This window comes from Schistocerca americana, chromosome 10 (assembly GCF_021461395.2).
Source record: "Schistocerca americana isolate TAMUIC-IGC-003095 chromosome 10, iqSchAmer2.1, whole genome shotgun sequence".
In the NCBI taxonomy this organism is placed as follows: Eukaryota; Metazoa; Arthropoda; class Insecta; order Orthoptera; family Acrididae; genus Schistocerca; species Schistocerca americana.
This window is the reverse complement of record NC_060128.1, coordinates 191769388-191841476: the sequence shown is the minus strand read 5'-3', so window position 1 is coordinate 191841476 and position 72089 is coordinate 191769388.

The following is a 72089-nucleotide window of genomic DNA, read 5'->3' as shown; positions in this document are numbered from 1 at the left end:
AGTGGGTACAATTAGCAAACTCAGACGGAACTCTTACCCCACCCTCCCCCATTCGCTTACAAGGTCCGTTAGGATCGTACTGAAAAGCACGTGCCTTCGTTTATCATCATAGGGGGACACAGAGGTGTCGTCCAGTACAGCGGACAACCACAGACGTGCTCCATTTGCAGTTCCACGGAACACATGCGGAGCAGCTGCCCCAGAAATAAGAATGGTTCAGCTGCCGCGTGAAAACGCGGACAACGCAACTGAACGGGCGACAAGCTACGCGGGAATTTTGACGGGCCAGAGCCCGCGCGCCAACGACAAGCCTGCAGTAGCGGAAGCAGCCGCGCCAGCCGAGGCCGCCCAGCCGGCAACACCGGCTGCAGCAGGGTGCAGGGCGCGGGAGAAGCGGCACCTGAGCTACGACTCAGGCAACGAGAACTCAATGGAGGCCGAGCCGACGTCAGAGCGGACAGTGGAATCTCCACGGAGCGTCGTATACTTGCGGGTGTACCTCAAGGCTCGGTCGTTGGGCCGACCCACCGCGAACAGCCCACGTCAACCTGGCGCTGTATGCGGACGACACAGCCGTGTACAGCCGCAGCAGATGCGTCGAGGCGTTGCAGCGGAAACTACAGACGGCCACCGACGCCCTCACTGACTGGGCGAAAAAATGGCGCCTGGCCTACAATGGGGAAAAGTCGCAGGCTATCATCATTGCGACGAGGCACGTAAAGGCCGACGCGCCTACAGTCTCGGTCCGAGGCGTCCCGGTCCCGTGGAGCGGAACTGCAAAGTACCTGGGCGTCACATTGGAACGACACCTCACCTGGCGGCCACACGTGGAGAGCATCAGGGGCAAAGCACTGGGTAGACTAAGACTCATCTACCCGCTGCTAAACCCCATTACGACGCTGCCTACCCGCGTCGGCCTCACACTATATAAGTCCGTAATTCGACCTCTCCTCGAATACGCGGCGGTAGTGTGGGGCAACACGGCGCAAACAAACCTGGAGCGGCTGCAAAAACTGCAGAACAGGGCGATCAGGTTAGCTCTTCACCTCCCACGGGACTTCCCCACGGAGGAGACACACGTGGTCGCGGACATCGTACCGCTACGCAGGCGGTTCGAAGAAGCGGCCACAAACTTCTACATCAAAGCGGGTACATCAAACAACCCGCTTATAAGAAACCTGGGACAACGTCCACACTGGCGACGCACACTCCGCTGGCCGGACCTGCTGAGACGGCCAGCAGACGATGTCGCCATGCCAGACTAGCAGACATTGCTACGTGACAAGTAGCACTTAGCCACACCTGCCGCGGAAAAAAAAAAAAAACGCAGCAAGCATAACTAACCAAAATTGCCCACGAAGCAGGGCAACATAGACACTCAAAAGCTTCACACTAAGAAGAAACTGAAAGGACACTGTTGTCCCACATGTTGAAGGAAGGGTAGAGAGATTCTACCAGAACTTCATCCACATAACAGTAGTGTCAACCTTAGAAGACACTACACCATGATGCGGGAGGCGCCCGCCCAGCATTCGTCGCTCCGGCAGTGAGCAGTGATGTTCCGATGTTCGCTCAGCGGAGCAATGGGTGTGGCGGGTCGCCGTTCGGCCGAGCCTGCTCGGTCGACGGCCCCATCCCGCCCCCCCCCCCCCCCCAACTATAAAGACTGGTGATGGTGTGGCAGACCGCCGTCCGGAGGAGCGTGCTGCCCCGTCTGACCCGCCGCCACCGTCCACGGATTACGATATGGATGATTTCTCTGGAGGACTATAGTGCATCACGCACTTCCGGCCGACGAGAGGGCGCGAAGAATGAAGACCAGCGCGCTGCAACGCCCAGCGGGCGAGCGGCGCAAAAGGTCTCTCGCAACAGCACCAACCGGCGCCAAAAAGACTCCCAAGAAGAAGAGGCAGCTCGCTGTCTCAACAAATGGGGGCAGACGACGCGCCCTACCAGATGACAGCGGTGCTGGAGCGACCGTCACGTCGAGACGTGCGGCCAGACCAAGGACGACGCCTTCACCGCCGCCCACATCGACCGCAAACCGTTTTGGGGCACTTGCGGTCGAAGAGAAGACAGAGCAGCCTACATCCGAATAGTCGGCGCCCACGGCCGCTGCCCAAGCAGGCCGTTCGAATGAAGATGATGTTGAAGATGCCGTCCCCACCACCGGACGGTCACACCGGAGGCCGCCGCCCATAGTCCTCGAGGTGGCACAGGACTACAAGGGTTTCCTGCAGCTCGTGAGGCAGTGGACGACTGCCGACTTCACCTTGCGAGCTGCAGCAGGGAACCACGTGCGGCTACAGGTCGCAAACACGGAGGACTACATCCGGGTGACGAGCGAGGCGCCAAACCAGGGCCTCCACTGGTATACTGAAGTGCGGTCTTGATGTAGTCGTGCTGCTGCTGCGAGGTGCCTTCCTTGGGTTGTAGTTACAGGGAGAGTGATGCGCAATACATGGGCCTAGCCCTCTTAGCCTCTCCTCTCCTGCGGTCTTCTCCCCTTCTCGTGGGCCCGCTGATTTTCGCTGAGTGGAAGACCGCACCAGGGGCTTGGGGGGGTTACCAGCCCCCCCTCGCATTATCCCTTTTAAGTTGGGGGCAGCAAATAAGTAAATAAAAGTGGTGGCCCTTCCGCTGAAGGTGCCACCCCAGCTTCCCCAGCACCTAGCCGGCCAACCGGCCGTGCCGAAAATTTTGTAACTTTTGCAGCTGTCTACGCCTGTAGGGAGTGTCACCGTAGCTTCACCACCAAGAACGGTCTCTGGGTCCATCGCCGCCGCCAACACCTTGCGGCCGCCAACGCGGAGATCGTCACGGAGAGGCATCGCGCGAGGTGGACGGAGGAAGAAGTCCTGTCGCTCGCCAAGGCAGAGGCCGAACTGTTCCTTGAGAGGGACGCCCGGTTCTTCTTTGTCAATCAAGAACTTATCAGGATGTTCCCCGACCGAACGCTCGAGGCAATCAAGTGCCAAAGGCGGAAAGCTGCCCACAAGCAGCTTGTCCGCCAATTCATGGAGGCGCTTGAGATCGGTCGGGGGGAAGAGCCGGCGTCCCGCCGGGGAGCGGCGAGCTCGCTGCCTGACGCGGGCGAGGCCGCTGCGCCGCCCGTCGACGCAGCCGAGGACTTCGCGGCCGACACCACCGGGCCGCCGCCGGAGGGGCCGACTGACGCCGCCATCTGGGAGCATCTGGCGGGGCTACCTGCTTCCGCCCAGCGTTTCTCTGCTCTAGATCGAGTCATTGGTCTGGGGCGGGGCACGCCGCCCGATGTCATCCTGGGCATGCTCCCGGATGCCCTTGCGTCGGTCGGGTCCAGAGGGGAGAGATCGATCACCAGGACACAGCGGCCGCGCCAACCATCTAAGCGGCCGCCTGCCGCGCCGCCGACGCAGAAGCGCAAGCGGCGCCGCTGGGAATATGCGAGAACGCAGGATGCCTTCCGAAGGTCGCGTGCACGTTGCGTGCGCGGCCTCTTGGATGGCACCCTGCTCCAGCCGCCACCTGCCATCCCTGGTCTGCTGGACTTCTGGGCGGACCTCTTCACTAAGAAGCCCATCTCCACCGCGGGCTTCATTCGTGACCGCCTCCTCCCGCACTCGGAGCCTGTCGCTCTCGAGTGCCTATGGGGGCCGGTCACACATGAGGAGGTCGCCGCCGCGTTGCCGCCCAGGGGATCAGCGGCCGGGCCGGACGGCCTTACCCCAGCGGAGTTGCGGCGCCTGCCGCACGAAGTCCTGGTGAAAGTGATGAATCTCTTCCTTCTGGCCCGCGCCCTTCCGGAACGCCTGCTTCGCGCGCGGACGTCCCTTCTCCCGAAAACGGCTGCACCAACATCCCCCGCTGACTTTCGCCCCATTACGGTCTGCTCGGTGCTGGCGCGGACCTTTCACAAGGTTCTCGCGTCACGCCTGATGCGCGCTTGTGCTGTGGACGAACGTCAGCGGGCATTCATCCCTCGGGATGGGATGTTGGAAAACACTTTCATCTTGGACACTGCTCTCACCGACGCAGTTCGCTCCTGCCGCTCTGTCTTTGTGGCATCGATCGACGTATCTAAGGCATTCGATTCGGTAGATCATGCTGCCCTTCGCCCCGTGCTGAAGGCGCATGGCCTGCCGGATTGCTTTGTCGAGTATGTCGAGCGGTGCTACGAGGGCAGCACGACAGTGATAGCGGACGGCGCCGGCGTGGGCGTGTCTGTGCAGCCAGCACGGGGCGTTCGCCAGGGCGATCCCCTCTCCCCCCTCCTGTTCAACTTTGCGGTGGACTACGTTTTAGGCCAACTGCCCTCCCACATCGGAGCTCGGATCCTCGGTCGCAGAGTCAACGCCGCGGCCTTTGCAGATGACGTCTTGCTGTTTGCAGCGACCCCGAGGGGCTTGCAGTCCCTCATCGATGCAGCTACCGCAGCCCTCGCCCACCTGGGGCTGCAGATCAACGCCCGGAAGTGTTTCACCCTCGCCTTAGTCGCGTCAGGGCGCGAGAAGAAGGTGAAGGTGGACAGCAATGTCACCTTCACAGCAGGCAATACCACCATGCCTGCCCTGCGTGTGGGTGAAACCTTCCGGTACCTGGGGCTGCAATTTTCCACGGCGGGTCGCTGTGTCTTCAATCCACGTCGCCACCTGGTGGAGCAGCTTGACGTCATCTCCCGAGCTCCGCTGAAGCCGCAACAGCGCCTCCACGCTCTCACCAATGTACTTCTCCCTGGCCTGTACCATGGGCTGGCCCTCAGCCGCACCCGGGTGGGTGTCTTGAAGTCGGCCGACGTCACCATCCGGGCCGCCGTCAGGAGATGGTTCCGCCTTCCGGCGGACACCCCCCTGGGATACTTCCACGCTCCTGTTGCCCAGGGGGGCCTCGGCATTCCATCTTGCCGTTGGATGGGTCCAACGCTCCGTCGGTCCCGTCTCCTGGCGCTAAAGAAGATAGGGCCAGTCTGCGACGGTGCAGGCCTGGATGAGGTGCAGCGTGAGATCGAGGTGCTGGAGCGCCACTTAACGTGGGAGGGCCACCTCCTCAAATCGTCAACGCAGGTTGGGGAAATGTGGGCGGCGCGCCTACACATCGCCATTGACGGTGCGGCGCTGTCATCCTCTGCCGCCGTCAGTGGCCAACATCAGTGGGTCGCCGACACCAGTCGCCTGCTATCTGGGCGTGAATACATCGACGCCCTCCGCGCCCGCATCAACGCCTTCCCCACGAAGGCACGGCGCAGTCGCGGGCGGGAGGCGGACACCAGATGCCGCGCGGGGTGCCAGGCCGTGGAGACCGCCAACCACGTACTTCAGGCTTGCTTTAGGACGCACGGGTCCCGGGTCAAGCGCCATGACGCTGTTGTGCGTTATGTCGCCCGTGGACTCGCGCAGAGGGGCTTCAATGTCTCCGTGGAGCCCCACCTCCGAACACCTGAGGGCATCCGCAAGCCTGACGTGGTGGCGGTCAAAGACGGCATCGCCCGCGTGGTCGACGCCCAGATAGTCGGAGACCATCTCCGGCTCGACTGGTGTCATTCCCAGAAGGTGGCCTACTACGACACGCCGTCCATCCGGCGTGCCATCTCCAACCTGCACCGTGACGTTGAGGAGGTGACTGTGTCCACCGCGACGTTGAACTGGAGGGGTGTATGGTCTCCAGCGTCGGCGAGGGATCTCGCCGCCTTAGGCTTCCGACCCCGAGAACTGGCGGTGCTGAGCACCCGTACACTACAGAGCTGCTGCAAAAGTTACAAAATTTTCGAGCGTATGACGGCTCCTAGTCCGAAGCAACGTGTCGGCGTCGGCTAGGCTGCTGGTTATTTTTCTTCGCCTTGACTCCTGGGGCCTATCCACAGGAGGAATATCCGTCTTTGTTCTTCCTTGTCTTTTCTTCGTTAACTTGTTTTTTGTTTCCTTCTCTTTTCTGCATATATATGTTAGTATTATTATTACCTTCTGGTGTTCGCCTTGTAAGTCCCACCTCGGTGCAGGACAATGGCGTGTATAACAACACCTATATACATGACAATTTTCTGTAACATATATGTGTTATTCATGAATAATGAATAAAGACGGCTGAAATAGCTGAAATGGCTACATTGAGCCACTGCGCCAGAGATTGCGCCAAAGAGTATTATTAAGCCGCCTCCACAGTGCTTGGGGAGAGCTCGTGGTAGTCAGTGCGTGGGCAGAGCTCGTAGAAGACAGTGCTTGGAGAGAGCTCGTAGTAGTGAGTGCCTGTTAAGAACTCGTGGTAGTCAGTGCTTATCGAGATGTGCTAGTGGGCAAGGCTTGTCGAGATGTTGTAGTAAGGAGTGCTTGTTCCATGTTTTATGCAGTTGTTTGATGGGATAGACAGCAGATGGTTTGAATGGAAATACTGTAACGATCAGAGTGCTTTTCGTCAATATATATATGAAGGTAAAATATTGCGTGTTTTTTCATTATTTCCATGTTTTAAATAATGCGTCATTACAGGTTCAGTCAACAAAGCATCTGGCATGTGTTCTTGTATTAGAGTGTAATTCTGGGTTTCTTGCGTAATTATAGTTTTTCTAATTTTCTTTTATCACGTCAGTATAATTGGTATTTAAAAATCTTGTCTTGTTGAAGTAGAACCGTGCCAGATGTACGTTGAGTCACACTCCCACATACAGAACAGTTATACTTGTGGTTTGGTTTAGTAGGTTTTATAGTTGCTGGGGACTTAATTAATTAACTGTGTTAACGAAAATTTTCATTTCATTCTTTGTTGTTGTTCTAAGCAGTCAGATTGCGTAATAATAATAAGTCAGGGCCAACCGATTACGAAACAGCGTAATCGGACATACAGCTACTAAAAAATACTTTCATCATATTTAATTAAGCCCCCATGCACGTGGCGACCGCTGCTTCGGATCGTCCCTTGGAATTTTTCTGATTGTAAAAATAGTAGACAGTAGTATTGTTGTAGTAATTTGTAGTCTAGTAATTGTAGTCTATATTGCATGTGTAGATTTGGTAATTGTCATTCTTCTAATGGTATTTTTTTCTCAGAATTTGATTTGTTGTCTTGTTTACGCATTTGACAATCTAGTGCAATTATGTCAATTGTTTGTTAATCGTGTTTGAGGGAAACATTTCATGTGAATGGTATTGTTGGAGATAAGGAGTCCTTGTGTGTAATTTTCGTAGTGACGAATTTTTTGTATGTTTTGTAAATGATTACGCGATCAATGAAAAAGGCAAAAATGATGAATAGTGAGAATGACGAAATTGTCAACATGGCGCACTCGCCAACAGAGGAAAACAGTGCGATGAATAATGAAGTGGAAAACAATGTAATAAGTCGGGAAAATAGTCCGGAACCATTTCAAAATTTTTCTCAATCAGAAAATTCACAGAATACGAGATTAACGATAGAAGATTCTGAAATAGTATCGAACACAGATAGCTTTACAGCTATGACGAAGGAAACTGGTTTTGCGGGAAATGTTAGGGGCGAAAGGAGTTTCCAATCAGTTACTATGGGGCAGTTGATGAGTGCTATATTAAAAATGGAAACACGGTTTGGATCTGAATTAAAAACACAGATGGTAACAATGGAAACACGGATGGGAACAATGGAATCACGGTTAGACTCAGTGGGATCACAGTTATGATCTGAATTAAAAACAGATAGGGGAACAATGGAAACACGGTTAGACTCACTGGGATCACAGTTGGGATCACAAATAGGAACAATTAAAACAGAGATGGAAACAATGGAAACACGGATAGATTCACGAATAGCGACATGTTTCAAAAATATGAAAGATGAATTAAAGAAAGAAATCAGAAGAAGTACAACCAATTTTGAATGCTCACAATAATAGATTAATTGCAGTAGAAATCAGACAAAGGGAACAGGATAGAGAACAGGAAGAAAGAGATCGCGTGATAGTACAGAAATTTTCAGAGTTAAATTTACAACGTGCACACGATAAGAAATATTTGAGAGAATCGAGGAATCCGTACCAAATGACAGAATAAATAATCTAACACAACAATATGAACAGTTAACTACCAAATGTGTCAATACTGAAACTCGAGTCGCGACACTTACGGAAGACGTAAATAAACAGAAAGAACAAATAGGTGATTTATCGGAAAGAGTTGAGGAGATTTCAGACAAATTGACAAATCTTAGTTTACATGGGGACAGATTCAGATGATACAGCACCATTGCCATTTGCAGAAACCGAAGAGTATCAGAACATAAATAAGCATGTTGAAAATCAGGGAAAGTTTAATGAACGCGTTAAAAGGGAAGTTGAGGCATTACGAAAGCAAGTCAAACAGATCGAAGGCGAAATTGTAGGAAAAGACAGCAAAAGAAATTTGGAATCACAGATAGCAGAGGGGTTTGAAGAAAATAATTTGTTTCATTTACGGGATGCAACAAGAGAGCGCCAGGCGCGCGAACTTTACAATAATCGACGTTCGGACTGGGACAGACGCGGCAGGTCTTAGTCGCCACGAGGCGAAAACTTTGATTATAAACACTTTTTGACTGTTCGGAAATTTAAGATCTTCCGCAACTCTAAGAATGACATACATCCATGTGCATGGTTAGATCAATTTATGTACGCACTTCCGCCAAATTTGCCACTAAGACACAAACTAGAAATTATGTGCAGCTATTAATGTCCTCAGGGGATTCACTACTGTAAGTGAATATGTGCCGTAGCGAGCATAGGGCCCCGAGCTGTAGTGGTGCTATTTCTCTTTTAGTTTTCTGTACCGCTGCCTACTCTTTTACTATTCTTTGCATCTGTCAAAACAACTCTTCGACTGTCAATCTATCTAGTGAGTAAGTAAACAATAACCGGATATGACTATTTACCCAAAAGGAGATTTCGAAAATTACTGTTTGAACTTATTAATGTCCTCGGGGGATTCACTACTCTAAGTGAATATGTGCCCAGCTGTAGTGGTGCTATTTCTCTTTTAGTTTTCTGCACCGCTGCCTACTCTTTTACTATTCTTTGCATCTGTCAAACCAACTCTTCGACTATCAATCTATCTAGTGCGCAATGTGATGCGTGTGAAGTCGCACGTCACTGACAAAGAGTCGCCGTCACTTCTGGTGATCGCCACCGACACACCAGAAAACAGGCGGTTCTACCAGCTGAAGAGGGTGGCCAACACACCAGTCACCGTCGAAAACCTCAAGCAGAAGAGGGGCCTGGTGCAATGATTCCGCTGCCAGGGGGTGGAGCACGCGGCTCACCACTGCCCCTTCCCCGAGAAGTGCGTGAAGTATACAGGGGCCCACGCCAGCAGACTGTGTCCGCTACCGCGGTCGCACGCTCCAAAGTGTGCGAACTGCAGCGGCCCACACGTGGCGAGCAACCGCGGCTGCGAAGTTTTCAAAGTCGCAATAGCTCGCCAAAACGGGCAGCAGGCTACGAAGACTGCCGACCGCTCCCTCCGCCGTCCGTGCCCAGGCGCAAAACCGGCGAGGCGGTCGGCACACTCAAGACCTTCCAGTCCTACCTGCGAGGGCGCACGTTCCATGTGCGTGCCGACGGCGGCGTGTCAACGGTGCGCCACATACGTGCCGGAGTGCCGCAGGGGTCCGTCCTTGGCCCCCTGCTGTACTCCCTCTTGACTGCCGACGTCCCGAAGACGACGCCGAGGGTTCATCTGGCACTCTACGCCGATGACACCGCGCTGTACACGCGCAGCATGAGCGCGCAGCTGATGCGTCGCCGCCTGCAGCTCGCCTGCAATGAGATTGGAGCCTGGGCCACCAAATGGCGGCTCAAGTTCAAAGCCGGGAAGAGCCAGGCGGTGGTGTTTACTCGCCGCCGCATACCCGACGTGCTGCCGCAAGTGCGGATCATGGGAGGCCTCATCCCGTGGTCGCGTACTGGAAAGTACCTCGGCGTCACTTTGGATCGACGCCTGACCTGAAGTCCACACATGAGGGAGCTGAGGGGCCGGGCGCTTGGACGGATGCGCTCGCTCTACCCCCTCCTCAACCCCACGACGACACTGCCCCCCCCCCCCCCCCCCACTGCGGCCTCACGCTCTACCTAGCACTAATCAGGCCAGTGCTGGAGTAAGAGGCCTTGGTGTGGGGAAACGCTGCAGATACACACCTCCAGACGTTGCAACGAGCGCAGAACAAAGCCCTTCGGCTGGCGCTCCACCTACCAAGGGATTACGACACCCGTATGCTTCACGACATCGCGGGAGTTCCGATACGGAAGCGCCGCTTCCGCGCGCTCGCACGGAACTTCTACGAGTCGGCGAGGACATCCAGGAACCCGCTGGTCAGTGGACTGGGAAACCAGCTCCACTGGCGTTCAGCGGCCAGATGGCCGGACCGGTTGCTGGAATAATTCCATTCAGCCAGAGAGGACGACCAACATTTGTGAATACGAGAAGACCTACAACAAAGTGAGGACCACATCTATCTAGAGAATCCAAGATGCAGGAACAGCAGTTGATCTGCTTAACCTGCTATAAGCCGTGCAGTGAATTGCACGTGAGTCACGCAGCAAGTAAACACACTCAAGAACGACCCCGGCAGCCAATGCTGCCACCTCCGCCCCCCACTGAAGGGGCCAACAGAAGCCGGCGCATCCGCGCTGGAAAACGTGCGCGCGAGCGCACACCAGATCAGCGCGCCGACCTCGTCCAGGGGAAAGCGCGCAAAGAAGATGACATCGACGGGAGGCGAAAGGCGTGGCAACACGCCAGCCGCCACACGTCACCCAGCTGCAACCAGCCAAGGCGCCACGACAGCAGCGCATGAAGGAGGGCTGGCTGCAGCAATCTCCGTACACACTGCGGCAATCGACAAGGTAACACACCTTGCCAACATGCTGCAGAGAGTTGCTGAAGCAGTGATGTCCGCCTCACCGGCGGCTGTTCAACAGTCGTCGAAATAAGGTGCTCCCTACGCCGTCTGCGCCGGGAGCAGTGAAGTCGGCCTGCCGTGTGCCCACCCAGTTGCCTGCATAGCAGACAACAAGAAGCTTTATCTACCTGACAAGGGAAACGAGAAGACAACAATGAAAAGAGAAGAATAAAACGGACCACAAGAAAGAAGACTTGGAGGCAACCACAAGAAAGAAGACTTGGAGGCAACCACAAGAAAGAAGACTTGGAGGCAAAGTACGTGAAGACTTGGAGGCAAAGTACGTGAAGCCTACTAGGACCCCGCCAACCAGGGGTCGAGAGGGGGGGCTGTTAAAGCCCGGTTAGTTTGCCAGCCCAGCAGTCAGCTGTCCCACCTCGGAGCAGTAACTGCTGCGCACAAGCAAACCCATTTCTGACGTTAAACGCATTGACGTCACGGAGGAACAGCTCTTGGCGCGCGCGAAGTGTACGTTTGAGCTTTGTCTTGTCGTGGTTCGCGCGTGTTGTGTTTCGTGCGTGTTGCCGCTTCCGTTTGGCTATCTTCGTACAGTGAGTGTTTTTCCGAAGTATTTGAGTGTGTGGAAGCAATGCCAGGTTCTGCTGTCGTTGGCTGTAATTCTCACAATCGCAATACAAAAGAGACTGAATATTTGAGTGTGTGGAAGCAATGCCAGGTTCTGCTGTCGTTGGCTGTAATTCTCACAATCGCAATACAAAAGAGACTGAAATAGTGTTGCATTGTTTCCCACGTGATGAAAATTCTGCAAAAGGTTTGGCTTTCAAAACGCTTTAGGAAAGATCCTGTGAATGTAGGAAACGCAAGAATATGCTCTCGCCATTTCAACGAAACGGACTATATCCGAAACTTACGTTCAGAACTGTTAAATTTACCGCGGAAACTAATCCTTAAAGAGCGATGGGTATCCGTCTTGCAATTTGCCTCTTGGTAGTAGCGCCAGTGATAACACACCGATTGCAATAGAATAAAGGAGAGAACGTTATAACAAACGTGAAATTCGTAGAAGCAGCCTACTGACTTTAAAGAAGCTCTCACCACTGAAGAGGAATGTTGACAAGTGTACATTTACAGAGGAAGTTCTTTGTAGTGATCCACATAAAGTCACTTTACAGAATTCTGTAGCGTAACTACAGAGGAGAAATGCCCATCTAAGGAACATGTGCATGAAATTGCGAGCACGTAATAAAGATCATAGAGGTCAGCTGTCCTCAATGAAACGACGTCTGCACGAAGAAGACTTTAGTAAGAAGGAACTTGTGTCCCGTGAAACTAATCGAATACTGGGCAAATATTTTCACCCAATCAACTTAGAAGTTTGTTGCATGGGTCAAAACGGGTTCGATGGCGCAAAGAGGACATTTGGAAGTCTGTTTCTTTACGTGCTGTTTCACATAAGAGTTACAATTTCCTCAGAGAAAAACTCGGATATCCTCTACCTGCAGTGTCAACCTTGCGTTCTTGGATAAACAGCAGTTTCAGTTGCCAACCAGGAATTTTGAAGGATGTTCTAGTGATGATGAAAATGCAGGCTGCAACACTGACAGGGAACGTATTTGTGTTTTGTCATTTGATGAAATGAACATTGACAGTAGAATTTGTTACGATCAGCAAGATGACAGGATTCTTGGATCTCACAGCAATGTCCTTGTTGTCATGGTCCGAGGCTTGTTTGCAACGTGGAAGCAGCCTATCTATTTCAATTTTGATGTTCAGATGACAGCAGCACTCTTTAACGGAGTAATTGTTTCTCTGGCCAGCATTTGCTACAATGTTGTGGCTGCAGTAGCAGACATCGGTGCAAAGAATAGTTCTGATTGGAAGGAGCTTCACGTTACTCATGAAAACACTTTTTCCACACCCGTGTGAGTCTCTGAGACGTGTTTGGGTGTTTGCTGATGTTCCCCAGTTGCTCAAACTCTTAAGGAAGCACTTGCTGGATCAAGGAATAATGTTGGAAAACAAGGCTGTGACAAAAACTGTGTTTGAGAAACTGTTAGTTTTGGACAGTGGCGAGATGAAAATATGTCATAAGTTTTCTCAGCAACACATTACAGTGAAGGGCAGAGAGCGACAGCGAGTACGCTCAGCTGCTGTCAAATACAACTGCACAGGCAATTCGATATTTGATGCCTGAAGGACACGCCAGTCATTTCAAACAGATGGTGAATGAGACTTTCGATGTATTTAATTCAAGGACAAAAGAAAGTATTAAATCACTAGCCTGTGGATTTGGTGTCTATTTTCAAGCCCAAGAACAATGTGTACATAAATTTTATAAGTGTTGTGAGAAGATGCGTGTTGGCACCTCAAAGCATCTCCTACCATTTCAGAAAGGATTTTTGAAATCTGTTCTGTCACTTTAGTTTAATTTTTGTGTTTTTTGTATTGTTTTCCGTTTTATCCGACCCTGCTGCGGCCGGTTTAGGTCGGATAATCGACTCTACTGTACCATGACAATGAAGAATCTGTCAAGTCAAAATTACAAAATAATTGCTTTGTTAATATGCAGAATCCAAAAGGTCACTGAAATTTGGCGCCACCTAATCCATAACAGGAACTTCACTCGTATAGTTCCATAAATATCACAGTACTGCTGTAGCACAAGCAATTCACAGGTATATTCATCATATACTGATGCATGTTGAGGCACGCTCCTAGTGCTTATAGTACTAATTAATAAAAGATGCAATATGCATGTTAATGTAGATCATGCTATGTTATTGTTAGCCCTATATGATTTATGTACTATCCACTAGGTGTGACCTGTCAAGTAGATATCGGTGGCAAATGAATGAGTGTCCAGTGTTTTTTACTTTCACATACATACATCTCTAGATCATGCTGTATATTGTACTGACTCACACTACTTTGTTGTAGGTTTGCGAACTTCACTTCACCAAATCTGACATCTGCCGGCATATGGAATGTTATGATGAAGTGGAAGGCACAAAGCTTACTGTCAAGCTTTTCAGACCACAACTTAGAGAGGGTGCTGTCCCATCAGTGTTAGAAGGCTGTCCAACTATTTGTCTACTTCAACCACCAGCTCTTGTGAAATTGCAGGCGAAAGGTGAGCTAGATTAGACAATGAATGTCTTTCACAAGCAATTAATTGTAGTATAGTAACCAAAACAGAGTATGATTTCAGGAAGTTATTTTCCACTTTTGAGGCATTCCTGCAGTGCTTGGAAGGAGAAACTGTGGTGTCACCGCCAGACACCACACTTGCTAGGTGGTAGCCTTTAAATCGGCCACGGTCCGTTAGTATACGTCGGACCCGCGTGTCGCCACTATCAGTGATTGCAGACCGAGCGCCGCCACACGGCAGGTCTAGAGAGACGTCCTAGCACTCGCCCCAGTTGTACAGCCGACTTTGCTAGGAAAAGTTCACTGACAAATACGCTCTCATTTGCCGACAAGATAGTTAGCATAGCCTTCAGCTACGACCTAGCAAGGCGCCATTACCAGTTTATATTGAGATTATTATTGATGTATCAACAAGAGCGATGCACACCAATTATGGATTAAAGTTAAGTATTACATCAACTACGTACTTTATTTGCTACTATTAATTCCCTTAACTGTTCCAGACCTCGCGCCAGCCTGCGTGAGCTTAAGCGCATGCCTTTCGGCTTCACCTCATAGTGACTTGGCTGTCTTGCCAAGTCACAACAGAAACCATTCCCAGAGAGTGAACCATTGTTAGGAGAAGTGACTGTGTCCTATTTCTATTGCTTACTGTATTACCCCGCTCCATCTGTGTCTGTATCCACTGTAGTGACAAATGAGTTGCAGTTGTCTGCTTATCGAAGTAACACTGAGACAAGAAAGATAGGCAGTAGCAAAATATCAGACAAACTTTCAAATATCAATGATTTGTTTACAGTATGAGACAAAATGAAAGAATTAGTCAGTGCAAAAGAAAATTCATTAAAAAGCCAGTGCCTTCCTATACAGGACATTTTAAATGATATGTGCAGTTCTGTAGATGAAGAAAAACAGAAACAAATCCAATTCTTAAGCAAGAAAGTTAAGTTGCTATGTAGCAGTGAGGAAAACTATAGGTTCAATCCTCACTTTTCTGTATTTTGTTGGATCCTGCATTCTATCTCCCCTCATTCCTACAAATTTTTAAGGTCTTCTGGCAATCTTATTCTCCCTCATCCAAGAACTATACAGGGAACATGTTCCTCATACAGCAATGGTCCTCATAATGAACAAAATGGAGGTGCTAGCTCCTGTATATTAAGGAAAGATTTAAAGCTTTGCAGGAAAGTGAGTGTACCATTTCTTTGATGATGGATGAAACTCATATTAAACCTTATTTTGGTTACAAGGAAGGAAAAAATTGAGGGAGCAGCATTTGATAGCAACAAGGCTGCTACTACAGCATATGTCTTTATGATACAATCATTGCTATCTTCTTTTAAAGAAGTAGTGCATATCCTTCCAGTGAGAAACCTTGTAGCTGAACAGTTATTTTTGTACGTGAAGAAAATGTGGCCTTCATGACATAGGTTTCAAAGTTATGTGTGTAGTTACTGATAACAATGCTATCAATAGGCAATCTATGACACTTTTTAGCTCACCTCCACAACTCATTATAGTTTATCCACATTCAGCTAATCCAACTCGGCCACTATTTTTTATAATTGATTCTGTCCACATCCTTAAGTGTATATGTATACGTAATAACTGGGTTAATCAAAAGAACTGAAGGTTTGCTCAAATATCCACAATTAGATGGAAGCAGTGATGATTGTCAAGTTTTAATGGCATCTTTTGAAGCATTGTGGCAGATTCATAAGAATGAATGTAATGGTCTAATTAAGCACTCTTATGGCCTTACTTTGAAGTCTCTTTATCTATCTTCACTTGAGAAACAGAATGTGAGCCTTGTTTTGCAGGTATTCAATGAATATACAGCTGAAGCAGTTTCAACAGTACAGGAACAGAAAAACTTCTTACATTACCAGACAGAATTAATTAAAATTATACTTACATGGTGGAAAATTGTAAATGTTAAGACAGTTCACAAAAGTGTCCCACTAAATGATCCCTTCCAGTAATAAAGATGAAAAACTAGTTTTTCTGGAAAAGTTTGTGTGGCTCGATAGGCGGAAGGAAAAAATACTACCCTTTCGAAGGAAACCCATATAGCTCTGACACACACTGTTGAGATTCAAATTTTACTGCCACATAACATCTGTCGACACTAAAGATATTATGTGGCAGTAAAATTTGCATCTCAACATGCCTCCTCAATTTTTACACACAGGTATAAATCGACGAACTTGAGTTCTTAAGTTTGTGGTTCTAGGTTCGCAGTCAGAGTCCAACAACACACATCTCATGCTTCAGCGCAGGAAGGGCCTTTGTCAGCATGTCTGCTACATCAGAGAAGTTTTACACCGATTCCAAATGGATGACTGCAAGCCCGTAAGATTCCCGTTGGTGACCGGGATCAAACTGGACGTTGCAGCTGCAAGTACAGCAGATGGGACTCAGTATCCGTTCAGGGAACTGCTCAGACCATTTATGTACATCGCCATTGGCACTCGCCCTGTTATATGCCGTGCAGTCAACAAGCTAAGCCAATACAACAACAGCCATAATCTTGTTCAATGGCAGGCAGCTAAATGAATCCTTAGATACCTTGAGGGAACAATTGACAAGAAACTAACCTACGTCAAGGATGAAGAGGAAATATCCGGTTTTACAGATGCTGACTGGGGAAATTCTGATGCTGACAGGAAATCATATACTGGTTACAACTTCATCTTGTGCAAGTCAGCAATCTCATGGTGAACCACAAACTTAAGGACTCAAGTTCGTCGATTTATACCTGTGTGTAAAAATTGAGGGGGCGTGTGAAGATTCAAATTTTACTGCCACATAATATCCTTGGTGTCCACAGATGTTGTTATGTACACAGTTGTCCTAGCTGTGGTGTCACCGCCAGACACCACACTTGCTAGGTGGTAGCTTTTAAATCGGCCGTGGTCCGGTAGTATATGACGGACCCGCATGTCGCCACTGTCAGTAATTGCAGACCGAGCGCCGCCACACGGTAGGTCTAGAGAGACGTACTAGCACTCGCCCCAGTTGTACGGACGACTTAGCTAGCGATGCAACACTGACGAAACCTCTCTCATTTGCCGTAGTTCGCATAGCCTTCAGCCAAGTCAATGGCTACGACCTAGCAAGGCGCCATCACCAAGTTATATGGAGATGATAATACTATATCAACAAGACCAATGTTCACCAATTGTGGATTAAAGTTAAGTATTCCAGCAGCTACGTACTTTTCTTTATAGCATTCATTACGTATCCTGTTTCACACCTCACACCAGCCTGCGTGAGCTTATAGCATGCATTTCGGCTTCCTCAAACAACACGGTGTTGGCACTTCTGCCGACACTTCACTAGCAGTGTGTGTTCTCTGTGTGTGTTCCTTGTTCAGTGTGCGGTCTTTTATGAATAGAGTTGTTCGTTAAACACGTCTTGTTGCCATAATTTCAAGTCCTAATCCTAACACACACAAACTGTGGTTTGACTGAGATGGCAAGGTACTGTACAAAACTCGGTTTCACTTATTTTTTGCCTGGAAAAATTCAAACTGATTCTTTGGAAGCAAGGTTTAGCAGTTACCGGTCGATGGCTGGCTCTCAGTATCTGACATCTGTGAAGATTTTTGAGGTGGAAGTCAAGATGAGGATGCAGAAAATGTTACTACTCATGTTAAATTCAAGTACTTTTGATAAACTGCCTGTTGCTGAACGGTTCACCTTTAATTGTAATGATGACACAAAAGAGACTACACAAACAGACTGAGTTTATTGTTGACGTTATGTATTTGGAGGAAGATTTCAGGCAGGCAGAAACATACCTTCCAATATTAACATATTTAGCAGGATATTGTGTTCACAGTGTACTGAAGAAACAGCAGTGTAATGTGTGCAGCACGTATCTTCTCTTAGACAAGAAATGTGCCTGCATGGTGAACAACATCTCAGTTTAATCAAAAATTTGGACAGGGGTAGTCTGTTTTTCCTCCAGCCTGATGTTGTGAATGTTGTTATTTACAATTACATTACTGTACAGAAATTCATATCTGGCCCTAACAAAAAGAAATTTTTGTCATCCAACAGTCAAAAGGTGCTTGTTCAAAATGTAACCATAAATGGTGTTCAGGAGAAAAATTTCTTCTTAACAGACTGTTTGCAGTAATGGTCATTCAAGAGACAAAATACTGAAATTGTTAGTCAAAGTATCCACCAATGCATTATTAAGCAATTACATTAAGAAAAAGAATGACACCTTTACTGCTTCTTTTAAGAAACAGAAGCTTAGCACATTTTAATTTACGTACCATTTACATGCTAGGACTTATCAGATGTCACAGGAAATTTCTATTAAGTGCCACACATTCAGTTAAACTTTATTTGGGCCAGTGAAAGAAGAGGAAGGTTCTATAATCCATATTGGTTTAGTCCCTTCAACTGAATGCACACAAATTGTCATTTGGTCCATATAACCTGTAGTTTTTGGATAATTTGCTTCCAACTGCTTCAAATGTCAAAAAGTCATAACTGTTTCTGCGCAGGCTATTCAGCCGAAATAAATACTTTGTGCAGCACTAATGACTAGTTTCAACCTTATCATTGTCAAATGTTATCATATTGTGTACACATCCATCTGTGCACTTGTTATTGGCCTAAGGTTTAAACTGGGCCAGTTTTTCCTAGTAAAGTCATTATGTTTTCCAGCTGTTCTGTGCAAAAATATTTATATCTTCCTTCCAATTTGTTAAGCCTGTGCTGTCCAAAAAGAAGAACTCTGTTAAAGTAATTCTGTATTAAACCTCATGTAGTTCATTATAACTATGTATGTAATTAGAGGCTATTATTTTGGCATGCAAACATATAAAACTTAGCATATTACAATACTACATAGGGAAAGCCAAAAAAGGATTGCTCCCATTTTCCTGAATCATAATGACACCAGGGTGTTTCCTAATGTAGTTAATTCTCATAACAATTATATATAAAAACAAAGATGAGGTGACTTACCGAACAAAAGCGCTGGCAGGTCGATAGACACACAAACAAACAAACACAAACATACACACAAAATTCAAGCTTTCGCAACAAACTGTTGCCTCATCAGGAAAGAGGGAAGGAGAGGGGAAGACGAAAGGAAGTGGGTTTTAAGGGAGAGGGTAAGGAGTCATTCCAATCCCGGGAGCGGAAAGACTTACCTTAGGGGGAAAAAAGGACAGGTATACACTCGCACACACGCACATATCCATCCACACATACAGACACAAGCAGACATATTTAAAGACGTGTCTGTATGTGTGGATGGATATGTGCGTGTGTGCGAGTGTATACCTGTCCTTTTTTCCCCCTAAGGTAAGTCTTTCCGCTCCCGGGATTGGAATGACTCCTTACCCTCTCCCTTAAAACCCACTTCCTTTCGTCTTCCCCTCTCCTTCCCTCTTTCCTGATGAGGCAACAGTTTGTTGTGAAAGCTTGAATTTTGTGTGTATGTTTGTGTTTGTTTGTGTGTCTATCGACCTGCCAGCGCTTTTGTTCGGTAAGTCACCTCATCTTTGTTTTTATATATAATTTTTCCCACGTGGAATGTTTCCTTCCATTATATTAATTCTCATAACAGCTGTTTATCTAAATTTTGATGCAGGCTATCAGTATTGTTGCATATGGGTAGTTATTACTTTGTCTATATTATTTTACTGTTTACCTTTCCCCTGTTGCTTCATAACCTGGGTTGTGAGTAACTGAATCCACCTTTCCCTTCTTCCTCTCTACCCTCCCTGACGAAGGAACAAAGTTCCGAAAGCTAGGATTTGTAAATTTTCTGTTCTGTTTTGTGTATCTATCGGCTGTACTGAGCTGAGCTAAGTACTGGCCAGCCCCTCTATCTCTTTGTTAGTATTTGTTTCACATATTTATTTTACTGAGACACAGTTGCTTATTCCACTCACAGTTTGGAATAGTTTAAAATCAGACAGTAGTTGGTCTTCATTCTCAAATTTGCATCTCATCCAGACTGTGACCCTTAATTTGGTACTAATCTTATTGTTTTTTTTTTAAATTTTACTCGTGAAACCCGTTGGCAGTGTGAGGCTGTGTGCCGGACTGAGTGCTGTGACGGTACAAACCCCCGTTACTAGATGAATAGGTCTAGTATGCAAGGATTGCTTTGTGGAGAGCGAGTGTACAACACGGTGCACCATTCACGGAAGCGCGTGGCACGCACGTGTGAGATTTGCAATGTGTCGGTGGGATGCCTCCCCCGCTGGGTGGCCACGTGGCCCGCAGCTTGGGGCACTGTTTGGTTTTTTGCGCCTTATGCGAAAACTATGTACCTTACGGTGAAGAGCGATGCGGCAGTGGATTGTGGTCAGCAGTACGCACCTTCTGAAAGATCTATCCTTATTTTAAGTCACGAGATGCAAAAGTTATAGTAAATTAAAAATCGTTTAATATCACGAATACTGAAAAATTAATAAAAATAGTAAGTAACTTACAGAGATGGGCGGGCGCTCATTAAAAATGTCTCGTCATAGCGGATCGAGTGCCGCAGTCGTATGTTAAGATTCATAAATAATTAAGCTTGTGAAGAAAAAGGAAAGTCGTTGGGCAGTCGGTGAGCATGTGGGTCGGGGTGGGGGAGCTGGCCGGTGGGTGGCGAGTGAGCCCCACTTGTGGGTGGCCCATGTGGTCGTTTGCCCACTGGGCATTTTGATCACAATAGCCAAAAAAGTGGTCCAATTAAAACATTCATATTTCTTTACGTACTACACGAACATGTAACAAAAAAATGGGGATTCCTATTCAAAAAATGCAACTGATATCCATTTGACCTATGGCAGTGCCAGATGGCTAGATAGCGGGCCAAACATAGCGCCATCTGGTATCCCCTTTCAAGCTAGACAAGTTTCGTTCTTTGTAGTTTCTTCGTTTGACGCTTATTTTGTGAGCTTTTTGGGCCAGTCATGATCAATGGACCACCCTGTACAATGTTGTGTTACAGAAAATCACTCCACAGCCTTAAAATACAGATTAGGTGTTCCATACACTCAGTTTAATTGAGACAGTTTATTGTAAGATATATGCAGTAGGAATAAAGTGGAAGAGTGCTACAATTTCTTTTCTAATATAGTAATTAAGATAAAGTTCTTTCCATCTATTTACATGGAGTATTCTTGCAAACATTAAGGAGTGTCATGTTGCTGCATTTTATTTGAATGTGTAGGACGTTGTATCATACACCATTCAGTTTAATTTTGAATCAATGTAAAATCATTACAGTCTTGATTTATTTTTTACATCTTTAGCTAATCCCAGAGTTTGTTCCTCTGATTTATTTTGTTTACAAGGAAACTGGCCTGCTTCTAGCTTATGGCAAGGTTTTAACAAATGTTGCGTAGCTGTGCAGTAATGATACAAAAGAGTTGTTTCAGTTGTGGATCATGTATTCATCTGCAATGTGAGGTTGCTCTGATATGTCATCATACTTAGTATTACCATTACTTACTAGTTTCAAATGACTAGCTATATTTTCACTTTGCTGAATGTCCTTCAGTAGTGCATCATCCCAGTGACACCTTTATATCATGGTGTAAATATTCCAACAAATATTTGTTGCTGTATTACTCCATCTGAGTTACTACATTAGTCAGCAACATAAGATCATCCTTAGTCACAATTATTAAATTTTATTGACAGTAAGACTGGCAATGTAACCTGTAATATGCATCTGACATGTTTTGCAACTGTCGTTTTTCACGAAATAAAATACATCAAATGTGTGCAAATAATCAATCATTCTGTGTAATTCCACTGAACGTAAGAAAGGCTTGCTGCCTTTTAAGATGAAATTGTGATTCAGAAAGAATAAAGGACTGTTCTGATGCACAAACAAGCTGGTCAAAACATGGGAAATTTATCAAGTGAAGACACAATGACAGTGTTAATGACAGCATTACAAAGTGTATTGCTTAGAAAATTTGGTTCCAATGTTGTTTGTGTGGACTGTACACATTGCACAAACATATACAAATTATTAGTGACAACTTTGTTGGTTATAGATGAGTCTGGGAGTGGTATTTCTGTGGCATTCTGTATTTCTAATAAAGAGAATACAGCCATAATGACAGTCTTACTTGTGTCGGTGAGAAAGCAGGAGTGATCAAATCAACTGCCTATGTCGGATGACACGTTTTTCGATGTGCGTGGACAGGTGTAATGAGTCTGCTGGAACACAATTCGCTATGTACATGGCATATTGACCGCAGTTGGAGAAGCAACTTGAGGAAAGTGCATGGTGACCCAAACAAGCAAATGCAAGTTTACAAAGCTTTGCATATGCTGTTAGAAGAAGCAGATGTAGAAAAGTTCAGCAGGTTGCTACAGTTGTTTGAGAGGGAGCTTCAAGACGAAGACACAAGAGAATTTGGAATGTATTTCACAAATCATTACGGATTCAGGCCCCAACATTGGGTGTATTGTTATCGTCATAATTTAAATATCACCACAAAAATGCATCTGGAAGCCATGTGTAGAGTATTAAAGTACTGCTACCTTAATGGCAAAACCAATAATACACTGGACAAGTTGCTGCTAGTATTAATGAAATCAGTAAGGACAAATGTTTTGGAAGAATTATTGAGCTTTACAAGGGTGGGTGTAGTCACTGAATAGAGTAAAATTAAGAACAGTATAGAGAATCTAAAAAGATTGACAAAGGCCTTATCACTGCCAATATGGATGGCAAACGATTTTATGTGAAATCTCTTTCGACAAGTGGCATCACATACACTGTTACTTTACAGGCACTAGAATGTAACCTCAGTTGCAGACTTCTGTGTTGCACTTGTAATATTTGCATTCGCAGTTTCTCTTGCTGCTGTCTGGACAGTTTAATAAATCTGAACATTTGTAAACACATTCATGCCGTATCAATGACGTATGACATACATTTCAGTAAAACAGTCAAAGATAAAGAAATCACTTCGATAGGCATCTGCTATTTTGTCCTTGATGAAAAACCAAAATGATGAGACAACTGCTTCTCTGTGAACACAGTTAAAAGCTAAATTAAAAGTCCTGCAAAACCATGACGATTCATTAGATATTTATTTTTGGCAAATGTGTACTTATCAATTCCCTTTACCATGCAGTCTCCATAGTCTGCATCCACAACAGTAAAATCGTCTCACTCCACGACTGATGTGTAAGCGGCAATACACTGAAGCAGGTACATATGGGTAATTATTTGAGGATGGCTACGGAAACAATGCTTGTAAAACTTAGTATGATAAGGAAGAAGAACTTGGATAGGAGAACAATTTCTCCACGAGCGGTTGACAGTGACGTTACTAATCCTGGTAAGAGGAGCCACAAGAATCTAGAATTTGCTGCCACACTTTTGTAACATATGCATCGAGTGAAACCATACCCACTACACGTGAACTGTTTACCCTGTCCTGAAGGATGATATCATGATGTAGTGGCTGCCCGTGCCGCAATAGGCCAAGACAGTTGGAGCATTTTTTCGGTTTTTGTACTTTCAAAGCATTACAACATAACTTGCTCTGCCAACAGAAAACCCCTTGTCTGTGTCTGCCTATCAACTCAGGTTCAACCACCTGTGACAAACCCGTCCCTGCTAGCAAATTTAGTGGCATTTATCCAGTACATGACAACAAGGGCTCTTTCAGAAACCTGCTAAGCACCGGAAAGGAGATAATTCATAGTGGAAGACAGAACACTAAAAAATACAGCTTTAATACAGGGCAGTGGCATTTATTATTGTGAAGAGCAAACTCGTCCAGGATCCCGTATTAATATCAACACTGAATCCTGGGGCACTGGAGTTTCATGGTAAAACAGTGGAATCTGAAGTAGCGAAGGATGATTGTAGCCCTCTCCTTCAGGAAAACACGACGAGTTTGTGAATATGCGTGCACATCGTGGCTTACAGGAATGCTGGAGGGAAGCTTTATCGAGTCCAGACAGATCCTCGCAGAAGAGACGCAGGTCTTTATTGATCCTGTGCACGCCACTGAACTGGTCATGGCCAATGATGCTATAGCCAGTCAACAAAGACCAAAGAATGGCAACCAGGGGGAAAAATCTGGGTAGTCACAAATATTTGTATAGTGGTAGGGGAGGGTGTCATGAGCAGCATACTAATAATCCTGTGAGCATTGGGGTGGTGAGTGTTTAAAGGTCACTTATGTTTTTTTTTTTTTTTAATAACTCTGAAATCGTGGCTTCAAGCGAAAATGTCTCCCATTACAAAAATGAAGTACACTGAATTTCCTACAAAAAAGGTCTTGTTCATTTTTTCTCTATGACCAATGGTTTCTGCGTTGCAACTGGTTGAAATATAGTGAATTTATGAAAACGATGTTTTATGGTATAAAACTAATGTTTATTGTTAAATGCAGTTGATTGAGATCAAATATTAAATGGCTATAACTCATTTACATTCAGTACAACAGTACTGAGGAATAAATTTTGTTCTGAGGGTGAGACAGGTGGCAGTGGAAGATAGAAGATGATGGAAGGCATTTCCCTTATTTGTGCGTCTGGAAAACGATGAGCGAGTTAGTAAGTCCTCACTCCACCTACCCCATTACGTCTCAAGAAGCAACTACAGGATGTTTCACAAAGTTATACTGATGCTTCCACAGCCCACCTCGTAAATCACTGGTGACGCAGTGCACAGACACACCTGGTGATTTTTGATATTTCACAAATTGTGTTGTCTGAGGACACGTGTTAGAAGTATTTATTTTCCACAAATGCATTAACACTAAATGGAATGCAGATATTTGTTGTTAATAGCACTACATTTACAAACAGAATCTATATACATATCTCCGCACCACCTCGATTCCTCGGCACACTTTACGTAAGTTGCATCTGCTTTCTGGGAAAGGCCCCTTCCTCCACCATGACAACTGCTCACTCTCAGCATTTTCTGTCCAGGTCTGTTATCAGAATAGACAAAGCAACTTTACTGTTGAGCGAGTTCAGTGGTATGTCTACCTTTATAAGGTATGTTTGTAAGTCACACTTTCTGTTTATTCTGCCATTTAACGGTTTAGATAGGTTCACAAATCAAAAGTTTCATGTAATAATTACTTTATCATTTGCTGCAGTTTATACGATGGTTCACTAAGAGCACAAAACGCATTATTGATTATTAAATACTGTAGCAGAGACTGTCTTATATTTGGAATTCATTTTATTAAGTTACTAGTTATTTGCAGTGATCAAGAGAATCTGTGCACAAAATCTATTCCTATAAACAATGGTGGAGAAGTGTTTGATTTGTGAATGTGATGATGTCAGTGACCTACGCAATGATGGTCGGAAAGAAATACGTGGATAGTTAAATGCCAGGAAGGATGGAAAAGCTGTAGGTTTCAGAAACAAAACATGGCGTGTTGCTCGTGCATCTTGCAGGAAAGAGTATTCTAAGAGGTGCTTCAATTGATAGATTTTTAAGAGAATCTCTTTTGGAGGAACAGACTTCAACATCAGCTGGAGTCAAATGATTGCATTCAGCTGAAGCAAAAATTGATTTTAAAACTGTTTTGTGCAGAAGCAATTGATGATGAATTTTTGATAACCAGAACAAAAAACCCCAAAAATGGCAGAGGAAAGGTTTATTGTGTTCGATCCTTCAGTTACGATAACACAATTTTAGTTCGTGCACAGGACAGGAAGGATGAATGGGGAGAACTGACATTTCTGTTATAAACGGTATAATTAAGTAGGGATGCTTTCATATAGGGACTATCACTCAGTTTTCCAAGAAGTATGTGATGACGGTTTTCACCTTTGTGACGAATGGGACTGCAAATTACGTAATGTGATGACTAACAGCTTAATGATGTACACAGAAACCTAAAAATTAGAAAAATAAAATATATTCCACTGATCACATTCAGCACATTTCTTTCAGTTTACTTAATTAGTACTGTTACACTTATAAATTTTAACAGATTGAATGAAATATACATTGTTACCGCAGGAATGCTGTTGGCGTCTGAGACATTGCATGACCTATTATGAAACAATATTCCACGTGACTACTGCAGTGCAAAATGAATTTTCCCTGTCAATTGGAGACCCCCATAGGCTTTCTAACCACACAATTCCTGTCTCGTGAAGAGATTACAATTTTCTGACACCTGGTATAACTAATATAGAATTTGTACAACATAGCCTATTCCTGGAAGGCCAAGGTAGCCGTTTCTTTGAATTTCAGCCCTCTTCCACCAATGACGGAGGGACACATGCCGCCTGCCGTTCTCGTGAAAGACGTATTCTGTGTCTACCAACTTGTGGGCCACAGGTACTGCCTCACAAGGCAGAACAAATTCACTTTTAGTGTAGTAATGCTTTTGTATACACAGATAAGAAACAACAAACTGATGCACTGTCTGTCCACCAATGATGTACTGAAACGTACTATTACACATCCAAGCCTGAAAACAGTTTGTGAAATTATGTGAAAACTGACGGAAGACAATCTGACTGTGCCACATACTCTAAAATTTATTAAGTCCCAGCTGCTGACCATCCCCCCCCCCCCCCCTCCCAATTTAAGTGTAATTGGAAACATCAGCTAAGTACAGAACTTTTTAGTCATGAATATAACATGACTATGTTCACATCTTCCTAAAAAGTAAAGGGCAGTTTTATTGCTGTCTACAAAGCATCACAATCAAGAAGGAAGCAAACAGAATGAAAAGCTAGACACCAAATAACAGGAGGAACTACTGAATCTTTCTCACTTCTGCCTTCATTTCGTATCCAGATATCTAGATTTAACAGTACAGCAGTTCATGTTATGGCAGCATTGTTACTACATTCATAAGCCAGTTCTGAAAGTCTGAGACACCCAAGGCATAGATTGGTGTAGACGTAATAGAAAAGGTGATTTTTTTTCATTTAGATGTAATAGTTATACAGGAGCTATGTTTTTTTATTAATTATAATTATTAGGCATGTCTACTCTTTATTTCAACTGGAGTTTCAGAAATGAACCAAGCTAAAACATTTTTTATGGGACGACGAAGACGGTATTAGAATAGAGTTCCTCGATAAGTTGAAAAATTGAAAGAACGTGGAAAAGATTAGGACTATGACTTTTCAGACGATGACGAAGTCTCAGACCCAGCTTTCCATAATATAATGAGCAATCGTGAAGCAGTCTGGAGCGGTCTGATGACAAGGAAGAAATGGACAATGACAGAAACAAGTCAGAAAAGAAGATGAATCAAGTTATGTTGGGAAGGATGGTACAAAATGGAAGAAAAATTCTGCTCATGCTTGTAAGAAAAACTGAGAAATAACCCACACTCTGCATTATTAAGCTACTTTGAGGTCACAGGCGGTACGTTTACACCGAGAGCCCAGAGAAGGCAGCTACATCAGTATCTTGCTATCAGGGGGAAACTACATGTTAGGAAGATCCTATTTGGTTTCAGTGAAAGGAGAGTTCGCTAGTGAGCAATATTAAATTATTTCAGGTACCAAATACAATGTCTGTTGCACAATTTAAGTATAGGTGTCTTAAGAACGAAAACTGATAGTAGTCAGACTGCATGATATTAACTGGGGATATTTCGTTATTATAGGAAGGGCAACTTTTATGTGGGACTTGACCACCACCAAGTGTTGCACTTATGAACACAAGTAAAAAACTTTCACTACGCAGGCTCTGCACATGTTGTGTAATGAATGAAAGAGTGAGCAAGCCAACTGCATGAAGTAGACACCTACTGTGAACCTGCAACTCCAAGTGCCGCCGAGCTAAATTTTTTGTTTTGATACATCAGTTAAAATTTGCCCCAAGTCTCTATCTTCACTGATACACAAAATACAGCTTTGTGGTATTTGATTAATTCTGTATAATTGGGTCCTATGTGACACTCAGTGTCCTATGGTACATCCTCATTGAAGTTTCACAGCCAGTAGTATGCAACTCACAGAATCAGCAGCAAATACGAGGGTCGGTCAAAAAGTAATGCCTCCCATTTTTTTTCTACTTAAAGAAATTAAGTTAAGTGAAAAATTTGAATTTGGCGCCATTCCTCAAACCTTCTTCTGCAATCCACTGCAGTAGTAACTTTCTGTGTCAACAGGTGGCAGCACAGCAGAAGTTTGTAAGATGGCCGACATCGATGTTCGTTTGAGACAGCGTTGTGTGATTGAATTCTTGAATGCAGAAGGTGAAACGCCCGTACGCATTCATGAAAGACTGAAGAAGGTGTATGGTGTTGTGACACTGGATGTCAGCACTGTTAGACGATGGGTTCGTCGTCGTAAGGAAGCTGAAGGGCAAACACTGTTGACTGACGAAAAGCGGAGCGGCAGGCCGGTGAGTGCAGTGACTCCACACAACATTCAGCAAGTTGATGACATCATTCGTGGTGACCGTCGGGTGACTGCAGATGAAGTGTGTCGCATTATTTCTCTTAGTAAAGGCAGTGTGATCACGATTATTAAACAATTGGGGTACTCAAAAGTTTGTGCACGGTGGGTTCCAAGAATGTTAACCGATCAGAATAAAGAGGCAAGGAAAACAATAGCCTCCCAACACTTGCAGCGCTTCCATTTGGAGGGAGATGAGTTTCTGAAAAAAATTGTGACCGGGGACGAAACATGGGTGCATTTTTTTGAACCCGAATCAAAGAGGCAGTCAATGGAGTGGCGTCACACAAGCTCGCCGAGGAAGAAAAAATTCAAAACTGTGCGATCGGCAGGGAAAGTTATGGCAACAGTTTTCTGGGATACAGAGGGTGTGATTCTGGTTGATTTTTTGGAGCAGGGATGCACAATAAATTCTGTTCAATACGTCAAAACCCTCAACAAACTTAAAGCACGTCTTCAGCGAGTTCGCCCAACAAAATCAATGGCAGATGTTCTTCTTTTGCATGACAATGCAAGACCACACACCAGTCGTCACATCTCTGACGAGATTGTCAAAATTGGATGGGAAGTTTTGCCTCATCCCCCATACAGCCCTGACCTGGCACCATCAGACTTCCATCTGTTCGGGCCACTAAAAGCAGCTCATCGTGGGATTCATTTTGAAGATGAGGAGGCCGTCAAAACATCCGTGCGTCAATGGCTTAGGAAGCAGAGCTGTGATTTTTACCGTGCTGGGATACATGCCCTTGTTCAAAGATGGACCAAAACTGTAGAGATGGGCGGAGATTACATTGAAAAATGACAAAATGATCCTCAATGTTGTGGTTTTCAACCTATGTAATTGCATTTAAATTTCCTGACAATTAAACGTAGAAAAAAAAAATAGGAGGCATTACTTTTTGACTGACCCTCGTAGATTCCCCAGGTGTCTTGATACAAAAATTGTATGTCACACATTGGGAAAACTGATTTCGTAAGTTCCTAGAATTTTCTCCTGGGCCCAATGCAAAACACTACTGACCAGTCACCGATGTCTGGAGCTCCTGAGTATCTACTGATACAGGTCATGAGGCTACTGAAGGTACAGAATCAAATCACTCAAGTCAAATATATCACAGTGAAGTTCAAATACTTACAAAGAAACTCATGGTAAATTTGCTGATCACTTTGTAAGCCCACTGTGGACTGTACCTTGGCAAAAGCGAAGCAAAACTGAACCGGCACCACCACAGAGTGAGTGGATGATGCTTTGCTCCCCCTACTCAACCCCAGCTGCTCACCACAGTCCTACTTTAATCACTGCAAAAAATCAACACCGCCTGCAGCTCCCATCTGCATTTACTCTGCAGGCAGTAATTTCACACTAAGTGTTTAATACTTTGCGGAGGCACTGTCGGTGCAGGTCTCGCACAGCAGATTTCACTGACAGCAATAGGAGCCTCATAACCACAGCTGAGGTTGCTCACAGTACCTGAGAAACTCCACAGCTGGCTGAACCCGAGCCAAGTACCTCCGCACAGCAGACGCCCCCGTCCGTCCTGGGGGTTCTGCACCGACCAGAGCCGCTTGGAGCAGTGAGCTGACGGCGCGCCAGTCGACGGCACCACTGGAGACACCTGCAAATAGTGATGCCGTAAAGAACGCAGCCGAGAGACTGCCAGACATTCCTACAACTGCATACTCTGAATTAAACAAAACTACTGAGAAATGTTACTGAGAAGATGGCGGAAGATTCAAAATGCACACACTAAGAGAATCAGTATGAAACAACAAATGGAGAAGAAAAGAAACTTTTGTTCTGTAGCCAGCATTGTTGAAAAATGCTATACTGCCCGTGGAGATTTAAAGAATATAAACACTCACTTTTTTGAATTTTTACAACACAATCACACTAGCATTTCACAATGTTGTAACTAGTTTCAATCAGCCAGTTCATTTCCAGATGGTCAACAGATAGAAAGCAGAGACCAAGAATGAATACAGAAGCTATGAAAACTCACAACAATCTAAATAATGATAAAGAAGATCAAAATTATACCTAGAGCCACACGCTACAATTGGTGACAAATCTTTTCTTTTGGGCAGTTAGCACTACTGGGGTACTGTCGGACGCTCAAATATAGAAATAACTAGAAGTTCCATGAAACCAAACAAAATAACTTGCAATAATGTCATCAACATTCTGTGTGTGAGTGAAAAGTTACACAGTGGTTTTGAATGTCTGTTATTCGTGAGAAGATCATGTTGCATCTTATGTAAGAACGGGAGATGTTGACCGACATGGGGTCTGAATTCTGCAGTGGCAGGGTTTGTGGCCTGCCGAGGCTGCCGTCTATCCTTCTGCGATATTGCTGCTCACACTGGTCTGAATCCAATGTCTGACATGCAAATATGGAATCGACCCCATCCGAATTGTGGTCGGAAGGGCAGACACACCGTTTGCTCGGCATTGCGAGATCTTACAGCCTTTTCACTACACTGTGACTGAAAATATTCACTCTGACAGTGTGGTGATATCTGGGGCACCACAGACTATCAGCATGATAGCCACAGTTCCAGCTCCCCCTCACACATCAGAGACTGATGTACTCTCATTCCATACATATTGATACAACAACTAGAAGTATACTGGAAGTATTAACATGTTTATTCAGAATATAGTTACGGGAAGAAATAACACTATCAATCAACATTAAAGACTATGGGGGTTAAAGGAAGCCATAGCACTTAACAAGTAACCACCTGGGAAGTTTCTAGAAGAGGTATCACCAGGCTGGTAACTCCGTCAAAGGTGAGCGATGGAGCCCTAACATTGAGGCATTGCCCGAAGTCTAGGTCTGCGTGTTGGCATTCACCGATAGGACAATTTGTCAGATCCGTGGATGTCACTACAAATCAGGAGTAACTTCGAATGAAGAACCGTGCGGAGTGTTCGGCACAAATGCCTAGCATAACTCCCAACAGTGACAAACTTCTCAGCGGTGGGGAATGTATGTCGCAGACTATTTTCCAGCGCGTGCCTTGTAGACCAAAATAGTCTGGCCCTGGCTGCACCTCCTGGAAAATTGTCAGATGGCGAGAGTAGCACTAGCAGTGGTGGCATCATCAGTTCCAGGAGATTGATGAGCGAATCTGTGAGTTTAAAAATATGTGACAAATGGCCATACCTTTTGACTGTACTGACTAAAGGGAATCTGCCATCACACCCCCTATGTCCCAGTAGATAGCCTGTCAAAAACTGAATGCAGATCAAGCACGAAAACAGCAAAAAGATGTACTGAACTGTGAAAAAGTAGTAAATTTGAAACTTTGAACGGTTCAAGCTCGACATGTGCAACAATGAGCCAATTTGAGCAGTCAAGGCATCGTGGTTATGTGGTCACAATGTTCGACTGCAAAGGGGGAGATCCCTATTCAAATCTCCCTTGTGCCCCATATTCTTTTTTCACAAAATTATGAACTGGCTGTCTGGTCAATGATGTGTGTGTTCAATGTACTCAGATTTGTGTGTCTGTGATGATGTAATGTCTGTCTGTAACAGTGAGGTGTAAGGAAGAGACTGTCAAATGAACATACCTCTTATTTTTCTACGTGAGTAACACTTCTTATGACTTGCTGTTCCTTCTGGAAATTTTGACTCTTTAATTCCTTTGTCGTAACATGAGTTCACACCTGTTTATTTGTTGTTTTCATTTCTGTGAGAGGTCTATACACCATCTACCCTGATCTCACTATTCGTCACATTAACTTGCGACAGTAACATTCTTACCACATAACTCATACTCTATAACCAACACATAGAAACAGAATTACCAAGGGTACAAGAGGACAACATACATGTCAATAACCAGGTGGAAAGTTCATAATTTTGTGGAAAAAAAATAAATTAATTAAAAATATTATGAAGCACAGGGGAGATATGAACACTGATCTCCAGCTCTGCAGACCAACAGCACGACCCCACAACCACGGAGTGATTCTTGCAATATGCTTGATGTTGCCCATCATGAGCTTAGACCATTCACTGTTTCTATTTGATTCTTTTGTCACAGTTCAGTACACCTTCTTCCTATTTTCAATGTTTGATCCACATTCAGGTTTTGACAGGCTACTCACTGGGCCATTTTAAAACTAAAATCTGAGAAGGGTGGGGGGTGCAATGAGGAGTTTCCCTTGTTTCAAGCTTAAATTTTTTCCACTGGCAAGGGATCCTAGCAACATAAATTGATATTTCTGTCCATTCCTGAGAGAAAGAGATCTTGACAGACAGAGAGAGAGAGAGAGAGAGAGAGAGAGAGAGAGAGAGAGAGAGAGAGAGACAAAATAGTGAATCTATAAGCATATTTACAGATTGTGGTGAAGAAGCCTAATTACTTTTAGCTTTCCACTGATAAAGCATACAATCTGAAATTTAGAGCATTAGATTACACCGTTTTTACAATCATGATTCGACATCACTGGACATATCACTTGACACCTACCTGACTTACTTCGACAGTCATTTAACGTTGCTTGACAATAGCATAGTGTATGATGTATACCTCATAAGCGTGCATATAATTTAGCTGATTAAGAACAGTGTCAATGTGAACAAAGTGTATTTTTAGTTAAATCATTAGGTGTACATTTATCTGGACCACATAAAAGGAGCCTTACCTCTCAGGCCAGTCACTTGCTCCACAGCAATTACAACACTACAAAATTAAATGCTGTAGAGGTGCAAATCATCAACACAAGAAGCAAACAGAAATGCTACTTTATATAGTCGTGTTGAAATCAAGATACAGTATATCAAGATGGCAGCATTTTCGAGATTAATTTGCAACTGCCACAAGAATGACTTCCACAATGCCAGTTCAACACTGATTATTCACAACTAATCAACTTTTCTAATTTCACTAGTGTAAGACATTAACACCAAGGATCAGAGTCATCAACTTAAGCAACAAGGTCTACATGTCAGAGAGAATCTGATCTTACTTCTTCGAAGTACCATTATTGCAGACCCACGTAGGTGTGAACTGGCTTTGTATGTCTACACATTTTATGCAAATTGCTGAGGTAAATTGAACATGCAGTGATTTTGACCCACAGCAGAATGTTGTGGGCACAAGTGATCATTCGTGCACAAAGACAGATAGAATTTCAAGTTGTGCATAAATGACTGGCAGACTGCATCCGAACTATGAAGTCATCTATAATGAAGCACTGTTTCAAATAGTTGCAACTAGATGAGCAATTAGCTTGAAATGTTCATTAATGTAAAACTATGCACTTCACAAAACCTAAAAACTGGAATCAGTCAAATCATACAAACAGCATGTTGTGCTAATTTTTTAGGGATCAACAGACTCTGATAATGATTGTGTGCAACTCTCGTCAGTCAATTCATCCAAGAGACGTGTAAGGCAGCTGCAGATCCTGGAATCCAGTCTGATAAGAGTGGTACTTGGCTTTTGGAAGGTGTTCGACACAGTTGTGCACTTATAGGTAATGGACAAAATACAAGCATATGGAATACCACAGAAGCTGATTGCCTAAACTGAAGAGTTCTAGCAAAAAATACATTGTGTTTTCTTTATAGGCAAGGTGGTTGTAATTTAAACTGACCCACAAACAAAAAACATGAGGTTCTTTTCGAAAAATGCCAGAAAACCCAATAATACCCAACATAATTGGATAGATAAAAGACCTACTCACAAAGCAGTGACAGGAGAACACACACATGAAGATATTAACGTCTGCAAGCTTTCACAGCCAGTGGCTCCTCCTGGCAGAAGGGTTGACAGAGAATGAAGAGGGGTGAGGTTAAAGGTCTGGTGAGGTTTAGGAAGAGGGGTAGAGTTCGAAAGTCACCCAGAACCCCCAGTCAGGAGAGACTTAGTAGCGGATGGGATGAGAAGGAAAGATTGACTCTTGGTGACTGCACTGGGTGAGATTTGAAAACCTGACAGTTTTAAGGTGGTGGATAGGGTTATACACAAGACAGATATTGAATTACACAAGACAGATATTACTGCCTACATATTGTGCATAATTTAGTAAGTGTGGAAATCTGGGTGCATTGTATGTGATGGAAGGGGGCAGGAGGGGGGGGGGGGGGGGCGGGGCGGGAGAGGGGGAGGGGGGGGGACGCAAAATAGACAAGTCAGAAAATCAAACAATGGAAAATCCAGGACAGAATGTAACAATACCAAGAAAAGGAAAGTTGCCACTCACCATATAGCAGTGAACTGCATTCACATGTGTGTGTGTGTGTGTGTGTGTGTGTGTGTGTGTGTGTGTGTATTTGTCGGTTAATTTTGATGAAGACCTTACTGGCTGAATGCTATATTTGTGACAGTCTTTTGTTGTGCCTATCTGTGACTCATTATCTCCACTCTATGGTGAGTATAGTTACAAGTCAGAAAATGAAAAATTATATATATAATATAAATCCCAAGAGAATCGGATGAACTTCTTGAAAACACAGAAGCAATCAAGCAAAATCATTCGCAGTGAAAAACGACAGTATGACAAACGGCGACTGACAGAAATCGAATCGGACTTCATGAAGAACAATACAAAAAACTTCTACAGAACGTTCAGAGAAAATATGACTGGATATCAACCACCCAACTTGTGCTTCAGAAGACCGGATGGAACCCTAGAAACCAATACCAAAAACAATTGTGACATTCTGGCAAAGTACTTTGAAAAACTGCTCAACACGGACCCCCCCATGGAAGAAATGATGACAGATTTGAGCACATACAATCCAGATAGTGAACCTCCAACTCTAGAAGAAGTTAAAGAAATAATAAAGTCACTCAAGAATCGTAGAGCACCAGGAGAAGATGGCATCATTGCGGAAATCTGGAAGTTACAAGACCCAGAACTCACCAAAGACATCCACAGGATCTTGGAAGACATCTGGAAGACCATGAAAATTCCCGACGACTGGAAAACTGCCCTGATACACCCACTACACAAAAAAGGTGACAAGACTAACCCGAACAACTACAGAGGAATATCCCTACTACCGGTCACATACAAGATCCTCTCTAAAGCTTTACTGAACAGACTAGAATGCCAAACCGACCACTTGATTGGGGAATACCAAGCAGGCTTCCGTAAAGGGCGGTCTTGTGCGGAACAAATTTGGAACCTGAAAATGATTTTACAACACAAACAGAACCTGATCATTACCTTTGTTGACTTCAAAAAGGCGTACGACTCTATCGACCAGAAAACTCTCTTCAAAATTCTAGCAGAATACAAAGTAGACAACAAAACACGGGCTATCATAGAGCAAACTTTAACCAACACGACCTCCAAAGTAAAGTTCTGCGGGGAACTATCAGAGCCCTTCGAAATTCGCACAAGTGTCCGACAAGGCGATGGCCTCTCACCTCTCCTTTTCAATCTGGTGTTAGATAAGGTCATAAAAGAATGGGAAACATCACAACAGGGGATAACCTTAGGAAACCTACAGATTAAATGCCTGGCTTTTGCAGACGATTTGGCGATTATCACGAAAGGTATAAAAGAAACAAAAGACACTATTGAAAAACTGCACGAAATCGCTTCCAAAACTGGACTACAGATCTCTTACGAAAAGACACAGTTTATGAGCACAAAGAAACTCTCATCTCTGAACACAAAGTATGGCACGATTTACAAAACAGCAAACTTCAAATACCTCGGTGAAACACTACAAATGAGTGGACATAACAGAGACTCAAATGAAGAAAGAAAGACTAAACTGGACAAGGCATACAAAGTAGTGTGGAATCATTACAACAAGAAGTCTATCTCACAAAAAGCCAAATTACGCCATTACGACACGGTGGTGCTCCCCGAGGCACTATATGCAGCAGAGACCACACTAATCCGAGGGCATACACGTATCAGACAATTAGAAAAAGTAGAACGGAAAATACTTAGGAAAATATTTGGCGCAACTAACAACAATGGAATATGGATCAAGAAACCTACAGAGGAACTGTACAAACATACGGAGACAATCACAGAAAAGATTAGAAAACGCAGACTACAATTCTATACAGAATGCCATCACACAGGCTGATCAAACAGATCTTTGACTGGGTAACCACTAGAAACAACAAATGGGTGGCAGAGGTAGAAAACGACCTGAAACAGCTCAACATAACAACAGACACAATAAACGACAGAATAAAGTTCAGAAACATCATTAAGAAAAGTAAACTACATGAGATACAATGCGACAAACGAACAGGCATAAAATGGACCGAAGAACGAAAGCAAGATCACAGCCAGAAGATGAAAGAAATATGGGCAACCAAAAAGGCAATCAAGATGAAGCCGAAGACACGAAGCCGACAAGAAGCATGGACAGAGGACCGGAAACAGAAACACAGCGAGCGAATGAGGGAAGTTTGGGCAGCAAGGAAGGCAGCAAAAGGAACTGGCCATGTAGTTTAGTCCAAATGCGCTCTTTAAGGGCAAAACACCAGTAATATATATATATATATATATATATATATATATATATATATATATATACATAAAAACAAAGATGAGGTGACTTACCGAACAAAAGCGCTGGCAGGTCGATAGACACACAAACAAACACAAACACACACACAAAATTCAAGCTTTCGCAACAAACTGTTGCCTCATCAGGAAAGAGGGAAGGAGAGGGGAAGACGAAAGGAAGTGGGTTTTAAGGGAGAGGGTAAGGAGTCATTCCAATCCCGGGAGCGGAAAGACTTACCTTAGGGGGAAAAAAGGACAGGTATACACTCGCACACACGCACATATCCATCCACACATACAGACACAAGCAGACAAGCAGACTGGTCTTTAAATATGTCTGCTTGTGTCTGTATGTGTGGATGGATATGTGCGTGTGTGCGAGTGTATACCTGTCCTTTTTTCCCCCTAAGGTAAGTCTTTCCGCTCCCGGGATTGGAATGACTCCTTACCCTCTCCCTTAAAACCCACTTCCTTTCGTCTTCCCCTCTCCTTCCCTCTTTCCTGATGAGGCAACAGTTTGTTGCGAAAGCTTGAATTTTGTGTGTGTGTTTGTGTTTGTTTGTGTGTCTATCGACCTGCCAGCGCTTTTGTTCGGTAAGTCACCTCATCTTTGTTTTTATATATAATTTTTCCCACGTGGAATGTTTCCTTCCATTATATATATATATATATATATATATATATATATATATATATATATATATATATATATATTATGTGACTTACCAAATGAAAGTGCTGGCAGGTCGACAGACACACGAACAAACACAAACATACACACAAAATTCAAGCTTTCGCAACAAACTGTTGCCTCATCAGGAAAGAGGGAAGGAGAGGGAAAGACGAAAGGATGTGGGTTTTAAGGGAGAGGGTAAGGAGTCATTCCAATCCCGGGAGCGGAAAGACTTATCTTGGGGGAAAAAAGGAGGGTATACACTCGCGCGCACACACACACATATATCCATCCACACATATACAGACACAAGCAGACGTATTTAAAGACAAAGAGTTTGAGCCTCCCGGATTGGAATGAAAAAATTTATTAGAATTTACATTTTACTATTTAATGATCAACATGAAAATATCCTCCTGCACAAACAACTTAACCCACTGGATTAGGTTTTTTCACTTTGGTTTTCCTCAACTCTGTTCGTAGGACTATAACTTTTCACTATATATATACACTGGAAGTTCCAGGAAGCTTTTCACAGCTGAAGCTGTTTTAACAGAGAAACCATAATGCTAAAGAAGTGTACCTAAATGCAGGAAGCCATGCAGTGGATCGGCACTTTGTGCAGGGATTGGCCGCCGATTCTCAACACAAACAAATTTAATGTAATGCACATGTTGCCAAACAGTTGCAGGAAGCAGTCACATCCATTACGTACCTACATCCACATCTAAATTTATACTCTGCAAGCCACCATGTGGCACATGGCAGAGGGTATGTTCCAGTTGTGAAGGTTTCTTCCCGTATTGAAGCAGGAAGAATGACTGTTTAAATGCCTCTGTGCATGCAGTAATTATTCTAATCTTACCCTCACAATCCGTATGTGAGCGATATGTAGTGGGTTGTAGTTTATTCCTACAGTAATCATTTCAAGCCGGTTCTTGAATCTTTGTTAACAGACTTTCTCGGGATAGTCTATATCTGTCTTGAAGAGTCTTCCAGTTCAGTTCTTTCAGTATCTCTCTGACACACTCCCATGGATTAAACATACCTGTAACCACTTGTGCTGCCCTTCCCTGAATACATTCAATATCCCCTGTCAGCCCTGTGGTAGGGTTCCCCCACACACATAAGCAATACCCTAGAACTGGTCAAATGAGTCATTTGTAAGCGATCTCCTTGTACATTCAGTGCACTTCCCAAGTATTCTACCAACAGGCCGAAGTCTACGAACTGCTTTACGAACCACTGAACCTACGTGACAATTCTATTTCATATCCCTACGAAGTGCTACAACCAGGTATTTGTACTACTTAGCTGATTTCAACAGTGAATCATTGATATTATAATCATAGGATACTATGTTTTTTCATTTTGTCAAGTGCAACATTTTACATTTCTGAACATTTAGAGCAAATTGCCAATCTCTGCACCATGTTGAAATACTATCAAAATGTGACTGAATATTTTTGAAGGTTATTTCAGGTATTATTTCATTATAGATAACTGCATCATATGCAAAAAGTCTGATTTTACTGTTAATGTTGTCTGCAAAGTCCCAACACTTCCCTGGGGCACACCTGAAGTTACTTCTACGCCTGACGACGACTTTCCATCTAAGATAACATGCTGTGTCCTCCCTACCAAAAAGTCCTCAATCCAGTCAAATTTTACTTGGTACCCCATACTCTTGACATTCAGCACGTGACGAGTCAAATGCTTTTTGGAAACCAAGAACTACAGCATGTGGTTGTCTCAATCCAAAGCTTTAAATATGTCATGTGAGAAAAGTGCGAGAGAGAGAGAGAGAGAGAGAGAGAGAGAGAGAGAGAGAGAGAGAGAGACCATAGAGACATAACCTGTAGGCTGTATTATCAACAGTCAACCACTGTACTGTTTAATGCTAATTCACACTAATGCCATTTGAATTTAATCATGTATACTAGTGCAAAAGCTTCTGCTTTCAAAAAAGCGACTGCCTTCTCTGTTTTAGTGTTTGCCTGCTGTTTATCTGGTGATATTGTTCCTGCTAGTGTACATTTTTCTATAAAAGTGAGCAAAATGCTATATTCTTGTGGTATGGCGCCTAAGAATGCCGAAAATCTCTTTGCTAGATTGAAGACCAAATGTACCCGACACAATTAGTGCCTAGATACAATTTCAGCTTCTTTTACAGGGTTTTTGCCATTTGCTCCATGACATTTAGATCTGGCAGCGATTTTCCCTTGTCAGGATAAGGCCCGGACAAGTGCCAAATTTGAGAGCAGTGGGGGGGAAAATTGGATGGTTCCTATGTATATCCACATATTGTACTAAAAATAGTATACCATTTGATGTTTGATACTCCACTTAGAGAAATAGCATGTTTTATTTGTGAAATTTCTCTTTTAGGAAATTTACATTGTATCTATTTCGAAATATGCCCATTAGATTTGTGAACATGAAATCAGCAGTATGGAGGGTAGTTGAAGACTCAAAAACAGTAATTGTGGAGAGTATATGTGTAATAGTGGGGAAATTATGAAGATAGTGTGGGCAAACTTATAAACCATATTCATCTTGATGCTGGGGATTACAGAAGTGGCAGACTCCATCAATCTGCTTTGATGCACGGCATCAGCAATATGGCAGAAATGGCTACTTCCAGCATATACAAAATGACATGCGATGATAGTGGGTGGAGTGGGACACAGTATTTATAGGGATCAGGGCTACAGCATTGAATGTGACCTGGTAAAAATAGCCTCGGCAACGACCCATACCAATGTTGGGCTGGCATCTGCTTTCGTGTGGCATGATCAGCCCCAGTTGAACCGCTCTGTCAGGAGGGTAAATACGGAGTTGGATTAGTTGCGTAGGGCAGCCACTCTGTCAGACGTTGGATTGGTTCCTGTCGAGGCTATTGATAGGGGGGGGGGGGGGGATTTCACAAGGCATGGCCTACATCTCAATAGGAAAGGGAAGGGTAAACTGGCAGGGTTGTTAGCGAAATCCATAAGGGGGGGACACTAGTACTCATGGATGTACCTCTTTTTTAGACTAATATCAGTGTCCAATGAGAAGTTCAGGCAGGCAGGTGCTAAAAAGGTCCAAAACTCACAAAATTCTCACAACGGGAAAGTAAATAATAATGTTACCATATTTAACCAAAATATTGGTGGATTGAAGAAAAAAGTAGATTCTCACAAAAGTAAAGTAAAAAATAATGTTACCATTTTTCACCAAAAATATTCCAGGATTGAAGAATACAGTAGATGAGCTCCTGGTTTGTTTAGATGACACTGAATCTGATAATGTAGTAGATATACTATGCCTGTCTGAGCATCACATTATGGAAAAGTTAAATATCAGTGGTTATAAACTAGCTGCACATGTGAGTAGAGAGAATAAGGTGGGAGGAGCAGTTGCCACATACGTCAAAAAGTTGTCACTGTGTAGAAAAATTAGATACAAAAAAGTTTTGTCTAGAGCAACAAATAGAAGCATGTGCCTGTCAACTTAAACTGAAGGAGGGCTCTTTTATAATTGTAACAGTATATAGGTCCCCATCAGGAAGCTTTCATTTATTCCTGGAAAACGTGGATGCCTTGTTGTGCTATCTGTCAGATAGGGGAAAGCAAATTATTATTTGTGGGGACTTCAATGTTGATTCACTGAAAGAGTGTAATAGGAAGAATGGCCTGGAAGTCTTGCTCGGTTCTTTCAATTTGACATCTGTCATTAATTTTCCTACACGGGTAGCAAAGGACAGCAGCACATTGATAGATAACATTTTTATAGACCAAGATAGGTTTAAAAACAAATTCTTTTCCTGTTGAGAATGGGCTTTCTGATCATGATGCTCAGCTAGTTACAGTATATGGCATAGCTCCATTCAGTAATTCAAAACTACCCTCCAAAGTTATGCGTTCAGTTAATGACTCAATAATTAGAAATTTCAGAGAAAATCTTCAGCAGTTAGACTGGGATGAGGTGTACAAGGAACCCGATGCTAATTTAAAATATAACTTATTTCATGATACACTTTTAAGAGAATTTGAGAACCGTTTCCAAAAAAAGTAGTTAAATCTAATTATAAGAAACCATTCAAAAAACCTTGGCTTACTAAAGGAATAAAAATATCTTGTAACCACAAAAGGGAACTGTATCTAACAACAAAAAAGTGTAATGACCCAGAAACAGCCAAATATTATAAAAACTACTGTGCTACATCAAGAAAGGTTATTAAAAAGTCGAGAAGCATGTGCATCATGTCTGAGATTAATACCTCTGATAACAAAATCAAAACAATTTCGAATATTATTACAGGGGAGACAGGACAACCAAGAGTACAGGATGACAGTATCACCATCAAAGCAAATGGAAACTTGATAAACAACAAGCCGGAAGTCGAAAACATTTTGAATAATCATTTTTTAAATGTTGTAGAGAAAATAGGATCTAAATGTTCATTAGAAGAAGCAAGGCAGTTAATGGAAGAGGCCTTACCCACACCATTTGATACAATTGAAATTCCACCCACTTCTCCTTCTGGAATTAGGAAGATAATAAATTCTCTAAGAATAAAAGCTCACATTGATGGCATTTCCAGCAGGATAATAAAAGCTTGTTTCCAAGAAATAAGTGGGATTCTCAGCCACATATGTAATAGCTCTCTGAAGCAGGGCATTTTCCAGATAGACTGAATAAAAAAGGGGATACGACTGATGTCAACAACTACTGCCCAATCTCTCTTCTGACTGCTTTATCCAAAATTCTTGAAAAAGTAATGTATTGTAGAATAGCTTCACACCTTTGTAAAAATAAAGTTAACAAAATGTCAGTTTGGTTTCCAGAAGGGTTTCTCAACGGAAAATGCTATATATACTTTCACAAATGAAATATTGAATGCTCTTGAGTAACCGGAAGTCACCCGTTGGGATTTTTTGTGATCTATCAAAGGCTTTTGATTGTGTAAATCATGGAATACTTCTAGATAAGCCCAAGTACTGTGGTATGAATGGGACAGTGCTCAAATGGTTTAAATCATACCTAACTGGAAGAGTGCAGAAAGTTGAAATAAGCAGTTCACATAATATGCAAAAAACTGGTGATTTCTCAAACTGGGGAACAATCAAGAATGGGGTGCCACAAGGTTCGGTCTTGGGTCCTCTGCTGTTCTTAATATATATTAATAACTTGCCAGTCTATATTCACGAAGATGCAAAGCTGATACAAGTATAGCTATCACACCCGACAGACAAGAATTAACTGGTGAAGTTGTAAGTGATGTTTTTCAGAAAATCATTAAGTGGTTCTCTGCAAATGGGCTCTCATTAAACTTTGACGAAACACAGTATATACAGTTCCACACAGTAAATGGAATGACTCCATTAATAAATATAGACTTCGATCAGAAATCGGTAGCTAAGGTAGACTATTCAAAATTTCTAGGTGTATGCATTGATGAAGGGTTGAACTGGGAAAAAAAAAAAAAAATGCACTGAGGATCTGCTGAAACGTTTGAGTTCAGCTATTTATGCTATTAGGGTCATTGCAACATTTGGTGATACACATCTGAGTAAATTAGCTTACCACACCTATTTTAATTCTCTGCTTTCATATGGCATCATATTGTGGGGTAACTCATCATTGATTAAAAGAGTGTTCATTGCACAAAAGCGTGTAATCAGAATAATTGCTGGGGCTCATCCAAGGTCATCCTGCACACACACACACACACACACACACACACACACACACACACACACACACACACACAGCCATCCGCACATATACAGACAAGCAGACATATGTAAAGGCAAAGAGTTTGGGCAGATATGTCAGTCGAGGTGGAAGTACAGAGGCAAAGATGTTGAGTGGCAAGTGATGTACGAGGGGTGGAAACTTTAAATTAGCGTAGGTTGAGGCCTGGTGGGTAACGGGAAGAGAGGATATATTGAAGGGCAAGTTCCCATCTCTGGAGTTCTGATAGGTTGGTGTTAGTGGGAAGTATCCAGATAACCCGGACGGTGTAACACTGTGCCAAGATGTGCTGGCCATGCACCAAGGCATGTTTAGCCACAGGGTGATCCTCATTACCAACAAACACTGTCTGCCTGTGTCCATTCATGCGAATGGACAGTTTGTTGCTGGTCATTCCCACATAGAAAGCTTCACAGTATAGGCAGGTCAGTTGGTAAATCACGTGGGTGCTTTCACACATGGCTCTGCCTTTGACAATGTACAACTTCCGGGTTCCAGGACTGGAATAGGTGGTGGTGGTGGGAGGGTGCATGGGACAGGTTTTACACAGGGGGCAGTTACAAGAGTAGGAGCCAGAGGGTAGGGAAGGTGGTTTGGGGATTTCACAGGGATGAACCAAGAGGTTACAACGGTTAGGTGGATGGCAGAAAGACACTCTTGGTGGAGTGGGGAGGATATCCTACCCTCTGGTTCCTACCCTTGTAACCACCCTGGTGTAAAAACTGTCCCATGCACCCTCCCACCACCACCTACTCCACTCCTGTAACCCGGAAGGTGTACACGATCAACTGCAGATCCACATGTGAAAGCACCCACGTGATTTACAAACTGACCTGCCTACACTGTGAAGCTTTCTACGTGGGAATGACCAGCAATAAACTGTCCATTCCCATGAATGGACACAGGCAGACAGTGTTTGTTGGTAATGAGGATCACCCTGTGGCTATACATGCCTTGGTGCACGGCCAGCACATCTTGGCACAGTGTTACACAGTCCGCGTTATCTGGATACTACCCACTAACACCAACCTATCAGAACTCCAGAGATGGGAACATTCCCTTCAATATATCCTCTCTTCCCGTTACCCACCAGGCCTCAACCTCCTCTAATTTCAAGTTTCCGCCCCTCGTACATCACTTGCCACTCAACAACATCTTTGCCTCTGTACTTTCACCTCGACTGACATCTCTGCCCAAACTCTTTGCCTTTACATGTGTCTGCTTGTGTCTGTATATGTGCAGATGGCTGTGTGTGTGTGTGTGTGTGTGTGCGCGCGCGCGCGAGTGTATACCTGTCCTTTTTCCCCCTAAGGTAAGTCTTTCCGCTCCCAGGATTGGAATGGCTCCTTACCCTCTCCCTTAAAACCCACATCCTTTTGTCTTTTCCTCTCCTTCCCTCTTTCCTGATGAAGCAACCGTGGGTTGCAAAAGCTTGAATTTTGTGTGTTTATTTGTGTCTCTATCAACATACCAACGATTTCGTTTGGTAATCTAATGCAATATCTTGTATAGACACCTTTTATTAACCTGATACGTTCCACATCATTATGAAGTGTCATATTCATTATCTATTGAACAAGTACTAATCTAATCAGTGACGTCACTACAAACACTAACAAAAATAAAAATGATGCGATAATGTCTCGCTGCAAGAATGCAATGAAACCAACAGGACAACTGCAGCAAATTCAGTGTTTAGTGCGGGGGAGAAGCTAAATATACAACAAGGAAAAAACACTGCAACATCCCAAATTAAATTACAACATACAGCAAAAAAAGAAAAAAAAAAAACTAGAATCGGTCATTTTCCTTGAGCTGACCCATACCTATCATTGCCGAAATAACCAGCACCTACAACTCCAAAAACTGGAACCAAAACCCCAACAACTCAAAAACCCAAATACTCCATATTCATACATTAGTTAAAACACAACCCACCTACCATAAATATACAACACACAAAACATCACAATTACTATAGAATGAAACCAAAATACACACAAGAGTAGTTCCTCGACACAAATCTTTTGCCACAGTTCAGTTGTAATATTCACTTCTAGTTCAACCCGCCAGTGTATGGATTAGATTCAATGTACCTTTTGTTCAATAAATCCATAGTGTTACGTAATTGAGGATATCCACATTTATATCTAAATCTATACTATACAAACAAGCATGAGGAGCATGGCAGAGAGTACGTCCCATTGTACCAGTTATTAGGATTTCTTCCTGTTCCATTTACATATGCACTGTGGGAAGAATTATTCTTTGTATGCCTCTGTAAATGCAGTAATTAATCTAATCTTACATTCACAATCCCTATGTGAGCAATACATAGGAAGTTCTAGTATATTCTTATAGTAACCTATTAAAGACAGTTCATGAAACTGTTAATAGACTTTCTTGGGATAATTTACATCTCTTCAATAGTCTTCCAGTGTCTCTGACACACTCCCGTGGATTAAACATACCTGTAACCACTTGTGCTGCCCTTCCCTGAATACATTCAATATCCCCTGTGGTAGGGTTCCCCCACACACATGAGCAATATGCTAGAACTGGTCAAATGAGTGATTTGTAAGCCATCTCCTTGTACATTCAGTGCACTTCCCAAGTATTCTACCAATAAACTGAAGTCTACTACCTGCTTCACCCACGAATGAACCCATGTGATCATTCCATTTCATATCCCTGCGAAGTGTTACAGCCAGGTATTTGTATGAGCTGACCAATTCCGATCATGAATCATTGTCATGTTTTAGTTGCAGGATACCACATTGTTTCGTTTTTGTAAAGTGCAAAATTTTACATTTCTGAACATTTAGAGCAAGTTGTCAATCTCTGCACCATGTTGAAATATTATCAAGAAGTGACTAAATATACACTTTTATTCAGGTAAACTTCATTATAGATAACTACATCTGCGAAAAACCTGATTTTACTATTAATACTGTCTGCAAGATCATTAATATACAACATGAACAGGAAGGGTCTTTACACACTCCCGTGGGGCATACCCAAATTTACTTCTACATCTGACAGTGACTCCCCATCGAAGACAACATGCTGCATCCTCTCTACCAAAAAGTCCTCAATCCAGTCACAAAGTTCACTTGATACACCATATGTTAGTGCTTTTGACAATAAGCGTAGGTGTGGTACTGAGTCAAAGGCATTTTGGAAATAAAGATACACAGGATCTACCTGGTTGCCTTGATCTAAAGCTTTCAGTGTGTCACGTGAGAAAAGTACGAATTTGATTTCATACGATCGATGTTCTTGAAATCTGTGCTGGTTGGCATTGAGGACATCAATTCTGTTCAAGATATGTTTAAGCTCACAATTTGTTCTAAGAATCTACAACAAATCAATGTTGAGGATATTGGACAGTTTTGCAGTTCACTTCTACTGCTCTTCTTGCTGACAGTTGTGAGCTGTGCCTTTTTCCAAGAACTGGGTACAGTTTTTTGTTCCGGTGATCTACGATAGAGTATAGCTAGGAAAGGGGGGAAACTCAGCCCCAAACTCAGTATAGAATTTGGCAGGGATTCCATTGGGCCCTGGAGCTTTCTTCAATTTTAATTATTTCAGCTGTTTCACAACACTACCGACACTAATACTTATTCCATTCATATTTTCAGTGGTACACAGAGTAGTGGGGCAACTCTCCTGGGCATTCCTCTGCAAAGGAACATATGGTAATGGAGTTAAGCATTTCAGCTTTTGCTTTTCCGCCCTCAATTTCAGTTCCTGTCTCATTCATTAGGGAATGGACACTGACATTGGCACCACTAACAGCATTAATGTATGACCAGAATTCTTTTTGGTTTTGTGAAATATTTTGACAATATTCTGCTACAGTTGTCATTAAAGGCGCCATGCATTGCTCTCGAGAGAAAAATGTGTTTCATTCTACATCTCTATCTATAGCTCTAAGCCTTGTTTTACACCTATTAAGCAGTGATCTCTGTTTCTTTACCAGTGACTGTATACCATGGAAGTTCCCTCACATTATCGACTGTTCTACTGGGTACATATATATCTGGTGCACAGTCAACTATCGTTTAAACTTGATCCAGAGTTCCTCTGCACACTCCTGCCCTGTGTTGGAAGTTTCAAGTTCCTCTTTCAGATGTGACACTACTGACATTATCTACTTTACTGAACATATATATATTTCTGCTCGTTTTCATTTTCCTTTGTACTTTGGTAATCATTGTTGCACAACTGCGTCACAGTCACTTATACCAGTTTCAATGCTCACATCCTCAAAGAAGTGAGACCTACATGTTGTCATTAGATCGAATATATTTCCATCACGAGTGGGATTCTTAACTGTCTGTTCTCGGCAATTTTCAGTGGAGGTGTTTAGTAGAGTTTCACAGGATGTCTTATCACACCCACTAGTAACAAAACTGTAACTCTCCCAATTAATTGTAGGATGATTGAAGCCTCCACCATTTATCTGGAAGTATGGGTAGAGAGTGATTTAAAGTGGGACAATCACATAAAACTAATCACAGATAAGGCAAACACTATACAGTCTTCGAAGGACCCTCTGAAGTAGAGTTCATCCACTAAGTAGGTAGCTTACAAAACACTCATTCAAACAATTCTTGAATACCGCCCCTCGGTATGTGATCCATACAAAACAGGATTGATGGAGGAAATACAGAACATCCAAAAAATCAGCAGAATGTTTCTTGACAAATTCACCTACTAAGCTTGAAAGTGTCATGGAGATGATCAGCCAAATCCAGTTCCAGACACCGTAAGAGGCATTGTGCATCACGGTGTCATTTACTGTTGAAAGTTCCACATCAGATAAGAATAACACAGAATATTGAATGTATACCACAAAGAGCAGCACAAACTTTCACCACATTTGAGTCATGGAAGAGTGTCACAGAAACAATGAAAAGCCTTTATCTAGCACACACCTGAAGATCACAACTATCTGTGAAAGCCTGCTTAGTCCTAGAAAGACTTGAAAACAAGCATTAAATGAAGAATCCAGGAATTCTACAATGCCCTATGTACTGCTCCTGCAAGGACTCCAAGGAGAAGGTTAGTCCAATTACAGCATGCACAGAGGCATTTAAACAGTCATTCATCCCGTGTGCCACACACAAGGGACTACACATCAGAGGCTGCTACTCAGGTAGCTCACCGTGTGTGTGGGCTGCACACAAGAGCTTTTTAGTTTAGGCGACTCTCCATCCAATTCAGATAACAATAAGTGTAGGACATACAGAGTACAACTGTAAGATTGAAAGACATGCTCCCACAGTTGAGAGTATTAAAATTCTAATGGTAAACTGCCGAAGCACCTGCAACAAAGTGCCAGAGTATGAAGCGATCATGAAAAGCAGCAAAGCTTACATATACTAGGTACAGGAAGCCGGTTGAAACCTGAAATTTATAGCAGTGGAATATTGGGAGGAATTTAAGTGTATATCTAAGGGCTAGGCAAACAGGAAATAGAGGTAGTGTATCTGTTACAGTAGACAAGAAACTCAAATCCACCGAGATTGAAATTGAAGCTGCATGTGAGATTGTCTGGGCAAGACTCAGTATCAGGGATGGGCATAAAATAATACTCGGATCCTTCTATCACCCACCAGGCCCATCTCCTGATGTAACTGAATACTTAAAAGAAAACCCGAGTTCACTTGTACGTAAGTTACTCAATCACACTGTAATCGTCAGTAGAGTTTTTAATCATCCAACAATTAATTGGGAAAATTACAGTTTTGTTACTACCGGGTGTGATAAGACAGCCTGTGAAAATTTACTAAACACCACCTCTGAAAACTACCTAGAATAGATAGTTGGGAACTCCACTCGTGATGGAAATATATTGTATCTGATGGATGTCAACACTAAAACTGGTATCAGTCACCATGGCGAAGTTGCGGCAACAATGATTACAAAAGTACAAAGGACAACCACAACAAGCAGAAATATATATATATATATATATATATATATATATATATATATATATATATATATATATATAAACTAGACAAAGAAACTTAGTAGTGTCATATCTGAATGAGGAACCTGAAACTTTCAGCACAGGGCAGCAGCACATACATGAATCTGTCTCAAGTTTAAAAGAATACAGATATTTACCCAGTAGAACAGTTCAAAATGGTAGGGAACTTCCATGGTTTACAGACACTGTAAAGAAACGGAGGTTACTGCATAATAGATTTAAAACAAAGCGTAGGGCTACAGATAGATAGATGCAGAATGAAACGGGTTTGGCTCTCAAGAGAGCAATACATGAAGCCTTCTACGATTACTGTAGCAGAATATTGTCAAATTATGTTTCACAAAAGCCAAAGAAATTCTGGTCATACGTTAAGGTTGTTAGTGGCACCGAAGTTAGTGTCTATTCCCAAAGGAATAAGACAGGAACTGAGACGGAGGGTGGCAGAGTATAAGCTGAAATGCTTAACTCCATATCCAAATGTTAATTTGCAAAGGAAAACCCAAGAGAATTGCCCCTCTTTAATCTGTGTACCACTGAAAAGATGAATGAAATAAGTATTAGTGTGAGTGGTGTTGAGAAACAGCTGAAATCATAACTGAACAAAGCTCCAGGGCCCAATGGAATACCTGTCAGATTCTATACTGAATTTGCAGCTGAGGTAGTCCCTCTTCTCACTGTAATCAATCTTAGAACCCTCAAACAAAAACCCATGCCCAGCTCACGGAAAAATGGACAGGTCGCATCCATTAACAAGTAGGATAGTAGAAGTGATACAATCAGGCGTTTTGTAGATGATGCAGTTATCTATAATGAAGTTCTATCTGAATAAAGGTGTATAAATATTTAGTCACTTCTTGATAATATTTCAACATGGTAGAGAGATTGGCAACTTGCTCTAAATGTTCAGAAATGTAAAATTTTGCACTTCACAAAAACGAAACAATGTAGTATCCTGTAACTAAAACATGACAATGATTCATCATTGGAATTGGCCAGTTCATACAAATACCTGGCTGTAACACTTCACAGGGATACGAAATGGAATGGGTTCAGTCGTGGGTGAAGCAGGTGGTAGACTTCAATTTATTGGTAGAATACTGGAGAAGTGTTATCGGACTACAAACAAGATTGCTTACAAATCACTCATGCGAACAGTACTAGAATACTGCTTGTGTGTCTAAGAGATATGACTAACAGAGGATATTGAGCATATACAGAGAAGGGCAGCTCAAAAGGTCACGTTTGTTTAGTCCGTGGGGGAGTGTCAGAGATACTGAAGGAACTGAACTGGAAGACTATTGAAGACAGACGTAAATTATCGCAAGAAAGTCTATTAACAGTTCCAAGAACCGTCTTCAAAAGGTTACTCTAAGAATATACTAGAACCTCCTATGTATTGCTCACATAGGGACTGTGAAGATTAGATTCATTACTGCATTTACAGAGGTACACGAAGAATAATTCTTCCCCCACTGCATATGTAAATGGGACAGGAAGAAACCCAAATAACTGGTACAATGGGACATACACACTGCCATGCTCCTCATGCTTGTTTGCATAGTATAAATTTAGATATGAATGTGGATATCCTCAAGGAAGTTAACAATTATGTAACACTATGGATTTATTGAACAAAAGGTACACTGAATATAGCCCATACACTGGCTGGCTGAACTGGAAGCTGAATATTACAACTGTACAGTGGCAAAAGATTTGTGTCTAGGAAATACTGCTGTAGCTGGTGTGTGTGTATGTGTGTATTTATGATAGGCTGGTTGTTTTAAATGATGTATGAATATGGGGTATTTGGGTTTTGAGTTGTTGGGGGTTTTGCTTCTAGTTTTTGGAATTGTTGGTGCTGGCTTTTTGGCAATGATAGCTGTGGCTACGGCCATATAGCTCAAGGGAAAAAGACCGATTCCAGTGCTTTTGTTGGTGTATCGAAATGTTTTAATTTAATTTTTTTATATTATTTGTTTTGGGATGTTGCAGTGTTTTTTCCTTGTTGTATATTTAGCTTCTCCCAATGCTAAACGCTGATTCTGCAGTTGTCCTGTTAGTTTCATTGCATTCTTGCAGCAAGACATTATTGCATCATTTTTATTTTTGTTAGTGCTTGTAGTGACTTCACTGTCATTTTATATATGCTGGAAGTAGCCATTTCTGCCATATTGTTGATGCCGTGCATCAAAGCAGATTGATGGAATCTGACACTTTTGTAATCCCCAGCATCAAGATGAATACGGTTTATAAGTTTCCCACACTATCTTCATAATTTCCCCACTATTACATATACTCTCTCCACAATCACTGTTTTTGAGTTTTCAACTACCCTCCCTACTGCTGAGTTCATGTTCACAAATCTAATGGGCATATTTCGAAATAGATACAATGTAAATTTCCTAAAAGAGAAATTTCACAAATAAAACATGCTATTTCTCGAAGTGGAGTATCAAACATAAAATGGTATACTAGTTTTAGTACACTGCATGCGCATACATAGGAACCATCCAATTTTCCCCACTGCTATCAAATTTGGCAGTTGTTCAGGCCCTATCCTGACATTAGGAAAATTGCTGCCAGATCTGACTGTCATGGAGCAAATGGCAAAAACCATTCAAAAGAAGCTGAAATTGCATCTAGACACTAATTGTGTCTGGTGAATTTGGTCCTCAATCTAGCAGAGATATTTTTGGCAGCACCATACCGCAAAAATATAACGTTTTGCTCACTTTTATAGAAAAATGTACACTAGTAGAAACAATATCACCAGGTAAACAGAAGCCATACACAAACAGAGAAGGCAGTAGCTTTTTTTGAAAGCAGAAGCTTTTGCACTAATATACATGATTGAATTCAGATGGCATAAGTGTGAATTAACATTAAACAGTACAGTGATTGACTATTCTCTGTCTCGTGTTAATATATATATGTTGATTCGCTCCTCAAACCAGCAGGTTCTACCCCCTACATAAGATCTATGCAACATGATGAACGAATGAATAAATAAACCAGTAGAGTGAGAATTTATTTTGTGTGTTTTATATGTGCACAAAATGGGCTGCTGTGAATATGCTCTGAGCTACTAAACAGAGGGACTGTATTTACAGTTTGTGTGACAATAGACCAATTTTTCTTTCTTTTGGGGACCGCCACCAGTGTAAAAACTAGGAGATATATTTACAAATTAAGCATATTCTTCTATCTTAGATTTAAATGGGGGTACCTTCTTGTAATTAAATGAAAATAAACGACCTTAAATTCGATGAATCCTTGATAAAATAGAGAGTGAGCTCTGCTGCAACTACAAATTAAATCTTGATCCAAATTAGGCCATATGTATCTCTTTGTAAAGTGCCAATCCACTTTGTCAAGTGTGTTCACCTTCAAGTATTAGTAACAATTAAGTTTACTACAAGAGTTTAATTCCCATAATTTTTAAACGAAAACTGAGGTCCTGATGATCCACCACAGCAGGAGTGCAACAAAAACTTACGGGTTAAACATGTGCCAGAACTAGAGTTAGGCTACTTCTTTTCACCAATTCTCAACCAAACTGCCATTTTCTAACCTGATCTACAACTCACACTACACCAACAGACAACCTCCCATGCCAACAAGACATTCTAGATACAACACAGAAACAAAAGAATTATAGCCAGTTTCTGTTTTGTATGTTTGTGCATGTATGAAGATATACACCACAACATCATCATGTCAAGGACCAAATTGACACATTGTATTGATAGGTTTAGCTAATCCAATGAGGAATGGCTTTCTTTTCTGAAAGGCAGTCTCTTTGGTTAACTTAGTATGCCGATGCTACTTTTATCCAATCTGAGTTTATTAAAAGAAATTCTGAAGAAGGCTACAGGGTATAAGCTGGACTCTATTCCACATTCAAACATACACTCTGCTGCAGTCATCACACTGTAATATTTACAAGCACACTGGTAATGAAGAAAATTTGTCACCACCTGACAGAGACAGGTGCAACTCATTATCTGCCATTAAAACATAAATCACATTTATCATGGAACCATTGACCAATTTATCCACTGTCGATCATACATCTGTAAGCTTTGTGATATAGCACAGTACTTTGAACCAATGTTTAATATACTAATTTGACACAGAAAAACTCAAGTTTTGAAGGTGGAGATTAGTGTTTAACGTTCCATCGACAATGAGGTCATTAGAGGGTGCGCACAAGCACAGATTAGGGAAGGATGGGGCAGGAAAGTGGCCTTGCTATATTAAAGGAACCATACTGGTGTTTGCCTGAAGCAATTTAGGGAAAATTACTTTAACTCATTGATTTGTACGTCCCTGAAATTAGCAATCATCATTATAGCAAATGCAACTGAATGTTTGAAGTACACTAAGTTTCTCCACTCAAAATTCTCACAAAAAATCTGGTCCTTATACGTATTTACCTAGTTTGTATCTGCTAACACAAAAATAACGGAAATTTCCGGATGGTAACTGATAAAAATCGAGAAAGGAAACTATTCACTTTTAGCTCTTTGACTAGAAAGTTGAAAATCTTTATTTACTTGTTAGGAGCCACCTCTCTTCCTGTGTTTTAGGTTTAGGCCTACACTCTGCAATACAATCGCACACAACCCAAAAGCACGCGGCACTTATGCAGTTTAGCGGGTACGGAAAAAAATTATCAATTTTTTTCAAAATTTGATCGATTATAGTCAAATTTGATACGCTGATTACGAATACGATATTTATTTTCGCCCCAGTCAATTATTTACATCAAAAAAATTGTTTTAAATTTTTTAAAAATTTTTTTATTTTTCAATATTTTGTCGATATAGTGAATTCTGATGCGCTGATTTCGAATATAACATCCATTTTCATTTTCCCTTGACCGTCGGCGATATCTTCTGCCCGATAAGCGCGGCGCTGCCGATGACGCAACATTGCGTAATACACTAACTAATCAGTATTTTCAAATCATAGGCGGCCGCTGCCGCGGCCGCATTCCAAAAAAAAAAAAAAAAAAAAAACTCCCAACATAACCTCAAGTGGGCTACGCTACAGATCACTTTATTTATGAAAATACAAAGTACAATCACCAACAAACTTTACATATTCACCCACAAAGCTCTCCAAGCCAGATACATTTGGAATGAAAAATTTTTTCCGTACCTGCTAAACTGCAGTAGCCCTCGCAATTGCAAGGAGGCCGAGAAAGCATTTAAAAAAAAACTTTTACAGAGAAAAAATATATAAGACCAATCATTCGACGTTCGCGTAAACTTATCTGAAATGTCGCAATATCATGCGCACTCCTCAATCAGCCCAATGTTAATTCTGGGCTTAATGAGACGATACCATGGATACTGAAAATCTTCAAAATTCTGACAACCCGTGTTAAATTCGTGTACTTCATTTAAGGAGCTAACAGAGATACAGTTCAACATATTTCGTTATACGCGGTAACAGTATACATACTTGGTTAACTGACGGTATTAGGACAATTTACGAAACGTAACGGAGGGTTGGCAGTCGATGTCATGAGTATCCTTAACCATAAAATGAAGCACATGAGTGCTCAGAACGTGAGAAAAGATGAAATGAAATGTATTTACAGTATACCACGAGACTTACCATACCACCCCAGACTAAAACATCCATGTGACAGAGAGAAACCGCAAACCGCCATAATACGAATTTACAAAAACAAAACATCACGTGACCTGATACGCCATTCTCTCCTCAAAGACTCAAAGAGTATACCCCAAGTAGGAAACAAAGAAAATACGATAGTGACAGGAAAAACTCGCATAGGTTTTACAATGAAGTTAGACTCGCTATGTGTATGTAGCTACGCAAAATATTTATAAATTAACTTTAGACACAGAAACTAAAAAATCATTCCATTGTCGCAGAAATAAGTGCTCAAAGCTATCGCAATGAAATCGTGAATGTTCCTAAATTAGAAAAAGGAAAATGATCACTAGTCCTCAGTAATGTAGTTTGCAAAGGAATCATTGCCCCAACACCTTCGTAAACTCCAATGGAACTACAGCCTCTCTGGAAGCAATCTTTAGGCATATGGCTTCAACATTATTTTAAAGAGCATTCACACATTACAAAGACAAACGTGACACAAAAGAAAGTACGCTGCCCTACTATTAATGGCACAAAAAGCGAGCTTACACACAGTCTCAGTGGCAAACTTTGCCCAGTTCCACAGAATTCAACAGTTTGGGATTATATTCCAGTATAGCACAACTCCTATCTCATTCATTTTCTTGACCTAAAAAAGAGCTTACAGTAGCAATGCACAATGCACAACAAAAGGAATCCTGCTGGTGTCTCTTTCAAAAGTCTTTCATCTTTCCACTGCCCTACATGTTTTTTCTACTAACGGCCTTGCCACCATGGTAACACCGGTTTCACATCAGATCACTGAAGTTAAACGCTGTCAGACTCTGCCAGCACTTGGATGGGTCACCGTCCTTGTCTGCCGAGTGCTGTTGGCAAGCAGGATGTGCTCCACCCTTGTGAGGCCAATTGAGGAGCTGCTCGATTGAGAACTAACGACACTGGTCAGAAAACCTCAAAATAGCTGGGAACGTGGTGTGTTGATCCCATGCCCCTCCGTATCTGCATGTGCTGACACCTAAGGGAGACCATTGGGCCTGGAAGGCCTGCTCGAATGGTGTTTGTTTGCTTGTTTTTTTCTGTGAGACAGACTTCAAAAGAGATAAAAAAATGTAATATGTGTGAACATTTTACAGTACTGGGTAAAAAAACAGACTCCATGGCCAGTACGAGAGAACCTCGACCTTTAAAGCCTCAGCTAGAGGTAGTGCTGCACAGAAGTACAATTGTTTTGCCCTTAAAGCTGTTTCCTCATTTTCACTGCCTTACAAATCCCTAAGGGAATTCTAATTAGATCACTTCTTCTATTCAGTGGCACAAATCTTAGACTATTGGAAATACAGCAGACTTGAAACAAGAATGCGCAAAAACTGCTACTGCTCCTAAAGCAAGATCTACTAGACAATTTGTTGCACTAGTACAGTATACTTTATGGTTATATGTGACATATGTGTGAGGGGAGGGTAGGACGCGAGGCAGTGGTGGTAGTGGAGGGGGGGGGATTGCATGTACTTGCACATGCACATGAGCGAATGAAATTCCATATTCTGTAGAGATTTTCAGGATGAATAAAGAACTTCAATTTGCAAAATGGATTGGTGGACATAAGGAATAGATAGGCAATGACATAACTGAACAAATACATATGAACTCTTGATGTTAGAACATTTTGACCTATTAACGCAGAAAGAGTGCTGGAAAAAAACATTGGATAATGTTTAGTTGGACTGACTGTGAATATTATGTGAACTGATTTTACATTGGTGGTACAAAATATTCAGCACTAACTGTCTACTTAAGAAGCACAATAGGAAAAATTGTTGCCTATAGGCTTCTGGGTGTATGTTATTGTCTCTGTGCACTTTAACATCTGTCCACATTTTATCTACTGTGTGCATTTTCTATACTGGATTTTTATTGAGGCGTATATACATGGGCAGTGCTTTTCATGCTTTGACTTCATGTAATGTAACATGGCAATTTTAGAACAAGTTCCATAAGGTATGTGAAATATTGTGTATTTTATATGATCCGTGATATGAATTGTGGTCTCCTTCCAAACCCTTAGAAGTGCCTACTCTGTGATCATGGGGTACAAAGTGTATTCATTATGAAACATACTGATCACCCCACAGTACACAATCTATGCTTCACAAAACATGTTGGTATTGCATAGGACGCACTCCATTGTTTGCTGTAGTATAATTTCAGAAATTTTCTATGAAAATACCATCTTAAGGTAACATTAAAAAGTTATCTGACAAAATTTGTTAAATAAGTAGTGTACAAATGAAATGAATGTCAGAACGCCAGCATAAACAAATGTCTTTGTAAAAGATGTGACAATGACAAATTTAAATTATAATATATTTGTATAAAAAATTATAACAGATGGTAATTTTATTCGCTGGACAGAAGGATGAAATGTTTAGCTAAATGGGATCATATACACCATTGTTTTTATGTAATGATGCCGACTGTGAGTGACTGATTTTATTGAAAAAGGTATGAAGTCCATTAATTATGCAATGCAAAATTCGTGTTGGAACATCAACAATATTATGAAAAGGATAGACTGCTACTCACCATAAAGAGTTGCAGACAGGCACAGCAAAGACAATGTTGAGCTTGCAGCCAAAGCCTTCTAGAGAAAGGAAAACAAATACTCATTCGAACAAGCAAAATGAACGCCTATGTCTTTCCGTTCTAGCTCAGATTTCCCTTATCTTATTTTGATCATCGTTTCTCCCTATGTAGGTCTGCGTCACCAAAATAGTTTTGTATTTGGAGAAGAAAGTTGGTGACTGAAATTGCATGAGAAGATTCTGCCACAACGAAAAATGCCTTTGTTATAAAGATGTCCACCCCAAACCCTGTATCGTTTCAGTGACACTCTCTGCCCTATTTCTCGATAATACAGAACGTGCTGCCTTTCTTTGAGGTTTCTAGATGTACTCTGTCACTCTTGTCTGGTAAGGATTCCATACCGCACAGCAGTATTCTAAAAGGTGACCGACAAGTGCGTTGTAGGCAGTCTCCTTAGTAGATCTGTTACATTTTCTAAGTGTCCTGCCAATAAATCGCAGTCTTTGATTAGCCTTCCCCACAACATATTCTGTCTTCCTTCCAATTTAAGTTGGCCATAATTGTAATTCCTAGGTGTTTAGCTGAATTTACGGCCTTTAGTTTTGACTTATTTATCGTATGCTGGTGAATAAAGCTTAACTGATTCCTTTTTAGTACTCACATGGATGACTTCACACTTTTCATTATTTAGTGTCAATTGCCAATTTTCGCACCATACAGGTATCTTTTCTTAATTGTTTTGCAATTTGGTTTGATCTTGTGGTGATTTTACTATCCAATAAACGACAGCATCATCTGCAAACAACCCAAGCCAGCTGCTCAGATTGTCTCCAAAATCGTGTAATTGATAAGGAACAGCAAAGGGCCTATAACACTACCTTGGAGAATGCCAGAAATCACTTCTGGTTTAGTTGATGACTTTCTGTCAGTTACTACGAACTGTGAGCTCTCTGATAGAAAATCACAAATTCAGTCATATAACTGCGACGATATTCCGTAAAAGAGTATGATTTTGTAGGTTCTGGCTTACTAACTCAATGTTAAAATAAATTCTGTGTTTTATGTATAAAACAACCGATTTTTAAAATTTTTAAAAAATTCAGTATATTTAACTAATCAGATTCTAAGATGTTAACTAAATACCTATTCCTTACAATAACACAACTAATTGGAAATAACTAAGCGATTTATCTAAAATACAATACGATTTCTAGCATTATAACATGTATTAGTTAAAAAAGTAAGCTATTAAAAAAAAATCACATTATGAAGATAAGCAAATTAGTTAAAATATATTAGTTAAGAAAATTAAGTTATTTTAAATTTATTAAAATGTATTAGTTACCAAAAGTAAATTATTTAAAAATTCACATTGTGAACTCTGTATCATGAGACTTATTATTTCTATTTTTAACTTTATTCAAATTCCTTTATATTTCAATTTCATTTGTCCTTTTTTAATTATTTAAAAATCTAATTCATCAACTAATTTAGAAAATCTATTTGGTAAAATAACATTAAAATTATTATTAAGTTCTAGACCAAGTTGATCTCCAAAACTAGTATTTTAATATTCACAGTTTGTAATATTATATAAATGTTTTATCTCCAGCTCATTTCCTTTTTTAATTTCCTTAGAAATACTTAAATTATCTATCTTCTTGACTAAAGTATTTTACATTTATATAGCAACAATTTTAAGTGGACAAGAAGAAATGGACGACAAGAATGGACAACAATAAGAAAATAAATAAAATGTGTTAGTTAACAAAGGTAAAATATATTAAAAATTATACATTGTGAACTTAAGTAAATAAATCAAATGTATTAGTTAAAAAAGTAAACTATATTAAAATTTAAATGGACAACAAAAAATGGACAAATATAAGAAAATAAATAAAATGAATTGATTAACAATGGCAAATTGTATTAAAATTTTTACATTGGAAGCTTAAGAAAATTAATTAAAATGTATTAGTTAACAAAAGTAAATTAATTAAAATGTTTTAGTTACAAAAAGTAAATTAGTTAAAATGTATTAGTTAACAAATGTACCTTATATTAAAAATTTTACCTTGTGAAGTAAATCAAAATCGAATGGACAACAGTCTATTATTTTTTTATATGTATTAAATGGAGAATGTGAAGCAAAAGAAATGTATTAAATGTTATATAGTGAAAGACATTCCTGAATATGGGACAAAGTTAGATAAACCAAGCCGCATTGGATTTGCAGAGTGATCTAAAGTGCTGTAGTCATTGACTGTGCAGCTGGTCCTGGTGGAGGTTTGAGTCCTCCCTTGGGCATGGGTGTGTGTGTTTGTCCTTAGGATAATTTAGGTTATGTAGTGTGTATGCTTAGGGACTGATGACCTCAGCAGTTTCACTACCGCTACACCAAGAAGAAATGCAGATGATAAACGACTTTCATTGGACAAATATATTACACTAGAACTGACATGTGATTACATTTTCACGCAATTTGGGTGCACAGATCCTGAGAAATCAGTACCCACAACAACCACCTTTGGCCGTAATAGCGGCCTTGATACGCCTGGGCATTGAGTCAAACAGAGCTTGGATGGCGTGTACAAGTACAGCTGCCCATACAGCTTCAACACGATAACACAGTTAATCAAGAATAGTGACTGGTGTATTGTGATGAGCCAGTTACTTGGCCACCATTGACCAGACGTTTTCAATTGGTGAGAGATCTGGAGAATGCGCTGGCCAGGGCAGCAGTCGAACATTTTCTGCATACAGAAAGGCCCGTACAGGATCTGCAACATGCAGTCGTGCATTATCCTGCTGAAATGCAGGGTTTCACAGGGATCGAATGAAGGGTAGAGCCACGGGTCGTAACACACACCAGGTAATGCCGGTCAACTGCTGTTTGTGTATGAGAAATCGGTTGGAAGCTTTCTTCATGTCAGCACGTTGTAGGTGTCGCCACCGGCGCCAACCTTGTGTGAATGCTTTGAAAAGCTAATCATTTGCATATCACAGCATCTTCTTTCTGTTGGTTAAATTTTGCGTCTGTAACACGTCATCTTCGTGGTGTAGCAAATTTATTGGCCAGTAGTATAAGATTTCACACACACCTGAACATTTTGATAAAGATCGATTTGTAAAAAGTGTATAAATAAGGATCAACTTAATAGATATTATTCAAACAAAAAAATTTAGTACTATAAAATATTGAACAGTACAGACGACATAAAAAGTGTACTAAATGTGACACAGTAAAAATGTAACAATATGGAAAAAAATTAGGTAAACCTAGATCATCTTGTAAAAAATGTTTAAATAATGATCGTATTAGCAGATATTCTATTAAAATGACCAATATGCAGAATAGTATGGAAGAAATGCAGGACAACAAACAACAAAATGTACAAAATGGAATAAACAACAACAGTTTAAAAATATGCAATTTATGTGCTAATAAAAAGAATTTAGATTGTTTTGCAAGAAATCAAGGAAAGATATTATCAATTTATAGAAATTGTAGAAAATAAGATGGTTACAAAATAAAAAAAACTAAAATAGATTACTTAAATCTAGGTTTTTTTGTGTGGTATTATTCCCAATTGTCTAATGGATCACATAAAAAAAACAAGATACAAATCCAATACAAGTCCAATGTAAAGATATTAAAATGAAATTTTTTTAAATTACAAGAAATTTTGTTGTTGAAATAAAAAAGAGCAATATTAGATATAATTCCATGATATATAAAAAAGATAAAAAATAATTTAATTATTAATACTTTTTATTTTTAAGTAAGGTCTATAACAAATCAATTAAAGTTGTTATAAAAGTAATGATAAATAATTTGAAGTTATGAAGATAATTTTACTTGTGTTATTAAAGAGAACAATAAAGATAAAGTAAAATACGAATATATTATTAAAAACCTGCAGCAGTAAATGGAAGAAGAAGACAGAAATGCTAAAATTATAGATCAATTTTTTAAGAGGAAAATGCATTACCAAGATATAAGAGAAAAATTAAATAGTTTCATAGATGAAGAATACGAAATAGAACGATTAGATTTAGTTTTACTAAAATTGGTAATGTTAAAATTACAGTTCATGACAAATAACAAAATACTTTTGTAGAAATAAAAGATTTAAATAGACAAAATAGAAACAAATATATCAACAAGATTGTTAAAGCAATTAGAAAATGTTACTTGGAAGAACAAGATTCAGATTCTAATGAGGAAAGCCAAGAAGATAGTGGTAAACATTACAAAGAACCATTTCCACATGAAGAAGTTGTAAAAGAACACAATGGTGGGTGAATTTCCAGAAGGTAGATTTAATTTTCATGTATTTTTTACTTAGCATTTTAATTTTTGTTCAAATGTTTTTATTTTTGTTTTAATTATTTGTTTTAAATATTTGTAGTAATTTTTTAAGTATTCGCTCTAATTTTGTTATTTCTGTTTTAATTATTTGTCTATTTAAATGGCTGCTATGCAATAGCAACCTTTGTTCTAGTAAATTTTTTAATGATGTAGGAGGAAAACGAATATAAATTAGTTAAACTTGTAGCATAGATCAATTAAATTCAAAGTGACAGTAAAACAAAGAAACGTTAAACATATTTTAAGCAAACTTAAAAAATTTAAGACCAATCAAATACAATTTATACAATCTTTAAATAATTACAATCTTAAATATGTGGAAATAAAATAATTTCATATTATTTTTGGTTCTTGGTTTAAAGGTATATCGATTACATTGTTTAAACAAAAATATGTTAATTACTAATTATATTTTAGTTTTTTATATGGAATTCCAAGTGGTAAATCTTTAGCGAATGAAACTTTAAAACAAAACAAGAGAGATTATGTTAAATTTCCTAAACATACATATTAAAGATAAACGAACATAACATATGTTATGTTAAACATACACATGTTAACATATGTTACATTAAACAAACGTTTCCACATATTTAAGATTTACCATGCTGAATTCCAATAAAAATCTAAAATATTATTAGTAATTAACATAATTTTGTTTAAACAATGGAATCTATATATCTTTTAACCAAGAACCTAAAATAAATTGAAATGACTATATTTCCACATATTTAAGATAGTAATTACTTAAAGAGTGTAAAAATTGTATTTGATTTGTCTTAAATTTTTAAGTTTCTTTAACATTTGTCTAATGTTTGTTTGTTTTACTGTAATTTAGAATTTAATTGATCTTTGTTACAAGTTTAATTAATTTATCTTCGTTTTCTCCAACTCATTAAAAAAATTATTAGAACAATGGTTGCTATCGCATGGCAGCCACTTAAATAGATAAATAATTAGAAAAAATAATAACAATAAAAATAAAACAAATAAAAAATTTGAACAAATAATTAAAACAAACGAAACAAAAATTAAAATGTTGTCTAAAGAAACATAGAAATTAAATCTTTCTTCTGTAACTTCGTCCACCATTGTATTCTTTTACAACTTCTTCATCTGGAAATGGTTCTTTATAATATTTATCACTATCTCCTTTGCTTTCTTCGTTAGAATCCTAATTTTGTTCTTCCAAGTACCATTTGTTAATTGTGTTAAGAATCTTGTTGATATATTTGTTTCTACTTCATCTATTTAAATCGTTTATATCTGCAAAAGCATTTTGTTGTTTGTTATAAACTGTAGTTTTTACACAAACATTTTCAAGTAAAAATGGTGCAAATGGCTCTGAGCGCTATGGGACCTAACTTCTGAGGTTATCACTTTCCTAGAACTTAGAACTACTTAAACCTAACTAACCTAAGGACATCACACACAGCCATGCCCGAGGCAGGATTCGAACCTGCAACTGTAGCAGTCGCGCGGTTCCAGACTGTAGTGCATAGAATCACTTGGCCACCCTGGCCGGAATTTTTAAGTAAAACTAAATCCAAACATTCTACTTGGTATTCTTCATCTAACAAACTATTTAATTTTCTCTCATATTTTGGCAATGCATTTTATTCTTAAAAAACGGATCTATAGTTTAAGCATTTCTGTCTTCTTCTTCCATTTACTACTACAGATTTTTAATAATATATTCATATTTTACTTTATCTTCATTATTCTAATTATCACAAATTTAATTAACATAAATTTAATTAAATTCACAACTTAAAATTGTTTATCATTATTTTTATTACAACATTTATTTTATAACAATATTAATAATTGATTTGTTGTACATGTAACTAAAAAATCAAGTATTAATAATTAAATTATTTTTTATACTTTTTTATATATTTCGTAGAATTATATCTAATATTGCCCTTTTTTTATTACTTCAACAAAAAATTTCTTGTAATTAAGAAATTTCATTTTAATATCTTTACAATGGATTTGTATCTTGTATTTGTATATAATCTATTAGACATTTGGGAATGATATCACACCAAAAAAACCTACATTTGAGTAATCTATTTTAGTTTTTTATTTTGTAACCTTAATTTTCTACAGTCTCTACAAATTGATAGTATCTTTCCTTGATTTCTTGCAAAACAATCTAAATTCTTTTTAATAGTACATAAATTGCATATTTTTAAACTGTTGTTGTTTATTCCATTTTGTACATTTTGTTGTTTGTTGTCCTGCATTTCTTCCATACTATTCTGCACATTGGTTATTTTAATAGAATATCTGCTAATACGATCATTATTTAAACATTTTTTACAAGTTGATCTAGGTTTATCTAATTTTTTTCCATATTGTTACATTTTTACTGTGTCACATTTAGTACACTTTTTATGTCGTCTGTACTGTTCAATATTTTATAGTAGTAAATTTGTTGTTTATATTATTTTGTACATTTTGTTATTTGTTGTCCTGCATTTCTTCCATACTATTCCGCACATTGGTCATTTTAATAGAATATCTGCTAATACGATCATTATTTAAACATGTTTTACAAATTGATCTAGGTTTACCTAGTTTTCTTCCATATTCTGTTACAGTTTTACTGTGTCACATTCAGTACACTTTTTTTTATTGTCTGTACTGTTCAATATGTTATAGCACAGGGTTATTGCAAATGACTGAAGCGATTTCATAAATTCACTGTAGCTCCATTCATTGACATATGGTCACGAAACACTACAGATACGTAGAAAAACTCATAAAGTTTTGTTTGGCTGAAGCCGCACTTCAGGTTTCTGCCGCCAGAGCGCTCGAGAGTGCAGTGAGACAAAATGGCGACAGGAGCCGAGATAGCATATGTCGTGCTTGAAATGCACTCACATCAGTCAGTCATAACAGTGCAACGACACTTCGTCCTGAAGTTCGACAAAGATCCACCAACTGCTAACTTCATTCGGCGATGGTATGCGCAGTTTAAAGCTTCTGGATGCCTCTGTAAGAGGAAATCAACGGGTCGTCCTGCAGTGAGCGAAGAAACGGTTGAACACGTGCAGGCAAGTTCCATGCGTAGCCTGCGGAAGTCGACGAATAAAGCAAGCAGGGAGCTAAACGTACCACAGCCGACGGTTTGGAAAATCTTACGGAAAAGGCTAAAGCAGAAGCATTTCTTAAACAGGAGAGTGGAAAACCGATGGATCGGTCGTGGTGGAGATCATGATCAACAATTCAAGTCATGGCCTCCACGCTCTCCCAACTTAACCCCATGCAATTTCTTTCTGTGGGGTTATGTGAAAGATTCAGTGTTTAAACCTCCTCTACCAAGAAACGTGCCAGAACTGCGAGCTCGCATCAACGATGCTTTCGAACTCATTGATGGGGACGTGCTGTGCCAAGTGTGGGAGGAACTTGATTATTGGCTTAATGTCTGCCGAATCACTAAAGGGGCACATTTCGAACATTTGTGAATGCCTAAAAAAACTTTTTGAGTTTTTGTATGTGTGTGCAAAGCATTGTGAAAATATCTCATATAATAAAGTTATTGTAGAGCTGTGAAATCGCTTCAATCATTTGTAATAACCCTGTACTTAATTTTTTTGTTTCAATAATATCTATTAAGTTGATTCTTTTTTATACACTTTTTACAAATCGATCTTGGCTTATCTAACTTTGTCCCATATTCGGTAATGTCTTTCACTATACTACTTTTAATACATTTCTTCTGCTCTACATTCTCCATTTAATACATGTAGAAAATAATAGACTGTTGTCCTTTTTCTGTTTTCGATTAAATTTAATTTACTTCACAATGTAAAATTTTTAAAGTAACTTACTTTTGTTAACTAATACATTTTATTTATTTAGTTATGTTCACAATGTAAGCAATTTAATATAACTTCCTTTTGTTAACTAATACATTTTATTTATTTATTTACATACATTGTTGTCCATTCTGCTTGGATGCAAATGTAACTGTTGGTTAAAGTTCAAGTCTATGTAATTTTTAATATATTTTCCTCTATAATTTACTTTTTGTTAACTAATACATTTTATTTATTTACTTATATTCGCAATGTAAAATTTTTAATATAATTTACTAATGTTAACTAATACATTTTATTTATTTACTTGTTGTTGTGCATTTTTCGTTGTCTGTTTAATTTTGAATATAATTTACTTTTGTTAACCAAAACATTTGATTTATTTACTTACATTCACAATGTATAATTTTTAATATAATTTACTGTTGTTAACTAATACATTTTATTTATTTACTTATTGTTGTCCATTTAATTTTTAATATAATTTACTTTTGCTAACCAATACATTTGATTTATTTAGTTACATTCACAGGATGTAATTTTTAATATAATTTACCTTTGTTAACTAATACATTTTATTTATTTTCTTATTGTTGCCCATGTGTTTGTTTTCCATGTTTTGTTGTCCATTTAAATATTTTTTCTATATAAATGGAAACGTCGATTCCAAATCCTCTTCAGTGCCTTTTAACTGATAATCTGTGTGTATTTCGCTCTACAGATTTACTGCAATTACCCAGTTGAAGAAAGAAGATGAATTTATGACCGAATAAGTTTACCTTATTTAATGAATTGCACTTTAAGTACATGTGTATGAAGGCCAAATGACGGAAGTTGGACCCCAAAGCGTGCGCCTGTGTATTACATTTGTCATGTATGATGTTTTGTATGCTTCGGAATAGTTGGTATGTATTGAGACGAGCATCAACGGCGATAGTAAACTTTCCAACTTAAGGGCTTTTCAGACGACCCACCTGAATGACAGCCCGACCAATGTTGTGGCGGCTTACACAAGTCCCGACCGACTGCACCCTGCGATTACAGAGCCGTCTTGTTCCTATCAGTGGTTGAGACTCTCCTCTTACGACCTTTGAGGTTATGTTCTACGAGATTCCGTTTGGTATCAAGAGACAAACTGGGTTTTGCTTTAGCTGTTTTAGCCCTCACAGCCAGAGAAAGCTGTGACCAAAGAAGTGGTGAAAGCGAAGGAAGAAATTCACCCAAGCTCTATTAGCCGAGAATGAGAAGTGATCATATGGCATTGTTGGCCAGGAGGTCCCATTCTGGTTCGGTCGCCAAGTGCAAGTCTTATTCCAGTCTGCGCCACATTGGGCGACTTGCGGCCAATGATGAGGAGGAAATGATGAGGGCAACAACACCCAGTCCCCAAGCGGAGAAAATCTCCAATTAGGACGCGAATCTAACCTGGGTCCAGTGCAAGCACGTTACCCACCCAGCTAAGCAGGTGGACACTAGCTACGGAGCCGTGAGCTGATGATTTTCTCAATTTAAGAATGAAAAACGGGCTGGTAGGACTACAGGACAACTGCGCCCCCCACCCTATGCCCCACCCAAACACTCAACCCAACAAACGGTGCCGTGTGTAGCGCTCTGCTATCAGCTTCCTGAGAGAAGTTCGTCTTTTGTCACTGTGTGCGGTATTAGATGCTGTCCTAATACAAATGGCAGGGCGTGAGACGGACGCAACTTTAAAGGCATTTTCTAGAGGCACCTGAAGACTGCAGATGTTTGTGGGATATAGATGCAAGAAATCAAGCCTTAATTTTTTAACGAATCCATAATCGTTTCGTGTGGAACTTAGAGTGAAAGTCTGTCGACCTTTCGTATTTCTGTTTTTAGGTTTTATTTCCGACGTTTAGCGGAAATTATCTAAAACCCGAAATATCGACATTCAATGGAAGTTTATTCGTAAAATGTACCTGCTTCACTGTTGCAAGTGTTCAGAAAGTATAGCCTACGTCAAACCCCTGTGCTATGAAGTGCAAAGTGTCTGATTCTTTTACAGGCCTAACAGTTGCTAAGTGCTTCATTTCTTGTGTTTATTATATGCTGTGTGCCACCTCTATTTGTAGTCTTTCCTGTTCGAATGTGAAATTTTTAAACTTACACGTCGTCTTGATTTTTAGAATGATGTACATCCTCAGTCAACTATGAGGCACGTTGCAGGTTTTAGGTGTCGTTTTAGCCAGTAACTCTGGGGATACAATAGCACAATTTGAGATCCTCTTAAATTCTGCCAGTGGCTGGAAATCCTACTATAGCTAACACACACTCTTATCACTGGACTTTAAGAATGGTTTGATGATTAGCAGCTCCAAAATGCACGATTCATCCATTCCTCGGTAGCTACGAAAATCATCGGATCCCAGATATTCAGGTTTCTTTCCTTGCGTTAGACCCTTGTTTGCCCACAGATTTCTGCTGTTTTTTTGCCGTGCTACCTCAAACAGCCAAGACAAATTTTTTAAAATATAAAACGAAGCGGTATCTCGTACCACAAACACACTTAATATGAACAAATAACACGGCGGCACTAATCGCCGGGTGCGGTAGGTCGGGGAGAGTGTAGGCTGCCACGAAATTGGTCTGTCTATATATTGGAGCGTGTGTAGGCGCCTTTAATATCAATCATAACTAACTACATAGTCATTTCGGGTAGTTTTCTAGCTGTGAGATAGGGTTGATAGAGGAAATAGAGAAGATACAACGAAGAGCAGCTCGTTTCGTCACAGTTTCATTTAGTGAGCGCTACAGTGTCACGGAGATGCTCAGTCAACTACAGAGGCAGACACTGCAAGAGAGGTGTTCTGCACCTCGGTTGATCTACTGCTACAACAGTGGCGGTCAATGGACTGTCGCCGCTCAAAGAAGTCTTAGCGTTTGCGCACACGGCGGTAAAATCTCCGTCGCCGTCATGCGACCCATCCGATTATTGGCAGCTTCCTTTTGTCATCAAACCACTTCACTTAATTTTAATGTGATCTTAAATTGTTTACTGGTTTTGAGCGCACAGCGTTGTTTGAAATGAACAGAGAGCGAATTCTAGAGCTATTGTTGTTACGTCGACGAATGAAAGAAGTGGAAAAAATCGACTAAATTCGATTCATGCCGTTAATGAAAGAACGTGGGATGCTGGAGCTCTCTGCTCGTTGTCTGAAGAGTGGAGGCAGACTCTACGCCTACATCTAGACAGATACTCCGCAACCCACCGTACGGTGCGTGGCTGAGGGTACCCTCGACAACTACTAATCATTTGCTTTCCTGTTCCACTCGCAAGTAGAGCGAGGGAAAAATGACTATCTATATGCCTCCGTATGACGGCTTATTTCTCGCATCTTATCTGCGTGATACACGCAGGCGGCAGTATAACCATTCGGCAATCAGCTCCAAATGCTGGTTCTCTTAATTTTCTCAGCAATGAAGATAGTAACTGTTCCGAAAGCACAGATACCATTGATGACCATGCAGCTACTCTAGAAAGAAATGATAATTAATCGAAACCCTCAGCTGCCAAAAGCTGTTGTTAATATACCTCAATGGGGACATCCGAAAATGTGTGCCCCGACCGGGGTTCGAACCTGGGATCTCCTGCTTACATGGCAGACGCTCTATCCATCTGAACCACCGAGGGCACAGAGTATAGTGCGACTGCAGGGATTTATCCCTTGCACGCTTCCCGGGAGACCCACATTGGCGCGAGTAATGAGTGAATGGACAAATATCCTTTAGGAACATTACGAATATAGGTTGTGGACAGTTGGGAATGTGGGTCTCCCGGGAAGCGTGTGAGGGATAAGTCCCTGCAGTCGCGCAATTCTCTGTGCCCTCGGTGGCTCCAACGGATAGAGCGTCTGCCATGTGAGAAGAAGATCCCAGGTTCGAGTCCCGGTCGGGGCACACATTTTCAACTGTTCCCATTGAGATATATCAACAACACCTGTTGGCAGATGAGGATTTCGATTAATTATCATTTCTTTCTCAGTAACGTTTCTCGATAAAGAAAATCGCCTTCCCTCCAAAGATTTCCATTCCAGTTCCCAAAGGATCTCCGTAACACGTGTTTTTCTAACCTAGGGGTAAAAGATCGAGTTGCCATTGTCTGAATTGCTTCGACGTCGTCCTTCAGTCTGACTCGTACGAATCTCGAAGACTCGAGTAGTATTCCCAGAATAGAACGCACCAGCATGCTGTATGCGGTCTCCGTTACAGATTCCCTAAAATTCTCCCGATAAACCGAATTCGACCATTCTCCAATTGGCCTTCCCTTTCACGGTCCTCACGTGCTCCTTCCATTTAATCTCGCTTTGCAACGATACGCCCAGCCATCTGAACGATGTGACTGTCAAGCAGGACACTATATCCGAACGTTAAGGGTTTGTTTTTTCTATTCATCCACGATAAGTTACATACGTAACAACAAATTCTACAGTTACTTCAGAATGTCGCTGATTTCCTTCGACAGACTCCACTGGTGGTCGATACGTATCATTCAGACGCAAAAATACCAAAATATAGAATTGTGACAATCGTTGTGGACTGGCGACGTCCGCTTTGATGAAAATCTCGCTGCCACTGGAAAAAATACTAATAAAGGTGTCCTCGTAGGACGGATGCGTCGGTTCTAGGGCAGCAAACGCACAGTGAAAGTAACAGAGAATAGTGAACAATAAAATATATCACCCAACTGTGGTAACGCTGGTTACAGCAATTGTAGAACGCTGGTTCGACCTATCTGTCCTGGGTTGACTACAGTTCCACGAACACAAACTAAATAACGTTCTCTGAAATGAAGTCAGAAGAAACAGATCTTCTGTCTCGATGTACTACTCGAAGAACATTTGCAAACTAACAGTTAAATCTCGAAGCAGGCGCCCTTTGTACGTAGACGACAGTTTTACACTACTGGCCATTAAAATTGGTACACACGAAGATGACGTGCTACAGACGCGAAATTTAACCGACAGGAAGAAGATGCTGTGATATGCAAATGATTAGCTTTTCAGAGCATTCACACAAGTTTGGCGCCTGTGGCGACGCCTATAACGTGCCGACATGAGGATAGCTTCCAACCGATCTCTCATACACAAACAGCAGTTTACCGGCGTTTCCTGGTGAAACGTTGTTGTGATGTTGTTGTCATGCCCCGTGTAAGGAGGAGAAATGCCTACCATCACGTTTCCGACTTTGATAAAGGTCGGATAGTAGCCTATCGCGATTGCGGTTTATCGTATCGCGACATTGCTGCTCGCGTTAGCCGAGATCCAATGACTGTTAGCAGAATATCGAATCGGTGGGTTCAGGAGGGTAAAACCGAACGCCGTGCTGGATCCCAACGGCCTCGTATCACTAGGAGTCGACATGACAGGCATCTTATCCGCATGGTTGTAACGGATCGTGCAGCGACGTCTCGATCCTTGAGTCAACAGATGGGGACGTTTGCAAGACAACAACCATCTGCACGAACATTTCGACGACGTTTGCAGCAACACGGACTATCAGCTCGGAGACCACGGCTGCAGTTACTCTTGACGCTGCATCACAGACAGGAGCGCCTGCGATGTTGTACTCAACGACGAACCTGTGTCACGGATGGCGAAACGTCATTTTTTCAGATGAATCCAGGTTCTGTTAACAGTATGATGGTCGCATCCTTGTTTGGCGACATCGCGGTGAAAGCACATTGGAAGCGTGTATTCGTCATCGCCATACTGGCGTATCACCCGGCGTGATGGTATGGGATGCCATTGGTTACACGTCTCGGTCCTCTACTGCTGCCCTGGCCAGCACATTCTCCACCAACTGAAAAGGTCTGGTCAATGGTGGCCGAGCAACTGGCTCATCACAACACGCCAGTCACTACTCTTGTTGAACTGTGGTGTCGTGTTGAAGCTGCATGGGCGGCTGTACCTGCGCACGCCATCCAAGCTCTTTTCGACTCAATGCCCAGGCGTATCAAGGTCGCTATTACGGCCAGAGATGGTTGTTCTGGGTACTGATTTCTCAGGATCTACGTACACAAATTGCGTGAAAATGTAATCACATGTCAGTTCTAGTATAATATATTTGTCCAAAGAATACCTGTTTATCATATGCATTTCTTCTTGGTGTAGCAATTTTGGTGGCCAGTAGTGTATTCAGAGCTCTAACGAAGACTAACCACGGTCTGTCTGTTGGCCACAATTTTAATCCCAATCGACGACTCGAAGACTTGAAGACGTGACGAGCGTCCTGCAGCGACTTACGACTTGCAGCTGACAACTTACGGTTACTGAAGCGCAGTTCTCTCCTCCCGGCGGCGCTGACACTCCAGGTGTCGTGGCTCCCGCGGGCAGCGTGATGGTTCGCGCAGCGATGTTCCTGCTGCGGA